This window comes from Pinus tabuliformis, chromosome 9 (assembly GCF_031772625.1).
Source record: "Pinus tabuliformis cultivar Carrire ecotype Pingquan chromosome 9, CPIR1, whole genome shotgun sequence".
NCBI classification, from domain to species: domain Eukaryota; kingdom Viridiplantae; phylum Streptophyta; class Pinopsida; order Pinales; family Pinaceae; genus Pinus; species Pinus tabuliformis.
Window position 1 is genome coordinate 553,722,424 of NC_142307.1, and position 72,089 is coordinate 553,794,512.

A 72,089-nucleotide genomic window follows, 5' to 3' on the forward strand; every position below is an offset into this window, starting at 1 on the left:
ATAGCGCCACATATGAGTCATAATGCCAACAATCTCCCCCTTTGGACTTGATGGCAACCCCAAGATCCTCAAAGTCATTCTCCCCCTTTGTCATCAAGGGCAAAGGGTTATGCTCCCCCTGAGAACATGCTAAAAACTCTGCTCTGCTGTGCTGATCGTGCTCCCCCTGACTGTAGGCCAGATCTGCAAAAGAAATTTTCTTCAAGAAGAACCATAATCCACCATACACCATAAATGACCTTCCTATCACCAAAAGACTCTATACATACATTCATCACCCAACCAAGTGGGGATCATTCTCCCAACCAAGTGGGGTTACATCAGAAATTTACATATGACAACCAAGTACATTATATCATTCATCCCAGACATAGGCCATTACATGTCATTGACAAAAGAAATAGAGACAACACATTAGCAGAAATATTCAGATCAGCATCCATGTTCTCCTTCTGTACTTTCTCCTCCAAGATCTTCTACAATAATGCCAACAATGCATTATTAGAAGAATATATGCTCCCCCTGAACCTGTGCCATTTGGTCTTTGACCCATCCATAAACCAGCGAATGTACGCGTATATGAAACTCGCGTACAACCAACAAGATTCAACAGCAAGATGATGCATCAATTGCCCCCAGATTTTGCCTAAGGTATTCAAAGGTCTTTTTGGGCAGCGGTTTGGTGAGTATATCAGCAACTTGTTCCTTAGAGGGAACATACTCCAACTTGACCTTTTGTTCAAGCACTTGTTCCTGGAGAAAATGATATTTGATAGGTATATGCTTGGTCTTTGAGTGCATTACTGGGTTCTTTGAAATGCTGATAGCACTTGTATTATCACATAGGATGGAGATAGGTGGAGTACAAGTGATTTGAAAGTCCTGCAAAGTTTGCATCATCCAAAGAAGTTGTGTGCAACAAGATGCAGCAGCCACATACTTTGCTTCAGCTGTAGATAATGCTATTGAACTCTATTTCTTGCTGAACCAAGATACTAATCTGGAACCCATGAAGAATGCACCACCACTAGTGCTTTTTCTGTCATCCACGCTTCCGGCCCAATCTGCATTTGTATAAGCATGAAGTGTGAGATCTGTATCTCTAGGATACCATAATCCATAGTTTTGAGTTCCTTGAAGGTACTTGAAGATTCTCTTAACTACCTGAAGATGAGTTTCCTTTGGATTTTCCTGAAATCTTCCAAGTATTCCCACTGCATGCATGATGTCTGGTCGGGTACCTGTCAAATAAAGCAGACTTCCAATCATGGATCTATAGGTTGGTTGATGCACTGCTGCTGATTCATCATTTGCACTGAGGCTGAATCCTGTAACCATAGGGGTACATATTGGTTTCGAATCTTCCATGCCGTATTTCTTCAATATCTGCTTGAGGTACTTGGTTTGAGATAAAAAGATACCGCCTTCAGTTTGTTGGATTTGTAGACCAAGAAAATATGTCAGCTCTCCAAGCAATTAAATTTCGAATTCTTTCTGCATCACCAAGGCAAAGTTTTGAATCATAGCTTCTTCATTTCTGCCAAAGATAATATCATCTACATACACAACAAGTATTAGCAATTTGTCATTTTCAATTTTTATATAAAGATTGCTATCTGCTGATCCTTTTGAAAAACCTTGTTGATGAAGGTATTTGTCCAAGCGATAGTACCAAGCCCTTGGAGCCTGTTTAAGACCATAGAGAGCCTTTTTTAGTCTGCATACAAGATTTGGATCATTCCCAAGGATGAAGCCATCTGGTTGCTCAATGTACACTTCTTTTTCTAAGTCTCCATTCAGAAAGGCTGATTTCACATCCATTTGAAATACTTTGAACTTCTGAAAGCTAGAGAGAGCAAGGAACATTCTGATGGCCTCAAGTCTAGCAACGGGAGCAAAAGTTTCTTCAAAGTCTATTCCTTCTTGTTGAGCATACCCTTTACACACAAGTCTGGCCTTGTTTCTAATTACTTCCCCATTTTCATTCATCTTGTTTTTGAAGATCCATTTTGTCCCTATGACATTCTTATCTTTTGGTCTAGGAACCAATTCCCAAGTGTTGTTCTTTTCGATCTGCTCAAGTTCTTCATCTATTGCCTTGACCCAACATTCATCTTTGCATGCCTCTTCTACATTTTGTGGTTCAGCGGAGGAGAGTAATGCTAAATAGCTTGAAGCTTCTGCAATTGTTCTTCTTGTTTGTATACCTACCTCCTTTTGCCCCAAAATTTGAGATTCTGGATGATTCTTTTGAACATACCTGGATGGAGTCTTTTCTTCTATCCTTATCTGTTCCTTTGCTGCCTCATGGGTTTCTTATTCATCATGAATCTGATTTGATGTTGATGGATAGTCCTCATCATCTTCGAAATCTTCAGATCGTACCTGCCTGGGAGTGTTTTCTTTTTCATCCACCACTACATCAATGTTGTCGACAATTATTCCAAGCCTTTTATTGTAACATTTGTATGCTTTGCTGTGAGGAGAATAACCAACGAGAATTCCTTCATCTGCTCTAGGTTCAAACTTGCCAAGATTTTCATCATTATTTTTAATATAACATTTGCTTCCAAAAATTTTGAAATGTTTTACCGAAGGAGTCTCACCATACGAGAGCTCATGAGGAGTTTTAGTGCTGTTCACCCGGATATTTGTCTTGTTGAGAATAACAACTGCAGCAAATGTGGCTTCACCCCAGAAGGTTGCGGGAGTTCCAGACTCATCAAGCATAGCACGAGCAATTTGTTGAACCGTTCTGTTCATCCTTTCCACGACTCCATTTTGCTGAGGAGTCTTAGCTGTAGAGAATTCTCTTCTTATTCCATGTTCTTCACAAAAGTCGAAAAATTCATTCGTGGTAAACTCCCCACCTCTATCAGACCTAAGGCATTTGATTCTGTGATCTGATTCGTTCTCCAGCAAGGCTTTGAATGATTTGAACTTTTCAAAGGCTTCGTCTTTGTGCTTCATAAGTCCTATCCAACACATCCTGGAAAAGTCGTCAATGAATAATATGAAATATTCTTCTCCTCGAGGTGACATTGTCCTAGATGGGCCACATACATCAGTATGGACCAGTTCAAGTGGCCTGCTAGCTGATCCTTCCTTCTCAGGGAAGTTCGTTCTGGTTTGCTTACCAAACTGACACGATTTGCAAATTGTATTGTCTGGAATTCTGATGTCTGGAAGACCACGAACTGCCTGGTATTTACATGCTTTACTTATCTGTGAGAAGCTAAGATGCCCCAATCTTCTGTGCCATAACCAATGTTCATCGTTCTTGTTTAGATAGCATTGATGTTGTCCTTCTTTGAATATGTATAAATTATTTGGAGTCCTTATGCCTTTGATCACTGTTTTTCCTGTATCAAGATCATGAACACTACATCCATTTGATCGAAATATTACCTCCATCCCTTGATCACACATCTGACTGACACTCAATAAATTATGCTTTAACCCATCAACATACATAACATTTCCAACTTTGACCTTTTCTTTCAACTGAACAGAACCTTTACCTTTTATGAGCGCAGGGGTGTCATTTCCAAATGAGACCTTCTTCTCCTTCTCTAAGGCACTATATGACTGAAGTTTTTCTTTATCACCCGTCATATGTTTCGAACATCCACTGTCGATGTACCATTGATTTTCTTGCCCTTCCGCATATAAGGCTATACCACATCTTTCTGGTTGCGGTTCTTTCATTCTCCATGTTTTGGAATTTGAGGCTTGTTCCTTTGTTTGCCGAAACTTGCTCCTGTATTCAGAATCTTTATGATCTCAGTCATACTTCTTTGTTTTTGAGCTTCTCTAGTCATGATTGTCTTATAGGCAACACATTGAGCTACTTTGCGACCAAAGTTATGACAAGAAAAGCATTGGCCATTGAATAAACTCCTGCGATTATCAAATATACCAACCAACCGATTGTAGTTTTTACTAACATCCATTCTTGAGGCAAATTGGGAAGATTTTACCTGTGGCTGGTTGTAGCTTCTGTTCATCCTTAAGGTGGATTGCCCCTGATTTACCTGGTAGTCTTTGTTCATTCTTGAGGTAAATTGTCCCTGATTTCTATTTGACCTTTGCTCACTCCTCCTTGCTGCATCAAGATAACTTTTGGAGGTGGATGGTTGCTGCGCTTGAGATGCTTCTTCATTATATCCCAGACCTGTCTTGATTAGTGGAGAACGCTGCACATTGATAATCTCATCTAGAGTTTCAGATCCTTTAACAAATCTAAGATTAAGAGCTTTTGTTTTCTCAATCTCTTTTCTAAGACCAACAATTTCACATTCTAATTTTTCATGAAGTTTTTCTTTTTCAGCCAGTTGGAATTGCAAAGTATCAATAATCATATTTTTCTCTTCTAAACAAATTTTGAGTTTAGAAATCTCTTCATACAGACCTTCTTCATCTATAGCATCCATGAAATCATCATCTTCAAAGGCCATTAAAAGTCTATAATTGTTACCTTGTTCATCTTCATCACTATTTGAAAGTCCATCACTGTCTTCATGAGTGTAATAGCTTTTCTTATTTACATTCTGTTTCTTGTTCCATCTGACAGGTTCCTTACCTTTATCAAGCTTATCTTTATGAGGACACTTTGCAGCATAGTGACTGACTCTTCCACAAGCAAAGCATTTGAAAGGTAACTTACCTCTGAATCTTCCAGCACCCCGTTGAAGATTCTTGACAAAATTTGATTCTTCGTCTTCTTCTGATAGATGTCCTGACTCATAGTAATCTCCTTTGTCTGAAGCCTTGAATGTAGCTTCTCTTCTGTTTGATGGTCCTCCTTTCCTCATTTCATAAGCAGTCAGAATTCCGTGCAGCTGTGACATGGTAAGGTTTCATAGATTCTCTTTTTCTTCTATTGCAGAAACTTTAGATTCAGACCTAGGGGACAAAGATCTTAGAACCTTTTCAACCACAACAACCTCTTTTATTTCTTCACCCAAGTTTTTCATACAATTAACAATCTCATCTACATGAAGGAAATAGTTAGCCACGCTTTCATCATTGTGCATTCTGAGATTTTCATACTGAATTCTGAGGGTTTGAAGTTTTGCTCATTTTACCTGTTCATCTCCTTCATAGCTCAGAACAATCTTGTCCCATATTTCTTTTGCGGATTTATACTGCATAACTTTGACAAATTCTGATTGAGATAGACATCCCAATAGAGTATTGACAGCCTTTGCATTTGTTTCATATTGCTTCTTACTAGCCGAATATGTAGGAGTTGTGGATGGAAAAGTGTACCCTGTATCTATGATATCCCAGACTTTTGTACCAAAAGATTGAAAATATGTTGTGACTCTTACCTTCCAATAGACGAAGTTGGTCCCATAAAAAATTGGTGGCCTGATCGATGCTTCTCTCTCGTAGTTGTTCATAATGATGGATCTTCCTTCAAGCGATCAAGCTTCTTCAGAAGGACCTGCTCTGAAACCAATTGTTGGAAATAATACTGAGAGGGGGGGTGAATCAATATTATCAAATTCTTTTCACTATACCTTCCAGATTTATAATTCAATTTATTCTTCAGATGTTGACCATTAATTTGTATGTCAGTACCATATAATAATGAACAAAAACAAGAAAAACAGATAGTCACACCAAAGAACACCAGATATAAGGTGGAAACCCAATGTGGGTGAAAACCACCTGCTGCAATATGTCTCTATCTTCTTTCAATTAGAAACTTCTTTTTACAATGATTCTGTACTGGTGCAGTCCTTTACCAGTACGCAAGCTGCAACCTGCAGAGAGCTACAACCCTCTCTTGTTTTCCAGACTCTCTTGGAAGGGAGCTACAACCCCCTTAGCTCTTGTACTAGCTGAGCTACTAGTACGTAGGTGCTGACCTACTTCTTTTCTTCCAAGGACCACGTTTCATCAATTTTCAGACTGGATCCATGAACATTAAATAATCATCAAGTACATGTGAATCAACCAATCTCCTTTTACAATCAACTAATGAATCAACCAATCTCCTTTTACAATCAACTAATGAATCAACCAATCTCCTTTTACAATCAACTAATGAATCAACCAATAGCTTCTCAGAATGCAGTAACCAGAAAAGCAGTACCAGTAATCTAAACCCAGAATACTGCAGCAATAGACAAAAGGCAGTCAACAAATATTTCAAGAAAAGTCCGCAACTTCACCAATAGAAACCTGCGAATATCCACACGTCTGCTGTGTCTAGCCTACGTAGCTCCGCACCTGCTCTGTGTACTAGAATGCACACCTCTGCACCTGCGCCCTCTACTGGACAATGGACCTCCGCACCTGCGCCGTCTACTAGACTGTGGACCTCCGCACCTACGCCGTCTACTGGCTGCGCACCTCCACAACTGCGCCGTTTACTGAACCGCGGACCCCCACACCTGCGCCATCTACTGGACTGCGGACCTTCGCACCTGAGCCGTATCTCGCCTGTGGACCTTCGGATACAAACACTTTATCAGTCCTCAATTGTACCCCAGTCTGTCGAATTCATAGATCTGATCATGCGGCAAAGAGACCTCGACCTACCAGTAGATCCACCTTATAATTCACGGGTTTCTCCTTGAATCGGATTTAGATTCACAAATCGATCACAAAAATTTCAGGTCTTAAGATATTCAATATTCACAAGTGTCTGGGCCAAATGATCTCCTTCCCTTTTTATAGTCTAGGCCTTTCTCAAACCATGGGCCAAAACCATTGAGAAACAATACCAAGGACTCAATACTTGGGTTCAACTCTTTTGAATGCAATACCACGGACCAAAACCATAAGATCAAAAACATCGGACTAAATACCATGGATCAATCATAAACATTCCCACGTGTGCGCACTTCTCTGCATGATGTAAGTGAATTTGACGTCCGCACCTTTTGTTTCGGAGAACCTGCGGGTATGTCTGCACTTCTTATTCGGGGTACCTGCGGGTTTGCAGCTTTTGTTAGGGTCACCTGCGGGTATCTCATTTTCTATGATTTTGAGAGCCTGAACAGTGATTTTCCACTTGAGTGAGTTGCCATCAAGGACAACACTTATGCCATAGCGCCACATCTAAGTCATAATGCCAACACAAGCTCCCCTCTGTACTTGGTCTTTTGGCAAGCTCTTGGTTCTCTACCTTTCAAACCTATTTTGAGCACTTTTCTTTGCTCCTTCTAGGCTTCAACTCGTCTACACCTTTTAAGAACACAACTGTCCTCTTTGTCCAACCTTTGTTGGAATTCCTCAAGGTTCTACCACATTCTCCTTTCATTCAAAAACTTTTGCCAGCTTCTTTATACCTTAGAAATTCTTCCCACATCCTCTGTGGAATTACCTTTGTGAGCTACAACAATACCTCTGCAGTAACAAATCTCCTTCTTGCTACATATGCCTCACTAAGCTTCTCTTCTCTGAGCTCAGTGTTTTAGCATTTCTTTGGTTCTTTCCTCTAGAACCAATTGAGCACTCCTTGCTCTAGGTTGTTGCAATATTCTCACATTCTTAAGCTACTACCTTCAAGATCTTTGCATGATCTTGTTCTATCGTACTCCTGCACTTTGAATGAATTGTTCTTTGCTTCTTGCATCTGTAAATTCTGCTACACTTTATCCCTGTGTGCCTACTACTTGTCAGATTAAAATCTGATCTCGTCTTGCCTGCATACACATCTTAACACATAACTCTGTTCTAAATTTTCTCAAAGACCTTTTGCACATAATTTCCTTATTCTACTCTGATACCACTTTGATGCCAGCCTAAGCCGACAATACCCACACTATGAAAATTCAATTGCATGTCACTAATCCGAGGCCTTAATCACCTGATCCATGGTGGAAACCTTCTCAAATAAAGGTTTAAGGCCCCTTCATTAAATTTCATATGAAACCGTTTATATTTGACTAACCCCAGTCTACCCTTAATTAATCCTTTTAAGCGGAACCTTATAACTCAACCTTTCAACCTTCATAACAACTTTGGTTAATTTTATTACCCGCTCTTATCAACCTAAAGCATGGTCTAGGAATTTGGTTAAATCTGACTTAACCCAAGGTACATTTAATTCCTTTATTTCTATTATAACTCTTATAGAATAGAAATACTTATAAAACACATGTAAGCCTTACCTTTCTGCCAATACATGGTGTTTGCACATTTTTCAACGCTCACCTTTATCAGTTCAATCCTCCACCGTCGATTTCATTCCATCAGATCAACGGTTATCGTGTCTATCGCAACTTAACCCATTCATCCACCAAAACTCAAATCACTTAACTCGCATTAATAAACTTCTCGGGTCTATTAGGCCCATCGCACGTCGCAAATCACATTTGCTTAAGGCAAAGGTTCATTCACTCATGAATGATTATGATGCGAAACTACCCGGCGGTCCTCCATCGTTTGATCAAAGCACACTTGATCTAACTGTCAGCAATGATATCGCACGAAGATCATGCGTGACTATTAACCGGCCTTCCAGAGCTGATAAGGATTATAAATCCTTAATTTATAAATGTTCGGGTCTGTTCTGAGATTAACTTCTGATCATCTTATGATCCAATCCATTGGATATGTGAGGTCATCAAATCTACAGTCTGCGAGTCTTCAACTAGCACACAGATTACCAAACAACTTAATCCCCGCAGTTGATTGTGATGTAAGCGTTGACTATTAGATCAACGGATAGGGTTGAGTGCTGGACTTCAAACACGATTAAGGAAATCCAAACTCTCCTACACCCATAGTAACAATCATCGTCGATCTAACAGATTTGTCGATCTGACGATCCAGATCTATTTCCATGATTCACCTTTCGCAAGCACTTGGGTTTAATCTACGCTGTTCATTTCTTCAGTGTTCTTCTATGGGTTTGGGTTTCTTCCAGGGTTCTGGTCTTTAGTTTTTATGCATAACAACTTCCTCCTGAGCTTAACTCTGTATACTTTTATTCACTGCATCCTTAAACTTCATTTGTATTCTTTGATCAGATTCATTGATCAAACCTCGATCCTACATACTCCCCTTCTTCTCTGCGTTATGCTCAAACTTCACCTACATACATATACTATGCAAAAACTTCTAATTCACACATAATTCATAACTCCATCAATCAATACACACCACACAATTCAGAATCGAAATCTCTATATTGATAAATAATTATTTACATAAGAGTATCTCTACTCACAATCTCTAACTAGCTAACGAGCTAACTATCTAACTTAACTATGCCTTTTAGACTTACATTTATACAAAAGGATTCTACAACCAATTCCTGGTCTAGATCCTTAATAATTTCAACTAAAACCTAAGAATCCTCTCAATCCTATAAATCATGAACTAATTCCTAATTCAAGATTTACAATTAATTCCCAAAGATATCAATCCCTATAACTCCTAACTATTTCGATTCTCTCATGTTCCCCTTCATTCGAGAACATATATAATATGCCTCACAATACTTAATTAATTCCTATTTTCATTAAAATCACTCAAAAGCCTAAATAATTATATTAATTTGACACTTGGGAAACCAACCTATTTAAAATACAAAACCCCCTATGTCTACTAAAATACAATGATTTTTCTTGAACTGAATGCTCCTGCATCATTTAACAATTATATTGATTAACTAACATCACAGGATAATTTAATGGAAATGTATTTGTAGCCTAGTGAAATTGGTTGAGAGTTTTGTTTAGAAGATAGTATATCCATGAGAAAATCTTGCAATAATCAAATATGGAATAGGATCTCAGGGTACATATTTATCTATTGTGTTAGCCGTTACTACAACACACAGTAAGAAACAATCAAACTTCAATCAACATTCTTCAAAAGGTTCACTAAAATAATGCATTACAAGTCCATTTGAATCTGAAACATACGTGAACACATGTTTATTTCATGCTTATCTTATTGGTCATGTGTTAGGTAAATGAGAAAATAATATAAACAAAACTTACACATATTGAGGAATTTGACATGCTGATATGACATGGTTTAGTTTAGTTGGGAACACTGTGTAAATAATATCAATAATATAGAGTAGAAAGAGTAATATAAATAAAATTAAGATTGGATATATAAATTGAAATTGAAATTAATATTTATGGTGAAATTAATTCATTGTTTTTAGTGTACATATATTGATAAAATATTGTTGCGCTCCCTGTTAAGGGCGGTGTAGAAGGATAATCCAACGCTCCCCGTGTGTTTCATGGCATGTGCTTAAATCTAGCGATGTGTATGTTTACTAACACCTGCAGGTTTTGGTGTAACGACAATCGTGACTCCAACAAGTGGTATCAGAGCCAAAGGTCTCGAGTTCGAAACACACCTGGCTCGCGTTGGGGGGGAGATTGTTGCGCTCCCCGTTAATGGCAGTGTAGAAGGATAATCCAACGCTCCCCGTGTGTTTCATGGCATGTGCTTAAATCTAGCGATGTGTCTGTTTACTAACACCTACGGGTTTTGGTGTAACGGAAATCGTGACTCCAACAAATATTTTTATTTTTATTTATTTATTTATTTTTATTTTTATTTTTATTTATTTTATTTATTTTTTTAATTTTAATTTTAATTTTAATTAATTAATTAGTTAATTTATTTTTTATTTTTTATTTTTTATTTATATATATATATTTTTTTTTATTTTTTATTTTTATTTTTTATTTTTTATTATTTATTTATTTTCTTTATTTTTTATTTTTTATTTTATTTTATTTTTATTTTATTTATTTTTATTATTATTTTATTATTTTAATTTTAATTTTAATTTTAATTTTAATTTAATTTAATTAATTAATTTATTTCTTTTCGAATTGGACTAAATCTATTAATCGAAAATATGGTACAAGAAGATACATTCAAGAGAGACAGAAAACCGGCAACCGGAAATGATGGGAATCAACCTCGGTTCCGGAGAAGAGGTGAAACAAGCAAGAAGCTACAAAAAATGGCTGGAAGCAGGAAAAGACTGACTTCTACCCAGAATGGGTAGAAGCCTCAATACGAAGCTTTTTCCCTTTCCTTTTTTTGACTTCGACCCAACCGTCGTGTGGTGAATGAGCAATAACAACTTGAAGATTGGGGTTCTCCACAGGGGAGCCCTCCTTTTCTGAATCAGAGGAGGAGGTCAAATGGACGCGTTTCTGAGCGGTGGTTGTATCGGAGGACTGCGCCAGACCAACAGTGGAAGGGGCCACAGAGTGAGGGGCTTGATCCGTTTCCGCATCACTACCTTCATCTTCAGAGCTGGAGGAATCAGAGTCCACGACTGGAGGTGGAGAGCAAGGAGCCCATCTTTTGGGCTTGGGCTTGGAGAGGTTATCCTTATTCTTTTTTGCTGAGCGAGATGGGCAGGCGTTCTGCAAATGCCCTGATTGGTGGCAATGGTGGCAACGGAAAGCAGTGTTTTCGTAATCCAGCATCTGGGACCAGACAAAGTCGTTTATTTTGAGATTGATTTGGTCTGGAAGTCCTTTGCTCAAATCTAACTCCACACATATTCTGGCATATGAGTAGAGACCTTTGGTTTCCTGCCTGAAATCTCCCATAATGAAACTGCCCAAGGTGTTGCCTATAGCTCTATAAACACGAGTATGCCATAGGTGGGCAGGTAGGTTTGGAAGCCTGATCCATACAGGTGTCCTGGTAATGACTACAGTTGCTGGATCAAAATCTGGGAACCAAGGAGTCAAGAAGAGCCTCGCATTTCCCATGAACCAAGGACCTTCTTCTAAGGCCTTTTCATAATGCTTACTATTATCAAATAGAACAATGAATTAACCTTTTGAACAGAAACAAATATTACAATGATGAGTCCAGTTTGCATGGATCCATGCATAGAGATCCTGAGATCGCGGCCACAGTCCGTTAAATCTGCAAATGATGGCTCTTTCTGCAAATTCTTGAAGTTGGGTTGTAAGATCTTCATGGTTGAGTTCAATAGAGGGAACTTCTTCTATCTTATCGACCAAAAAGGGCTTAGGTTTGAGGGCCTCCAGGGGTTTGGGGTTCTCAGAGTGTACTGCCTCTTTGTATGAGAAGGGACACATAGAGGATGACTGTCCCGCTGCACCTCCTCTCAGATGAAGGGTTACCACCAAAGAGCTGTTCCTAGAAATGTTGTAAGAAGAGAGGGGAAGAAGGTCTTCAAGTTGTTTACCTTGAAAGAGAAGTCTCTGAAGGTTTGAAGGGATCCCGATCCGCTGTTCTAGATCTATTTTGAGATCCAGCACCAGATCTGAAGAACTGACCCATTGCTGGATGGTTCTGCCTGTAGGCTGAGAAATTTGAATCTGAAAAGAGTCAATGAAGTGCCTAGACCCAGTGCCAGGGCTTCTTGTGCTTCCGAGAGCAGATCTGCCAGGGCGATTTTCCATCGGGGGTGTCAGACCTTGTTTCATGGAAGCATCCGCCTGGGGCACATTGCGTGCCATGGTAGCCAAGAGAGCAATCGCATGCTCATTGGCAGCCACGGTGTTAGCAGTGGGAGCATTGACGACCAAACAACCGTACTCAGCTGCAGCATGTAGATCTACATTGTCGATCCCGACTCCAGCCCTTCCGACGACCTTGAGCCAGCCGCGGGAGGATTCAAAGACCTGGCGTGTGACCTTGGTGCCGCTCTTCACAATGAGCGCGTCGCCGAGTGAGATCTTGGTGCACAGCTCCTCGTGCGTGAGATCATGCGAGCAGTCCGCATTGGCCAAGGTTCGAAGCACCTTCAGTCCCGCCTCCCCGAGCTTCTCAGCCACCAGAACAGTCGGCTTCTGGCGATTGCTATTCAGCATGGCCGCTTCCAAGTTTCGAACCTTAGACCTCGTCCTAGGGTTTTCCTCTCTCCAGCTCCAGATTCCAGCCTTTTGAAGATATGTGACTCCAAAAAATATTACAGTGAAGAATAAATAACATTTTTGTATGAAACCATACGATGGAATATAAATTTGGAGAGAAAGAATCATAATTAGAAAAATGTGATTGTCTTAGGAGTAGAATTCAACCACAAGTTTTATTGGAATGAAAAAAATAACAACATTACAATAAATACATAGAGAGAGTGAAAAGTAAGATGAACAATAAGGTGATTGGGTGCTTTGTTCAGGCACTCCTTCATGTGAAGTTATTGGTTCAATTCCTCAATCCGATCTGGGTGATATATTGGACATGATGAAGATGTAGTCTTGCCAAGCTTACAAAAAAAATTAATATTCGTAAAAATGATATCATCATGTCATTAGATATGGAAGCCTAAGTCAAGGAATATTTCTAACTATGAGAAAATGTGATTTTAATTTTAATTTTTTATCATTTCTAGATCAAAAACTTATAAATAGTAAACTCTATTTGCTTAACAAACTAAGGAAATTGAGTAAATTTCAACTTATTAGATTAAACTTAGACACATACATATATATAATTGATTATCTACAAGGTACATACATTGATAAAGTACTTTGAAGAGGAATGCGTGACACCTTTGTATAGAAACCACACAATAGAGTCTGCATTCTCACAAGTGGAACCATACTTAGAAAAATGTTGTTGTATACACCAACTCTATTCACTTAGCTTCACAAATAAACAACATTGTAATGGACACATAGAGAGAGTGAAAAGGAAGACTAAAACCATTTGAAGTCATAATTCTATGAAATCCTATGAATACCTATGAATACATGTTAATCTATTAACATATGAAAATATCATTTTAAGATCTGTAAGAATAATATCATCATATCAAATAGATACAGACTTGCAAATCAAAAAACCCTTTTTCTCTAAGAAAATTTGATTTAAGTGGACATGCATTAATTTCAATGTATATTTTTTATTATTTCAAAATTAAAGCATTTAGAAATTAGCATGTACACTAAAATCCATGAATTAAAAATTGAATAGAAATAGAAATTGACATTGAATATAAATAGAAATTAAATTAGAAGTTGATATTTATATTGAAATCAATGAAATCAATGCATTGATTTCAATGTACATTTTCATCATTTTATATCATTTTTTTTAATAATACATCTAAATTAAACTTTGTATGTTCAATAAATTGAGGAAATTATGTAAATTTCAAATATTAGACATATATATAAACATAAGTTGATTATCTACAAATTATATGAGTATATACTATAAAATAATATTTTATCATTCTTGATAATGTTTTCTGTACTTTGAATCAATCAATGAAAGCGAGTAAATTCCAAATAATAAGATTCATATTAGACATATACATATACAATTTTTTTTATCAAATTGGAAAATATAATTTGACATTGGTTATTCTCAATAAACTTTTTATACTTTCAACCAATTGAGTCAAGGGAATAAATTTTAAATGGTCAAATTAATTTTAGGCATATACATAATCTTTAATCATCTACAAATTGTGTCACTATAGTAAAAACTAAAAATATAGATTGACATTGATAATTTTTTATAATACTCTTTATAATTTCAACTAATAAAAATGACTAAAATTCAAATTATCAAATCAATTATAAACATACACATATACATAATGTTGATCATCTACAAATTTTGTAAACTAATTTATATCTATCTAATCTTTGAACTTATCTATTATTAAAAAAAAATCAATTTATTCAAAGTGCGAACTTTTCTTTGCATTTTACATTCTATATGAAACGTATACATGGAAAGATTAAAATAAATCTAAATTAATATAATCGTATAATTGTAACCATAAGTCAATTGTATTTCACTAGCATTTGCACTAGATGTTGCAAAGGAAATGCCGTAAGGCATAAATTGAAGAACACAAATACAACAAAAGAATACTTTGATAAAGAATAAGAATATATTGAATGCTCAAATCAATGCCCCATTAACTGGAACCACTTAGTAGACATATCTATCAACATTAGGATTATACACAATGATCAAGAAATTTCCCATATACAAACAACACCTTCCACAACAACCTTTTGTCACATCCACATTTTAAAAAATGCCTTGGAAAGTGATTGGAATCTCCCATATTGCCTTCTTCATTATGCAGATGAATCTTCCATATTGCTATTTTCATCATGAATATTGTTAGTTCATTGTTGTAAAGTGTTAGTGTGTTAAATTCAATACTATAAGTTCGACAAGCGAGAAACATTCCTCAATTAGCATAATATGCATTTTTCTCTCAACCATGCATAAAATGAATTGTTAAAGAACAAGATATCATTTTAGTTTTGTATTCTAAGAATATACTAAAGCTTTAGGAAGCTTGATAAAAGAGTTGTATACAATAAAGGATTATTGAAGAATTTGAAAAGGATGACTAAAGAATTTGAGAAGGAACAATTGTGTACATTAAGAGATCAACTAAAGAATTAAAATTTGAACATTAGATGAAATGAGTATTTAAATTAGAACTTCTCATAAAAAATTCTTAACTTGTGAGGTAGGATATCAAATTTCAACCCTACATAGAATGACCTTGTTTAATAATAAAATACCATTTTAGTTTTCCAACCCAGGAACATATTAAGGTTCTTAGGAAGCTTATAAAACAATTATGTACTTTAAGAGATCCTTGAAGAATTTGGGAAGGACAAAAAGAGCAAGTTGTTCCACATAAATGTCAGTTACTTTATGTATAGAGTTTCCAACATGATAGGAAACATGTATGTACAGAGTTTCTCTTTTGTGGTTTCTTCAATTATTTCAAGGATTAGCTCTCAAAATAACTAAACTATTGTAACAAATTTACTTCAAAAGAATTGAATAAGAAACACAATAATTCACAAAAATACAATCATAACACACATAAACACATTGAATTGTTTATTCCATCTAGTTCAATGTGAATTTAGACATGGAGGTTTTCAACTAAAGATAAATATACTATTCCATTGAGACTTCAAGCCAACAACAACTTAACTCCACATTCTATTCTAGGAGAAAATCTTGTTGGAGAGAATCTCTCATATCCAACTAAGATTCAACAACCTCCACAATAATAGACAAGGCATATATGTGTAGATAATGAGGAATACTCATTAGGCACACCAACAACGACTATTGAAAAATAATAAACAAGCTAGCGAGCACTAGAGTCATATTTTCTAAGACAAAGAAGATTTTCATTCAATATTTCATAATTTAAGCTGCCGTTATTTTGCTTGTGACAAACATGAAGCACCGAAGCTCCTATTTTGAAGTATACGACTCATAAAGTTTGTTTCAAATATCACTTTAAGACTAGGATGCCTCTAGAATAAAAAAATATAATATTGAACAATTTGTAAGGGTCCAAAGAACAATTTGGAGATAGCTAGTGAAATTTTAGAAAATTCCAATATGGTGATGATGATAAAGATAATGAAAAAAAGAACATCCATTAACACTTATATGATCTATCCTAACTTAAAAAACAAAAATAAAAAAAACAATTGAGATTTTTTAATACATTGTTTCCTACCATAAACATCATATATTAAATGCTATAAAAGCATTTTTGGAAGTGAATATAAACATAAATATCAAATTTGTATAAGAAAATCATGCCTAAAATATACCACATTGTTTTCATAAAATTGAGTTTCAATTCTTGGTTCTATGAGACGTTCATAGGAGTGTAGGTGTTGAGTAGAATTTGAGATTCAAGTATTGATTCCCTGCTTTCCCACCTCTGCAGAAAACTCTTGTACCAATGAGCAGATAGTTTGGGATAACGCTTCAAATTATCATTGAAGTCCACATAATGAAGACCAAAATGCCAAGTGTAACTACTCAAAACTTCAAAGTCATTTAAGTCCACATAATGAAGACCAAATTGCCAAGTGTAACCACTCAAAACTTCAAAGTCATCTAGGAAAGACCATATAAAGTATCCACAGATGTCTGACCCATTTCTGCCACAATGAATAAACGTTTTATTTCTGAGAGATATTCATCATTTCACAAATTCCTGCCACAATGAATAAACGTTTTATGTTTCAGAAATGGTATACCTTATTGCTGCAAGCACATACTGAAGGACCTCTTGATGGAGATCCATCCTAAATTGGTCATTCAAAGCCTCAGAAAGGGGAATAGAAGAATTATTAGGCTCTGAAAATCCTGTCCAGACATGAAAGCTGATATTGTAAGTCCAAAACAGATAATTAGATGGTCAATGATCAAAAAGTGTAGCACCAATCTGCGTATATTTTCTTGAACCTGCATAAATCTTAAGTGTACAGAGAGCTCTCATTGAGGACCTGAAAACCTAACTTGTGGTAGAGGAATAACATAAGAAGAGTGCCCACCATTTTCATGCACAATAATAGGAGTATTATGGGAACGGTCCTCAATATATTCAAGCACTGCCTGCATGCTTTGTGGTACAACTGGCATACCCAAAAATGATCTCTGCCACAAATTTCAGCATGAGGTAAATATTTTTTTGTCAGGATATAAACATACTTAGAACATACTGTTTAAAATTTATAAAAAGTTTAGTCAAATTTTTGGATTCTATTTGTCTCTCAGTTTAGAATTATGTTTCTAAATTAAGGCATAGTTTAAATCCAAAATTTCTATCGAACTGTAAAAATCTACATACTCATATTTATAAAAAGCTCCTGCTAAAAAGAAAAAGAAAACATATGATTATAATAGGACATGTGATTCTTCAAAATCTTCTTACATCAAAGCTGATGGGAATTCCATCTCGTTCCACTGCATTCATCAAGCAGTACAGAACAACCATAAAATGTTCTTAATACCAATGTTCTTGCAATGTATCACTTTTGAATTTAAAATAACATAAAACTTCAACGGATCAAAACCATTTTCCTTTATGATTTGAAGACAGTAACGTTATTCTTCATAGATTTAAGGAGGCCAAGTTGAAAGGCTGTTAGAAGATGAGATTTATTGAGTTAAATCTATTTGTGAGAATGACTCTCGTACCTGCAGTTCCAATGGACATATCTTGAGCATAGTCTCTTGACATAAGTTCACCTTTTCTTGGAACATCAAAACAATACCTGGTAACATAGTGATTGACACCAATGAAGTCCAATGACCCTTGTAACTTTTGAGCCTGTTCCTTTGTAAATGAAGGTAATCGAGAACCCACTATATTCCTCATGCTCCCTGGATAGTCTCCAGAAACAAATGGGTCTAAAAGCCTGGATTTTGGAAAAAGAAATTAATTCAGGGTGGTTGTCTGCCCTCAACCAAACAAAAGTACACCTATTTGCATCCACTTCAACAATATAGCTATTAATTATTTGAATCACTACGAAAACCCCAACTGAAAAAGAGGAGAAATAACAATTGGTGAGACTGCTCTATGGTACTCAAGGTTCTGGAAACATAAGTTAACTTGAAAATTCATTGTTAAAGAAATCACTCACCAGCCCACCATAAAATCATTTGCTCTTTGAGTAGCAGCCACATCTGTGGATTTATTGGTAAGAGGTATCATCCAATGTACTAAAATTACTACGAAAACCCCAACTGAAAAAGAGGAGAAATAACAATTGGTGAGACTGCTCTATGGTACTCAAGGTTCTGGAAACATAAGTTAACTTGAAAATTCATTGTTAAAGAAATCACTCACCATCCCACCATAAAATCATTTGCTCTTTGAGTAGCAGCCACATCTGTGGATTTATTGGTGAGAGGTATCATCCAATGTACTAAAATTACTAATCCAATCCAGCCCTTTTGCTTTTCCTGCATTCATCGAGAAATTTATAAAATCTCATAGAATGAATGGAGATGAACATAGATCAGAGAGGAAAAGAACCCGATAGGTTTTCCTGTACAGCTCCACAGCAACTATATCTGATAGCAAAACATGGTGACCAACAATATATGGCTCAACAGTTGAGTTTCCAGCAGTACATTTTCCAAATGGTTGGGAACATCGTTGAGGTGGGAAAACACCGTCATCATATCCTGCAGTGCCAAAAACATTGGGCTCATTGAAAGTGGACCAATATTTCACTCGATCACCAAACTCTTTGAAACACACATCTGCATAACCTTTAAAATCCTCCCTGCATAAGATCGAAGTAGATTAGAAAACTCTGCTTCTCTAACCATAAGATTATTAATGCACCAATAAATTGATCCTTTGACTTGTGTGTCAACCCACATGGGAAGAAAAAAAAGAACAGGAGATGACATAAGATGTTTACACAATCTGTGGATTTAAGAAACCTCCATAGGAATCTTACAGAGCTTGGGGCAGATCAAAGTGGTACAATGTCACATGTGGTTGAATGCCTGAGACGTGCATTGTGAAACGATTAACAGTTTTGAGGATGATAGTCACAGGAATAAAAACAAAGTAGACAGACAAGTTTGTCAATAAATACTACCATGGGACAAAAGCTCATTTATGAGGTTATTATAGTACTCAACACCTTTTGGGTTGATGGGTCCTTCGCCATCTGCATCAATATATGTGAAATAGTTATTTCCTACCATTTTCCATTGAGTGTTTACTAAATTCTCAGGATTAAACATGTGGTCAGAGCTCAAACAGAAATATACCAGGAATAAGCCTGGGCCATGAGATTGAAAATCTAAAGGCATCTACTCCCATTGCAGACATTAGATCAATATCCTCCTTCAAAACCCACATGAAATTTTGCATCAAGTTGATACCCAAATCATCTAGGAGTTTAACTATTGATACATTAGTATGAAAACAACAATAATGGGGTTGGACATGCACATAAAGCTTGAGGATGGCTTACAAGTAGCCACTGCATATAGGTTGTCCTAGTGACATTTATTGTTCTTAGATTTGCAGATAATAATACCTTGTAACGATGGTATTGATCAACAGCTACATCTCCCTTACCTCAATCCACAGTAATCCCTGACAATACAGTTAAAACAAACAACAACTCACTTCCAGCCTTGGCCTTGAAAGTCCCAAAGTAAAGTAAGGAATTGGGTAGAATGCAAATGAAGGGATGAATGAAGATATGTGATGAAACATACCTTCCCTGTGAGTGAAAGTGTCAAAGATGCTTGGCTTCCGGCCATCTTCTGCTGCAGCTCCTTCATACTGCAGAAAACCAATTGTTATTTTGCAAAGAAACACGCTGGACAGTATTCCATATGGGCACAAACTGGAATTGACTAACAGAGACCAATTAACATTTCACATTTGTAGCTTTGCTAACTGTTTATGTTCTATAAATACTGATAAAATGATAACCTTACAGAAAAAGAAGACATCACTTTGTAGGGTGTGTTATTTGTATTTACACAATTGATTTTTTTATTCAATCAGCTATGCTATTCTCTGTGCTTTTGCTGGGTTCCTTCATCACCGCCATCATTGGGAAATTCATTTCCCTCTTGAAGTATGAAACGAGTAGCAATTCCCAATTGATCTCACACTACCACCACAAAGAAGCTAGCAATCCTCATATACAAATCGAACCAACCATCCTATCAAGCAATCCATGTAGTTCTCAATCTATAGCTTTGATAACCCAAAACTCAAATCTTTTATATCTAATATACACAGAAATTTTCACATTAATATGTCTGGATCTCATTCTAAGATCTTTACAGATCTGATACAGAGGTAAACCAGATTTTTCATACCATGACAAGCAATATTAGCAAGTCTTGGAGACTTTCTTATGTAATGTCTCCTCCTTATTTGATATTGTTGCTTTAGTATGGTTTGATATAGAAACTTAATTGCAGATATGGGTCTCCTGATCTCTTGCAAACATTCTGATCTGATGATTGTTATAGCTATGCATCCCATGAATACTATGGAGATTTTAACTGCAAACCTTCTGATTGAATATAGGAATATTATCATACAAGTTTATGCTCTTATGCAGAAATTGGAAGTATAAGCCTTCTCATCTTTAGGAAGGCTTTTGTATGAACAACTTGTCTACTCCTCTATAAACAATAATATACCATAGTGAAATGCTACAATGGTCTGATGAATAAAGGCCTGAAGCCATAGACAGTTTCTTTGCACCTGATACACTGATTGTATATACCTATTGCTATACACAGAATATAGTAAGCTGCTACCGTTCGTTCCATGCACAAATTATGACAATTTTCATGTATACCATAGAAACTATTATACAGATCAGTTGTAGAAAGAACAATCTATTTTGAGTGAGTATCCAGAAAATTTTGACGTATACCAATCTTAGTCCTGTTGAAAAGAATTCAAAATCTCTGTGATGAGCAGTTGCTTAGGTGGTCCAATGCATGTTCTGAATGTAGGGAAGTCTGAAATTCTGTTGACTGTCATTCAATGCGCTTAGGAACTTCTGCTTTTGGAAAGTTTGATTGCGCTGCATTGACTTAAGCAAGGCTGAAACATTATTGTTGACGTTGTAGCTGTAGTTGTTCAAATTGCTTCATATGTTCTCATAACAGTGAGGTCAAATAGTCTTCACATAATCTCTGTAGCATTAGGACTGACATGGTTTGATCAATAGATAAATACCTCTAAAGGCATCCCTGCCAAATTCAAGGGCACAGTCTGCCAAGCATTTTCTGCTGCTCTCTCGTCCTTGCACTGTTGTCAATGCTTCTGGAATAGAAGAAATAATTCAAAATTCATCCTCAAATTTTGAAAAAACCATTATTAATCAAATGCACCTAAAAGACCATAACAAAATACCATTATTAATCAAATGCTCCTAAGAGACCATAACAAAATCCATGTAGCTAATGGTTGAATTTACTTTTGCACCATTTCGAACAGTGATATTGGCAGGCCCTGTTTCTCTCGATTGCTATGCAATGAGGGATCTAACTTTGCTGCCACCTAACCATGGATGTAGAGAATCTAATCAAGATAAATGCTCAGATTCTTCACCCACCACTGACAAATCTACCACCGAATTTTCCAGACTGAGGAATAATTGAAATTCTCGGCTTAAAGAAAGGCAAATGCTGCATGGTTAACCTCTTTCTCAATGATCACTGGCGCTCCATATTCGTAAGCCGCCTGCTATCAGATAAAAAAGAAAAACACTGAACATAAATTTACAGGAATGGAGGATGTATTTCACTTCACATCGTTGCATGAAATTTTTAAAATCAAATCAATTCCCCATTTATTGAGCCAATATTATTTGTAACCAATAATCAGAGGGATAGACACAAAGAATTTTCAAATAAATATACTCTGCGTTACCTGTGTCGCCTCATCATTCAATTGCTGGAACCCTGCACTCACCGTACATTCCTTCAACCTGTTTAAACCCTCTTCCATATATATATATATATATATATATATATATATATATATATATATATCTATATATATATATATATATATATATATATATATATATATATATATACACGAAAGCTAATATGGATCTACGATTCTATATTATTTTAACTTGCAGAGTTGTAACCTGTAGAATTGAGATAAAAACGAACGTCAACAATTCATATAGAGGAACCAACCTGGAGCTGAGGGGTTTGCCATGGGAGAATTAGCACTACCAATTTTGTTGATCCTTTGTTAATATGGAATCAATAGAATTTTCATTAGAGTAGACTACTTTGATCCAAAACACCCAAAAGAACATAATAAACTCTGAACACGTCAAATATAAATGAGGAGCTCAATTCCTAAGAAGAATAATGATACGTTGTACTATGACTCCTCAGATACTAGGAGAATAACTCCTGATACCCAAAAGATTGCAATATCAAATGATCATAGACAATTGTGCATGTCAATGATCATAATAATATCATATATTTACACCAAATATATACTAATTCTCAGCCATTACTAGTGTAGTTCCAGTTCCAGGACTCCTTAAATTCACTGGAGGGCCATAACAATTACCTCCCTTCTAGGAATGCTTCATTCCGAAAGCATAAGATCCAAATTACTCAAAAATTTCTACCAAATTTTATCATAATCTTATCAAAATTCCCCTTATTTTCTACTCTAAATTTCCAACCTAGGTTTTAAAGACTACCCAATTTTGGATTATAAAAAAGAATGCAGTTACAAACCCTACCTTCTGCAGTGTTACGGGGACAGACGAGTAAGCAGCGAAAAGGAGATGGATAAAAAGCAGAGGCCTGAAACATGCCACAGTCACAGCACAGCGCAGTATTGAACAGAGGATGTAAATCGTAAACACTTGCTGCCAACATCACCGTGTAAGAAGATTGTATATTTCTTTGCTACCAAATTCTATAATTCATTCCTTTCTCGATTAATATAGTCTTCAATTTTTTTTATCCGGACAGGGCTTCTCCATTATAATCCCGTGCTTAATCTTTGAACTTATCTATTACTAGCATTTGCATCTTATGTTGCAAAGGAAACGTCGTAAGGCATAGAGTGGGGAAGAATAGGGACATGTGAATGGACATTGTTGAAAGCAAGGGTGGATGATAATGAGTTACAATTGCAATAGTTAGTTATGTGTATTCTGAAAATGGATATTTTGTAAATAATAATAGTTTGTGGAAGAATAGCGACATGTGAATGGACATTGTTGAAAGAAAGGGTGGATGATAATGAGTTACAGTTGAAAGTATTAGTTATGTGTATTTTGAATATGGATATTTTGTAAATAATAGCAGTGTGTAGAAAAATAGAAACATGTGAATGGACATTGTTGAAAGCTAGGGTGGATCATAATGAGTTATACTTGAAATAATTAGTTATGTCTATTTGAATATGGCCATTTTGTAAATAATAGTAATGTCATGTAGAGGTTATCCATTATCCATGTAGTTGTTTTTGTTTATGTGAACATGTTTTTGTTCATTATTTTAAAGTAAAGCTACAAAATAGATATATCAATAAAGCTACTCAGCAGCTTAGCAACTTTTTTAGCACGAAAAACAAGCTATATGGTTGTATTATATTCATCCAGCAGATATGTACAACAATGTTGATATGGAAACCCTCTGATATGAAAAATGTAATGTTGTTCAAACCACATGGAGAGAAAGGATATATGTAGCCCTATCAGATCTGTTACATAAAGGTATTAAGGAAATATATTGCATAATGCACATATGTTCATATAGAATTCAGAAAATCAGTCCCTTGAGCCAAGATTATATATGGAAAAAAGACAAAAATATGATTCAAATGTTGGGGAAACAGAAAATCATACCAGATTTGACTTCAGAAAATAGAGAAATATGTACTCGGCATGGAAAAGACTTGGATCTGGTGGGAGGTGTTGTCCACTGTAATCTGCATCCTCCATATACCCTGTGGCAATGATAGCCCCTGTTTTGATAAAGCATCTGCTCTCCGGTTTTTATCCCTGAAAATATGGGAGATTGTGTAGTCTTTCCTGTTGCACCACAAAGCCTCAAGCCTATTCAACCAACCAGAGAGATGTATATTTTTTGTGATATGTTTAGACAGTACATGGTCGATGATGACTTTCGAGTCTCCAAAAATATGAAGGTTTTTGAGGCCAAGGAAGTCAGAGATAGAAAGGAGACCAGCCATGGCCATAATTTCTGCTTTGTTGTTAGTTCCAGGTCCTCCATTCCAATGTATGTCAAAAGCTTGTCCTTCTTCTGGGATTATATAAACTCCACAGGCACATGTGTCATGCTGAGTAGCACCGTCAAAAAAAGCACAGGGATATCCATAGGCATCGTTGGGCTGTTGATTCCTTCCTTGTCCGACTTTGGGATGTCGTGGCCGAGCTAGCGCTTCATATAAACAAAGGATAGATTCGAAAACTTTATAAAATGGTTCCCTTTTGGAATCTAAAATAATTCGATTTCGCCATTTCCATATGGCCCAGATTGTTAACAAAGAAATGGGCCTCCACTTGCAGTGCATGTTTCTCCATGCTTTGAAAGCCTCATATATAGAAGGAGCATTGACGATGGCGAAACCAAAGTGAGCAGTTAAGTTCTGCCAAATCAACTGGGATTGAGGACACTGTAGGAAAATATGCAAATTATTCTTAGAATTTGACCTACAAAGGGGGCATATGGCAGGCCCACACCATTTGCGCTTCTAGAGATTCTCCCAAGTGAGATTCCTGTCATGAAAAACCAGCCAAGCAAAAATAATGATTTTTAAAGGGCATCCAGGTTTCCAAAATGCTGGGGGAAAAATATGATCACATGCATCAGATTCTGATAATAAAATTTGGAGATATATATGCTTTGCATATACAATCAATGCACCACCGAGACCTTTCCAAACGAGGCAATTCCTGTCTGACGAGCGATATAATCCACGCGATTGCAGTGAAATAGTGATAGCATTCCATTGGGATTCCAGAGCACCGGGTAATTGCATTTCTGTAGCAGTTTTCCAGATTGGAATAGCACCATCCCATTTTTTTATTGTACTAGCCCAAAAGAAATATCCCCTGCTGTCTAAATTTCTCAAAAGTTGAGAGGAGATATGGATCTTTTCTCCCGCACTTGCGAATTCATCAAATCCAATGATAATAATGGATCCGGATTGGAATTTCCAAATCAAATTTTTTCTAAAGAACAACTCCAATCTTTTAAAACCTCTCCATATATATGAGTCATTGGTGGATCTAGTGGAGCGCTATCTATACCAATATGTCATGTCTTGCTCATCCATGTACTTAGCTCTAATGGTTTTGCTCCAGTTGGATTCACCCATAATCGCTTTCCACATTGATTTACATAGAAGGGCTCTTCTAAAGGAGTGTAAATCCAATATGCCCCAACCTCCCATATTTTTTGGCCGTGTCAACTTCGAAAGCTTGCTGAGGTGATATTTTATCTTCTCCTTCTGTCCTCCCCATATGAAATTAGATATCATTCTGTTTAAACTGTTAATAGTAGATGAAGGGATATAGAAAAGGTGTGCCCAAGAAACCATGATTTGTACCAGCAGGGATTGTGTGAGAATGGTGCGACCTCCAATTGATAAGCCCCTGTATTCCCATGTAGATATTTTCTTATAGAACTGATCCGGAATCCACGACTAGTCGGCCAATCTGTAACCCATAGGTTTCAAATTGAATCCCAGATATTTGAAGCCCTTCAGGATAGGAAATGCTTTAATGTTGAAAAGATCTATTAGAAATGTGATTATATCTCCATTTACGTCAGCGACATGGAATGAAGATTTTAAATCATCTATATACATGCCGGTGGCTTTTTGAAATCTCTCCAAGATTTCATAGATACATATCCATGTTGATTTGTACAGTATGGCTGACAGAAGGATATCATCAACAAAAAGATTATGCGACATGAATATATCCCTGCAAATGGGGGGAGGCTTGTATCTCTCTTGTTGGATCGCTTTCTTTATGTGTAGGCTCAGAGATTCCATAACTAGAATGAAAAGGAGTGGAGATAGGGAGCAACCTTGACGTAAGCCCCTGGTCGCTTTGAAGAAAGGAGTTGGGACACCGTTAATTAGGACTGCATAATTTACTTCCACCACACAAACCATGATCCATCTAATGCACCTGACATCTAGGCCAATCCTAGCTAGTAGGCATCACATAAATCCCCAGCTCACACAGTCGTATGCCTTTTTAAGGTCGATTTTTAAAAGAGCAACTTCTATTTTCCTGCTATGCATTGAGTGTAAGCATTCTTGGGTGAGAGCCACCGCTTCTAAGATATTTCTGTCTTTAAGAAACCCGTGTTGCTCTGGAGACAGATGTAGAGATAGAGTGTTTCTAATTCAAATAGCTATAATCTTTGATATGACCTTGTATAATACGTTACACAATGAGATTGGCCGATAATCTGAAAATGTGGAGGAGAGCTTTTTCTTTGGAATTAGAGCGATATATGTTGAGGAGATTCTTTGGCTTATGAAACCCTGTGTTCTCGTTTCCCTGACCATCTTTAGGATATCTGTCTTAAATATTTCAAAGAAGTGGATGAAGAAATCGATGGTCCACCCATCCAGCCCGAGGCACTTGTCCTTCTGGAATGATTTCATTGTTGCCAATAATTCTTCTTCTGAAACTTCAGCAAATAGAGCTCTGTTTAGACTTTCATCAAACATAGTGGGGTACGGGTCTATTCCCCATAGAATATCCTCAATATCGCAAACAGAATCCTCACTGTAAGCCCTTTTGTAAAATTTCACAGCTTCTCTAGAAATAGCCTCCTTTGAGGAGTGAGAATTTCCTTCCTCATCCTTGATCTCCCAAATAGAGTTTGTCTCCCTTCTCTTATTTGCAAACCTGTGAAAAAACTTGGTGTTTTTATCTCCTTCTCTGAGCCATAATGCTCGACTTTTGAGCCTCCAAGAGGCCTCTTCTTCTTATAATATCTTTTGTTTTCTTTTTTCTAAATCCCATATATGTTTTATGATGGTGGATGTCATGGAGGGATTTTTAAAAAGTGTAGATAAGTACTCCAGTTTCCTACATATGTCCTTTAGCTCCTTTATTGGAGGCCGATTTCTCTTTTTGCCATTTTTTAACCTCCTTTTGAAGAAATTGCAGGAAGTCAAGGAATTGCCGGGAAGAGTCATTTTCCTGCATGGGAGATAGCTTCCATGTATCATTTATAAATTTGTTGAATTGACCATCAGCAAGCCATGTACAATTGAACTTGAAAGGATATCCAAATCGGCGTCCAACATATTTCCATTGAAAAGAAATGGGGAGGTGATCAGATATGAAAGATGGTATGATGTTCATTGTAGGAGGCCCATATCTTTTTATTAGTCTTTCAAGGAAGATAAATTTGTCTAATCTTTTCGCCAGATAGGAGTTGTTGGATTGCCCATTGTCCCAATTTGGTCCCTGATCAGCAGGATATCAATAAAATTATTTTGTATAATAGATTCCCAAATGAATCTCCCCAACGGATCATATTTCCTGCCATTGCCCCATATTTTGTCATTACAAAAGGTGTAATTAAAATCTCCACCAATTATAAAAGAGTCAATTTCAAGTAGTTCAGAAGAAAGAAGATAATTCCAGAAAGGGAACCGGTTTTTATATGGAGCATAAATATTCAATATGTGAATGGGGTCTGAAGATCCACGGAAATGGGCCAGCACAAGAATGCAAGCGAAACATTGAAAAGCAGCAGCCGTAATCCATTTAGGGTCCCATAATACAGCTAGTCCTCCAGACATGCCCACAGCATTTGAAGCGACCATATGCCATGTTGGTAGCATCTGCCTGAAGTAAGAAATGGTTTGTGAGCTATCGTGCATGGTTTCTTGTATAAGAAGCATTTTAGGTTTTGAAGAGACAAAAATATTTTTTAGGGCCAGAAATTTGGGGTCAGCTCCAAGGCCCCAAATGTTCATTGATAGAATGTCAATCATTTGGGAACATCATTAGGTCGACATGCTCTAAGAGGACTTTTATTAGGAATATCTTCAGCTGCAATTTCTGTAACAGGAATGTCAATTAAGGAAAGATCCCGGGTTGACGAGTCCTGTCTTCCCTTCCTACCCCGGAAGTGTCTACTACCACGCTTCTCTTTGTGGCGGACAATTATGTTTCTAGCCGAATTAGGGCTAATATTGGGCGAGGGGGAACGATTGGGTCGATGGACAGTTAATGGTTGAATTTTTAAAGACGCTTTTTTAAGGAGGTCAGTATCCTGATCAGAAGAATTACGGGGAGAGGTTCAAGGGGATAGTGGAGGGGAAATAGGGATATATGGAGCCTTACCTTTGCGATCAGGTACATGTCCAAGGGATGGAGGTTTAGGGGAGTGAGCTATATATGGAGATTTATTATTTATATCAAAAGAGGGACCAAGTGAGGGGGAAGACGGGAATCTTTGGATGGGTGGAATATGAGAGGAAGAGGATTGGGGCGATGAAGATATGTATTGAATATGGGCGGACGCAGGATCAATACATGGAGGCTTAGAAGATGCAGGAGGGAGGGGAATCTGAGGGTCTAGTTCCAATTCACAAGGCGGAGAAATATTGGAGAAGCCTGTTACTCTGGCCGACAGGTTAAAAAAGGACAACGAGGGAGTCTTAGAAACAGTGGAAGAATGGGTCGATCAGTAGAATAGTTAGAATTATGATTTGTAGGGTCCACAGATACAGATCGAGATTGTGAAAGACTGGCACATCAATCTAGGGAACGACCTTTCGGTGAGGATAGGACGTCATTGGTTATGACTGGAGCCCGATGGACCTCCATGGTGTTAGGCCATTCATATGCCGAATTTTCTCTTTCATATGTCGAAACAGGAATATTTACAGCATGGAACCTTTTCTTCTGTTTACCGCCAGGGCGACGAGGACAATTACGAAAAAGGTGTCCAATTTTGTGACAATTTGAACACCTAAATGGGACGCCCTAGTAATCTAATCGTTGTTGAATTTTGGACAGCTCCCAAGTTAAATCAATAGACTCTGGAAAACCCCCTCTGAATTCCTTTTCTATGAGAATCCAGGCCACCCGCTTGTCTTTTGCCCCAATACACCTAGGATTGACGTATATGAATCGCCGAATAGCATTTCCTATTTTTTCCATAGATTCTTTGGTCCACAGCTCAAGAGGCAGGCCATGCAATTTTGGCCAAATGTAATTGTTTTGGGGCGTGCAACGAAGCGGATTAAAACCGATAAACCATCTGTGCAGAGCTAAAAAGCTCTTCTCTTTCACCTAGTGTTTCGAATAGATAATTTCCAAGTCACGTACCCTAAGGAAGTGGAAAGTAGATATTTTATTGAGAATGATTAATTAATTCTTTTAACTATCTTTACATTATTTGATAAGAGAGAAGTAGATTAATTAATTCTTTTAACTATTTATTGTATTGAAATATATCTTTTATAACCTAATATAAAAAATATATATAATTCCTTCATAATTCTATATAAATAATAAAATAATTAAACATGTATAATTATTTTAATGTTAATATGAAATTTAAATAAAATATCTATAAATATTAATAAAAAAAATAGTAATAAAAAAATATTTTAATTTCTATTTTAATTAAAATATTTTTATTTCAACCTTTTATGTATAAAAATATATGTTATGAAAATGTAAATTTTATTTAAATTTAAATTTAAAATAATATCATTAACAAATATTTCATTATTAAAAATAATTAAAAAATATTTCATTATTAAAAATAATAAAAAAATATTTCATTATTTGGGCTCCCATTAGTCATGCGATCAATCAATCTAGATCTAACGGTCATGAGCAAACATAAGTAGGTTGTGTAACGAATTCCTTTCCTGGTACTAGAGTTGTGCCTCATTCTGTCGTGTGCTTTAGTGTTAGGACACTCTGCAACTTCATGGCGATAGAGGGTTTCAACAACTAGAATAGCTTCCTTTTGCAGGTATTCAAAGTGCACAACCTCCCTGTTTGACATTTTGAGAGTTTAATGGCGATTTGTTTGAGTTTATGCATTTACTTGGTTAATTACCTTGTCTGTGCAGGTAAGTCTTCCTGAATCATGGTGAGGGAGAGACATATTCAGCTTGTGTGCTCAGGTAACTCCTACCCCATTGCAGACATTGGGTAGAAGACATTGATATCAGGTATTTTACTCAGGACCCTCGTTTGGGAGGTGCGTCAGCAAGGCACAACCTAAAGGTTCCACTCAATTAGTTGTTTTGTCCCCGAACCCTCCATTATTTCATTTCTACCCTCATCGAAGCTCTGTTAATTCAGTCCCTTGTTTTTTTTTTTTGTCAGAGGTTAGGTTTTCGGCTACTCTGCACTTGTTAATAATTATTCTACCATTTTTCCAGGTTTTCCTTACCCTACAGTTACGATTGCTTACCTTTCACAGACGGTTCTAAGTTGGCATAAACTATAGTTATACCTTGCAGAACGAAGTTTGCAATGCTTTAGGTTGGTTATGTATTTGCTCAACATTTTTGTAATGTGCGTATATATATGTGTGTGTGTGTATTTTGGGGTTTCATCCCCTTTTCACTGGACAAAACCGTTCAGTGGTTTATGACAATTTTCTTGAGATATGAACTGAGCAAGTGGCTCTGCCTTGCTGGATGCTCTGCAACTTCATGGCGATAGAGGGTTTCAACAACAGGAATTGCTTCTTTTAGCAGGTATTCAAAGTTCACAACTCCCCTGTTTGACATTTTAAGAGTTTAATGGCGATTTGTTTGAGAGTTTATGCATTTACTTGGTTAATTACCCTGTCTGTGCAGGTGACTCTCCCTGAATCACGGTGAGGGAGAGACATATTCAGCGTGTGTGCTCAGGTAACTCCTCCCCATTGCACACATTGGGTAGAAGACATTGATATCAGGTATTTTACTCAGGACCCTCGTTTGGGAGGTGCATCGGTATGGCACAACCTAAAGGCTCCACTCAATTAGTGGTTTTGTCCCCGAACCCTTCATTATTTCATTGCTACCCTCACCGGAGCTCTGTTAATTTAGTACCTTGTTTTTTTTGTCAGAGGTTAGGTTTTCAACTACACCTTTTTTCTTTTGATGGATTGGGGTCTCGGCTACTCTGCACTTGTTAATAATTGATCTACCATTTTTCCAGGTTTTCCTTACCCAACAGTTACGATTTTTTACTTTTCACAAAGGGTTCTAAGTTGACATAAACTTAGTTATACCTTTGCAACTTTGTAGGTTGGTTATGCATTTACTTGGTTAATTATCCTGTTTGTGCAGGTGACTCTTCCTAAATCACGGTGAGGGAGAGACATACTCAACTTGTGTGCTTAGGTAACTCCCACCCCATTGCACACATTTGGTAAAAGACATTGATATAAAGTATTTTACTCAGGACCCTTGATTGGGAGGTGTGTCGACATGGCACAACCTAAAGGCTCCACTAAATGCTGGAAGTATCAACTTCTCAAAGAGTTAGATGCTAATGCCACTGCTCGGATAAGAAGGACAAAAGGGATTATAAACACTGTAAGAAGATGAACACATTTTGAGTTTTTTTTTTTTTATCATAATTTTTTTTTGAACTAAGTAGGTTGAAAAGTGAACTAAAGAGATTAAGATTATAAAACTAGACGTTAAGACTAGGAGGAAAAAGACCCCCTTTTTTTTTGCGAGGTAATGAATGCTGTGGAAGCCACCTGTAATCAAGAAATATGTTATATTTACTATCTGTTTCTTTAATTTTTATTAATACGGAAGCGTTTTTTTATTTAAAAAAATGGTTCCGACATAACTCATAATATTGAACCAACAACAGAATTTGGAGCCCAGAAATGGTCCTGAGAACCATTCACATTCCGGATTGTTTTCCAAAATGCAGCAAGGTCCGGTATAAAATTACTCTTAACAAGTTTTGTATTTTATGCAACACTTTATGCTAGCTATAAAGGATCTTTCCAAAAAATTAATTGCATTTCATTCTGGTTTCTATTACATTCTATATCAACGCTTCCTTTTCAATATGGTTTCTGTTACATTTGTAATCAACGCATATCGAACAACGGAATGACAGCTACAGTATCGGAGAGATTCATTAAAAACTTGTTCAGAATAAAACAATACACATTGAAGACAGGAAAGCTCTCTATAGTACCAACGAGATTCACCAAAACATTGTTCAGAGTAATTAACATAAAACAGCTAGACTCAAAAGTTGAATCTGACCAAATGAATAAAAAGACAAAGACTATGAATAACACTCATCTTAAATATAATCTCTCTGCTTGTCCTCCATTTATAAGGCCGACATAGTTCGCCCTAATTTACAGTAGGTGATAAACTCATCTTAAATATAATCTCTCTGCTTGTCCTCCATTTATAAGGCCGGTATAGTTTGCCCTAATTTGCAGTGGGTGGTGATATCATACCCAAAAGATTCGCTCTCCTAATGGATATAGATTCTGCCTCTTTGGCTGGATCGGGCTACTACTGAAATTTAACTTGACTCGACTACCTAAATTTAACGTATTTTAACAAATATAACCTCTGTCTGTGCTAAGTTTGCCTTTTCTGTGCTAAGTTTTCCCTATTTAGCTGTAGGCAGTGATCATACTGGCTCTCCTAGTGGACATAAATTCCACCTGCTTGGCAAAATCAAGCATCGCTTCTTTCAGTCCATCGAATTTACAGAATCGATCCATCCATGCACTCAGCAATGGCATTTTCTCTGGATCTATAAAACGCTATCGGTAGCCTTCTCGAGGACTTTGATAATCGCTGACAAACCACCCAATGCGATGTCAAGCAAGCCGATCTGATCCCTTCCAAAATACGGTTTTCCTGAGAAGCTTGTGAACAGGGTTCGATTTCAGTAGCAGCTCGCTCTTAGCTCTGAGATTCTCTTCCGCGAACTATTCATCGATACCTTTAAGAGCAAGTGCTATGCGAACCCGCGCACAATGAAGGGACTCAGAGTCATACCGAACTGCTTTACCTGCCCCTTCTCTCCCGCTTTTTTATTTCAGTTTTCCATCAACGATCAAAATTCGTTCAATCGTCTAACACCACAAATCCACGGTGAACAATAGGACACCAAGGCGGCTGGGGCAATTCATCTCAAAGGGAAACGCCTTACGGCGTAATAATTTTCAAAACATCATCTATACAAGTAATCATAATAAAAATTCTCAAACACTATAATAATTATTTTCTATTTTAAATTTTTATTTTATGTTTTTTGAAATAATCAAATATAAACCTTTTAATTTTAATTATTATAACAAAGTTTAAAGATAAACATAAATTTAAATTTATAAATTTATAAATTTTATTTTATTTTAAATTTCAATGAATCCTCAGTAACAGCTCTACTTGCAACTCGATATAAATCGGAGTGTTATGATCAAAGTTATTGGAGTTCAAATCCCCTTAACTAACTCGCACCCGATATAAATCGGAGTGTTATGATCAAAGTTATTGGAGTTCAAATCCCCTTAACTAACTCGCAGGAGGAGCAACCTAGACACCTAAAAGTTATAGTGGTAGCAGTGAGATTCAACCCCATATCAAACGAGTACAAAACCAGCCCAACTACCAATTCCCCTGATCACTAAAAAAAATCCATATTATTTTTAATTATAATTCTAAAATAAATAAAACCCAAAAATAATTAAATATAAAAATTTATTTAAAATATATATATTTATTAAACCGAAGCGATTAAAAAGCACTGATTACCACTTTTCTCATTATCATTTACCATAAACCCAAGTGCTCATATTCTTTGCTACCCATTTTCCCGCATAGTAATTAAAAAGAAAGAAAAAAATTGCCACCACATTCTAAATGTGTATTCAATGGTTTATTTTATACACATAAATAAACAAAGCTCGCACCTTCCTTTTATATATATATATATATATATATATATATATATATATATATATATATATATCGAAGTGCTCGTGTTCTTTGCTAACCCATTTTCCCATACCCCATATTCAATGGTCTACTGCTATAATACTGGTGTACCTTCTGCACATTAATAGAAGAAAAACTCACACTTACTTTATATCGAAGAACTTACTACCCTCTTCGTGTGTATTCAGTGGTCTACTACTATAATACTGGTGTAATTTCTACACATTAATAGAAAAAAAGCTTACACCTCCCAAAATACAGTCATGGTTATATTACTAGAAAACATAAACTTTAAACTTTTTGCTCTCACAGACTGTTCAAGTCAACATGGTTTGTTGAATTTTTAATACAGAACTTATTAGCAGCATCAACATTACAAGCCAAACCACAGTTCTAACATAGATGCCTATCTAGTACATAGTTTATCTCTAACATCAACATATATGGCTATCTACTCCATAATTTATCTCTAAAATCCCAGTGGATTAGGATTAGTTGCATTTTGTTTGGATTCCCTTCGGTAGGTTAAGCCGAGGATAGTGACCATCTTAATAAACCTTCTGTTGAGTTCCAAGGGGAAGGAAACCTTTGTAAACTCTATATTTGCAAACTATTTTACCATGTACTCACCTAGTATGATTTCATTCCACTCGAAATCTCACATTAGTGTCTCCTCAACAATGCCTAAACACTGATCTTTGGAACGTCGTATGCACTAAACAGGCATCAGCTAACCGAGTCACCATGAAGCTGTGACACTTCTGATGGAACACTTCACTCTGGTTCTGGTTTTCAAGTATCTTCTCTGCGAGAGGGACTCATAACTTTCCGACTACTCAAATCCAGAGTCTCAGTTTATACGTCACTAAAGGCATGATTAGCATTCGAAAAGCAGAGGGACTCCATAACTTTCCGACTACTCAAATCGGAGTCTCAGCTTATCCGTTACCAAGGCCTGGTTAGTAATACAAAATTTTGAAGTTCTAAACCGAGTCTCCTCATTTTTTTCATTGCATTTTCTGCTCTTTTCATGACATTAATTTTCTGCTCTTTGCATGACATTATTCAAATGTAACTTGTACTCGTAGGAACTCATTGTGTGTGGAATTAAATTCTGCGACTGACAAGTATCTCACAAGTATCCACTTTGCATTCATTTTTGTAACACATCAAGTTAAAAAAAAAAAAAATGAATTTTCATTGTATTTTCTGCTCTTTTCGTGACATTATTCAAATGTCACTTGCAGGAACTCATTGGTTTCCCCTCCCAAAATGTTTACCTCGAAGAATGACATTATCATCTTGAATCTGGCTGATTCTTTTAAAGTTGATTTTGATATTACTTTTTTTTATTGGGAGACTCATTTTTTACCAGAAAAATTCCCCTAATAACAAGGAAGAGAATTATGATTTATAAGAAAATTAACAGACCGAACATGATCACTTAGTAAAAATGATAAAAACGCTTAGTTTTATGATAAAAAGAGGTCCCTCCATAGCAGGGGCTGAGACATCCAACAAAACATCCCAGCACAGTATAGACATTCATCTTCTGAATGAACGCAATTCAACCTCCTTCCTATTATAAATGTAAAGATGGCAGGAGTTTTATAAGTTCATGACCGGCCGTGTAGCAAGATCCGTTGAACAATAACTTCATAGAAATCTAGAATCCATCAGGGTACATGATGAAAGAGCTTCAGCTCCTTTAACCACAAATATGAACATAGTAAGATTGGCATCAGTTAAAAGTCATCAATTATTTACAAGTAACAGCCGTGTCATTGCATGTAGTGAGATAATAGTTCAAAAGAGTAAACTAAGAATAAAATATTATATCGTTACAAAGAATCTTACAGAAAACAGGCCATCAATGCTACGAGAACTACTACACTACTACACACTTTTTATGACGAATACATTACACAAACCCTCTTGGGCATTGTCACAGGAGGTCAGATTATCTTCAGATACGGAATCACACTACAGTCAAAATTTCTTAACTATAGCTTGCAATTGTGCCATGTTCGGCAGAATCAACACAGTACACAAACAACTGTCTTCAATATCACAATGCCATCAGTTACCAGCGTCTTTTCAGTGGATCTTACTTGATGACTTATCACCAAAATGAAGGATCACAAGTGCCAAGAAAAATGCCCTAGAGAACAAATGACGAGAAATATCAAGAACACTGCATCTACATGCCAACAGCATCCCATCAAATTAGGTAAGAGAATTATCAAATCCTGAAAAAGCTGTAATAGAATGCTCAAGCCCTCTGAGCGGTATAGATCTTCGATGTCAGAGAAGCCTTTCCGAATCACAAATTAATTTTGGAATAGACATGGTTGACCAGCAAATGGATGTTTGAGCCACTTAGCAATTGATGCCACACTGTTGTAGGTCTGGTCCTTTGATCCTGGTTGTGAAGGGATCTATACGAACCCATAACAAAGAGAAAATAGATGCCAGAAGAATTGACCAAACAATAACAATAGTTGGAGTGCGGTTCTGGCGACCCATCAAACCCTTGAGGAAAGGATAAAGGTGAACAATCACCCAAAAAGCAAAAAAGAGTTTCCCAAACAGGGGACCCCATGATCTATAACCGGTACTGATAGCATATGAGATGCCCGCCACCACACCTACAATGTTAATTATAAGCAAAGTGGTTGGGGGGATAAGGAGAGCAGTCCATTTGATCATATACAACTCTGCAAAATCACCACCTTCATCTGAAGCTTTTGAGGTAACAGTGAAGTTTGTGTCAACGCCAGCAAGGACCTTTAGTAATCCTTGAATGACTGCAAAGAGATGAGCAGACACACCTCCAATCACCCAGAACTGCTCATTCCTCCACCATTCATCAATGCCAACCCCGCTCCATCGCATTTCTAGTATGCCAGTAGCAAAAATGGATAAAAATAATGAAATGAACCATAAACTTGCAAGAGTGCTAATCTGCAAATCAACAAATGAAAGTTAGAAGGGTCAGAACAATCCAACGTCTGTTAAAAGACCAGTTTTAACCAGATAGTGAGTAGAGGCTAAAAATCTACCTCGGGAATAATGAATTTCCCAGTAAGAAGACATATTGCCGGCAATGTACAATATGCAAGCAGAGGAATAGAAGTGATAGGATAAACAGTGGTGTTTATATATGCCAGCCTCTCCAACCATTTGAGCCTTCCAGTATAACCATACCAAATTGGAAAATGCCTGCTAAGAAGAATTTCCACAGAGCCCAAAGCCCATCGCAGAACTTGGTTCAGACGATCAAAAAGATTAATTGGAGCAGATCCCTTGAATGCAGGGCGAGGAGGCATACAGTATATTGATCGCCAACCACGAGAGTGCATTTTAAAGCGAGTCAAAATATCTTCTGTCACAGAACCATATATCCAACCAATCTGCACAAGATACAAAATCCCAATCCATTAAAAAATTAAATCTCAGTTATGCTAGGCCCAAAGAACCAAATATAGGCACTATTATTCGCAAATTGGTGGTTATGGTTTTACCTCTTTTCCCCAATCTGACTTGTCTTCATAACCACAGCTGATTACATGGATTGCTTCTTTTAATAAATCAGCAGGAGTTGCAGATTGTGGCACGCCGCTATTCTCCATTTGAGTGGATGCCACAAAGACAAGGGATTGACCAAATTTTTTCTCCAAGCTTTTTTGGAACACCAGCGGGGATTTTTCATCATCAAATCCTGTGTATAGTTAGCAAACAGTGAAATATGTAAGGCAGAGGCAAATATAAAAATGTGGCATCTAGTAGCTTAAGAAATTGTTTAGAAATTGGCATTTACCTTCCACACCTCCTTCTATGTCTTCCAGACTACTGAATATGGGGACAGTTGAATCAGTTGGCCTGTCTAATTTTTTTGTGTCGTTGTACTTCTTGTTTGATTTTCTGCTCTTCTTTCTAGGTCCACAACAGCTTGAAAAATGGATCTTACCTTTGTGAGGAGGCTCATAACCATAGAGGGCTTGCCTGTTGAAAACGCACCCTGTGCCCACATAAACAGGCCCCTGTATCCCATCCAAACCCTTCAAATTGATCTGCAAACAATCCAGTACAATATTTTAGTTTCAAAAGCGCATAAAGCAGCATACGCAAATGCAAGTCTGTAACAATGCAATTTGATCAACACTCACATCAAAAAAGACTGTATTGTGATTAGCATATCGATCATTTCTGTCAATGCCATCAAACCTTTGAGGGAACTGAACATAACAGACTTTCTTCCCAAGAGTAGGATCCATCATAAAACACATGGCCTCACGAAGGGCCCTGCTGTTGTTTATATAATGGTCACAATCAAGATTGAGCATATAAGGGCCATTGGTAAGAACTGCGGAAACACGAACCTGTAAATAAATAACAAGAGGAACATTCTTACTAAGAACAACATAATTTTAAAAAATCAAATTTAAAAGGCAAAATAACTTTTCCAGATTTTGGTTTAGCAAATTACTTACCAATGGTTGCTAGATGAGCACGATGGGTGAGGAGAGTGGAAATGCTACTGGCAACGTAATGGAAATTAGGATTTCTGGGTGCAATCTAGGAGCAGTGGTAGCTGGTTGTGAAGTAGCTCAGAGATTGGAGGGATGTGTGCAGCTTATGAGCCTTCCCAGAAGTGCAGGAAGCATTGTATTCAGGTCAGAGCAGGTGAGTATTTGATTAATTTTTCCTTTTGAATGGATTCTGCAGGGTGCAGAGTTCCTGACCAGATCAAGCTTTATATGGTTACTTCCACAGGCATAAGCCAACTTCATACAAGCAAAATCGGCAAAATCAAGCATCACTTCTTTCAGTCCATCGAATTTACAGAATCGATCCATCCATGCACTCAGCAATGGCATTTTCTCTGGATCTATAAAACGCTATCGGTAGCCTTCTCGAGGACTTTGATAATCGCTGACAAACCACCCAATGCGATGTCAAGCAAGCCGATCTGATCCCCTCCAAAATATGGTTTTCCTGAGAAGCACTGGTTGGTTCGCAGCGCTTCCTATCAAAAGAAAGTTTGTAATGCTATCTTCCACTGCTTTTTGTAGCTGCTCGCCATGGCCAGCGAAAACTCCTCGCAGACATGGATAGAACTGAGGGGCACACATTAAAACCAGGAGTATATTGGTTATTGAATAGAAAAATAATATTTTTAACTTTCGATTACATGGACTGCAATGATAAGCGAGTATGTGAAGAATGAGCTGTTCCAGGATGCAATTCAACTCTATTCTCAAATGCAATGTGCTGCTATACAGCCTGATAATTTCCCAGTTTCCTGTGTACTTAAGGCCTGTGCTGCCTTATCAGCTCTGCAACAGGGCAAACAGATTCATAATCACATAATTCGACTTAATGGAGTGAAGCATGATGTGGCTGTAGAGAATGCCCTTGTGGTCATGTATTCTCAATGCAGCAGATTAGACATTGCACGCCAAGTGTTTGCCACAATCTCTCATAGAAATGCCGTCTCTTGGAATTCTATGATTTCTGGTTATTCTTAAAATGGGTAGCCTGAAGAGGCCCTAGAATTGTTTCGTGGAATGCAGAGTGATGCCGTGGAGCCTAATTGGATCACCATTACGGCTCTGCTCCCGGCCTGCGGATACTTGGGAGTTGTGCGACAGGGGAAGGAGATTCATGGGGTATGTAATTAAGAGTGAAATAGAGGCTGATGTTTTGGTGGGAAATGCCCTCATAGACATGTATGCTAAATGTGGGAGTATAGAAACTGCGTGCAAAGTCTTCGATGAAATGCCAGTGAGAGATTTGGTGTCGTGGAATACAGTAATTGCAGGGCAGGGAATTAATGGGCGTGGGGAGGAAGCCATAAAATATTTTTTTCGAATGCAGGAGGATGCAGGGTTGAGGCCAGACAGTATTACCTTTATTTCGCTTCTGTCTGCGTGTAGCCATGCAGGCCTCGTCGAGGAAGGATGGCTATATTTCAAGAGCATGAGTGAAGATTATGATATCACTCCTGAGGTTGAGCACTATGCATGCATAGTGGATCTTCTAGGTCGTGCTGGACGAATAGAAGAGGCATACAAATTCATCCAAGAAATGCCACTGGAACCCAGTTATGGATAGAACTGAGGGGCACACATTAAAACCAGGAGTATATTAGTTATTGAATAGAAAAATAATATTTTTAACTTTCGAAGACACAAATAGCAGATAAGGAAAGGATCGGTGAGATACGAATGCAGGCGATTACTAAGAATGAACTAAATTACCTTATCATCTACAAAGGCAGCCCAGAAACGAGCAATGGCTCGGTCATATGGATCTTCGGGAATTCTTGTGAACAGGGTTCGATTTCAGCAGCAGCTCGCTCTTAGCACTGAGATTCTCTTCCCCGAACTGTTCATCGATACGTTTAAGAGCAAGTGCTATGCGAACTCGACTCAGAGTCATACCGAACCGCTTTACCTGCCCCTTTTCTCCCGTTTTCTTATTTCAGTTTTTGATCAACGATCAAAATTCGTTCAATCGTCTAACATCACAGATCTACGGTCGACAATAGAACACCAAGGCGGCTGGGGCAATTCATCTCAAAGGGAAACGGCTTACGGCGTAATTAAAAAAAATCAATTTATTCAAAGTGCGAACTTTTCTTTGCATTTTACATTCTATATGAAACGTAACCCTGGAAAGATTAAAATAAATCTAAATTAATATATTCGTATAATTGTAACCATAAGTCAATCGTATTTCACTAGAAACTATTTACATTTATTAGTTCAAAAGGGAATTAATTCCGTGAACAAGAAAATTTACATTTAAAATTTGATATTGAGATCATACCTCCGCATTTTACTCACCAACTCACCGGCGACATTAAATATGAACTTCTATTATTGTTATAAAAAATTGAAAATTTGCATAATCTTGTTTTAGCTATTTGGCGGAGTTTTTCCAACTTTACGTTTAATAATTATTAATTATAAAATGGATTATACAAATTAAAATAAATTATTATAATTTAAATTTATAATGATTTTTTATTAAATTTAAATTTATTACGATGTTTTTTCAATCATTTAAAATATCAAGGAAATTGATATTTTGACTTGAAATTTAATAGGAATAATATTGAACACATAAAATTGTAAATATCAAAATATATAACATTAGATGGAATAAAAGTATTTTAATGTGCTAAATTTATATTTATATTAAAAACAATAATTTCATTAATTAAGTTATTAAAAAATCATTACATTTTGGCAATTGGGATATATTTAGGGATATTTGATACCTATTAAATTTTAATAATGTTATTCACTATTATTTTTTGTTTTTTGAGTGGTTAGAGGAGTGAAACTAATAAGTTCAATGGGAATAGAACACCCACCTTATATATTTTTGGGTTTGCCTATTAGTAGAATTCTAGCTTCACCCCTAGGTAGATACATAAGTTTTTATTACGGAGGTTATCTTTAATAAATAAGGTTTACGTGATAGTGTCAAAGAAATAATTTTAAGTAGGCTTACTAGAAGTCTTACCGATTAGAAATTTTTTTTACTAGCACGCTCATATGAGCTAGATAATATTATATAAAGAAGTGGAAGCAATGTAAGGATATGCCTTGTGAAGTTTATTATAATATGAGTTTTGTTCAATTAGAGGTTTCCCCCTCAAAGAGGTAAGTGAACATTACTTTCATTAATAAAGGAATAACATCATATTGTATTATGGTTTATTTGACTATTGTGATTGCAATATGCCAGTTTTGTTATAAATAGGTAAAATCAATTATTTATGTTATGCTTATCTCAATTTACCAATAAAGAACACCATATTTGGTATCAAAGCACCTCCTTGAGGCCATATTTTGGAGAATTTTTTGTCTTTTTTCTTTTTTTAAGATAGAGGTGTTTTCCATCCTCTATAAATAACATAGTGATATATCATTTAGTAGGAAAATCTACATTACTAGAAGAATATGAGTAGGAAATACAAGACATTTCACCTGGTTGGGTGTCCTTGTAACCCTTGTTAGCACCCCTTCGAGTTGTACTCAATTGAATGACACTTGTACAAAAAAAATTCACTTACACACATTGTAGATATAGTCCCTTATGTCACCTAAAAGCAAGATTATAAAATATGGTCACAATAACATCACTTGGGAATATTATTCTCTAGTACCTAGATAATAAGGTAATATGGCTAACGGTATAGTCAAGCCTCCTTAATTAAATCAGTAAGAAATTGGGTTGAGTATTATTATTGAACCTCACACATATAGTAGAGAGTTATAGCACTTGAAAGTCCCTTATCCTAAAGACTCTTGGAATTGTTCTTCTTGTTGCTAGTCCACAAAATTATCATATACAAGAATCACTGAGAATTTAGGCATTCTGTCACTAGAAACCCTACTTCTTGCTACCAATACACAAAGTTCCTATATAAAATATAGTATTGAGAATTTGAGCATTCTACTAGTGTATTGGGAGGTAACTCTCTCTCTCTCTCTCTCTATCTTTCTCTCTCCCCCTCTCTCTTTGTGTGTATGCATGTGTGTGTCCTAAATACACCCTTATTTGGGACCTACCTCAATGAAATCCTTGTGTCAAGTTGATCATTATGGTACCACTCTCCAATAAATTTTTTTGATGGGCTTGTTTAGTCCACTAGCAGGAAACTAACTCGATTGATCCAGAATGTATTGTTGATTTCTTTGGTACCACTCTTTAATAGACTTTTTTTTGGATCCCTACCTTCATGACTACCCACAGAAACAAGTGTGGCACTAGGGACTTCTCTTTGGAAACTCAATGTGATGAGTTCAACCATAAATAGAATGCAACCACTCCTTTGTCTAACAAAATTATACCTCCATAAATGAAAATCTTGTAAAATTGGACTCAATCCTAGAACAACTTTGCGATATCATGATGTTGTACAAGGGCTTTTAGTGCTAGGAATTTTTGTCTCGTTAGGATAACATTGAATCATCCAATCATATGGGGCCTCTTTTTAACTTATTTTTTCTTATGTTTTTAATTCAACCATGGCATAAACTCCTTAGAGTGGATCTCAACAAATTTAATGGTTAACCACATAGAATGGGTCACTTAGATGGAACAATATTTTTCCCTGCATGGTATTTGTTAGCACTCCGTAGTTTTCCCAGGCTGAAAAGGAAACTGCAGAGGTAACCACAAACCACTTTTAAAGTTGGGATCTAGCCCTTCCTAATTTAGAGAGGGCTCTCTCTCTATATGATTTTTAATCTTAGTGTTTAGATCTTAGGCTAGGTATGAAAGATCAATGATAGGCTTTTAAAGTTTTGGTTGTAAAATGAAAGAAAATTCCATTAGGCATGGAACCATAAAATCTTCAGTCATCAATTAAAATAAATAAAGGAGATGAAATAGGGCGAGGTAGGAAAACTCTTGGATCTTGTAGAGTTATTGACGTGTGGATGAGATGAATAAGAATTAGGATAAATTAAATATAGAGCATACACATATGAATTCTATACTTAATATTAGAAGGAAAACATTAAGATCACTTAACAAGCCAAAGAAGAGTACTGGAAGTAAATTCTACTCATCATCTTCTTGTAAACAATTTAAGAAGGAACATTCATGTGAAGCTTGAAAGAAAAAAAAATATTTACAAAGAGGGAGACATCACCACTTGATTGACAGAAGAATCCTGAAACCAAACTGCCTCTGTATTACTGAATTGATTACTTCAAAATATATTTCACTGCTTACAATCACAGGAAAATCTTTTCTTCTTGCATAATCCAACCCTTTCTAAATATTTTTACAAAATATTTATAGAGTTTGTCTCAAATTAATTCAGACTTCAAAAATAAAATTTATTACAAAATAATATATACTGAAATAATGTAGATATTTCAAAAATAGAACTAAATTATAGCATGTTTCTAGACTGATTTAGACATTTTGCACACTTCGAGGATTGTTGTTGATGATTGTAGCTATAATATTTCTCCTCTTTAACTGCCCCTGACCTGTAGGATTTTGCTCCCTTTCTTTGCTATGGTCCCCAGAATTCTGTTTGTTTTACTCGATGAGCTCTAATAGTTTATCCCACCTGTCTTCACTTGGAACAGAGAAATTTACCATGCTTCGAAATCTTTCATCTACCTTTGTGTATGTTTGAAAAGTTGGATTATTAAGAAATAGATGGTGGACTTCATGCTGAATGTAGAGGTCGTGTTGTAGTCCTTCTAGGAAATCTTCTCTAGTTATTGTTCCTCTGACTTTGGTGAATTTGGAAGTATCTGCAGCTATGTTGCATAACTGGTCTTGATAGTTCTCTAATGGAATCAATTTTCCATTAGAGGCTTTCAGAGCTAGAAGTCCTTTTTCCTGTAATACATTAAATTTTCTGTTAAATATTTTCACCTGTAACTCCAACTCTTTGCATTTATTCTCCAGTTGTATCATGAGGTTCTTCTTTGTTAGAAATCTCTTTACTTCCATAATTGTGCATGTTCTGTCTTGAATCTGGACTTCTTCTAGCTCATCTCTAGTCTTGGAGTTCAACATCTTAATAATTTTGTGTGCTTCCATTGGTCTGTGCTCAATTTCAGCTTTTGTTTGCTCAACTATTGCTTTGACCCTTTGTACTAGCTCCTTCTACTAAAAAATAATTTGAAATGATGGCCACAATTTTGTAATATTGGCATTGATGTTATGCCATATACCTTGCTTGGCCTCTGCCAACATTTGAGTTGTCAAAGATTGATTCTCATATTTTTCAATTTGTTGAGTCAATTTGAAATTCCACTATACCTCCGCTAGATATGCATTATCAATTTTAATTTTATTTTCCTCTATCCTTGTCAATGCTCCCATTAACTTATCTTTCTCCTTGTTTGTTATTGATAGTTCTCCCAAAATTTTCACTAGCTTTTCAGAAGAATGTTTAGTGGATGTCTCTGTTGTTTGTTGTACTTCATGTTGTGTTGATGTAGCTATCACTGTTAATTGTTCCTTTTATTTTAACAATGCCTCCATGTCTGTCTCCATTTTCTGAATTTGAATGTTTAGTTCAACTATTAATTTGAACAACTTTTCCTTTTCTATCTCCAGATTAGTTATTTCTTTGGCCAGAGGGTGTTCTGTGGTTGGAAGCTTGAGTTGTTTCCTCAGAGCTTGAATATCTACATCTTTATTTTTAATCATCTCCTCAGCTTCTTTGATGTTACTAGGATCATATCCTAGTTTAATCACTAAATCTTCTAAAGCTTTGGTTCTAGTGTCTTTAGCCAAATATGGCATTTGCTCTATATTTAGTTGTGAATGCATATTATTCAAAGAGGCCTGCAGTTTTGAGGAAACCATGGTTGAAATTTCTAGTTAAATAGATCATTTAAGCTCCCTATTTATGCAGATCAACTTGATCAATTGCATGGATATTTTTAGTACCAAAAGAAAATACTAAAGATTTATAATCTTCTGCACTTTTGGGGACTGGAACTGTGGGTTCCAAGAAGGTCAATTGGAACTATCCCTTCTCAGTGTCAAGTGTAGACACTAACCTGTGCTGAGTAGTAGAATTTTTTTCTAGAACTCTGAATATGTTGTAGTCGTCAATGCTTCATTCGTCTTCTTGATCTCCCTGTATCTAGATAAAATGTGTTGCTGTGTTGCAATCTAAGATGTAGAAGACATATGTTACTTTGTTGTCTCCTCAACATATGGTCGATAAGTAGTAGGAATACCTATCAAAACCACTGTGGCTTGCTCTTGTCAACCCTTTTCTTCTGAGGATTCCTCTTGAATATTTATTATCTAGGCATCACCTTGAGTATCCATCTTAGTATTGGTATTTGAATATTTATTTCTCCTCTTGAAAACACAAATGTCTACAGCTTGAGATTCTAAATCTATAGGGGACATAATTTCCCTTGGTATCTCGATTTCTTTGTCCTTTGGAATAGGAGTTTGTAGAGACGATTGACTAAAAATTTGCTCTTAAACCTCTTGTAGTGTGTTCTTTGTCAACTTCTCTTGATTGGCATACTGCTCTCTATATATGGCCTAGGTGTATGTGCATATGGTGTGGTATTCTACTCGACTCTTAGTCTTGAGATTATCCCTAATGGATCATAAGACCATGTGAAGCTTATCTTAAATTTCTTTTTCTTTAATATTTCATCCATTTCCTTTGCTGTTGTTGTGGTATTTACAATATAAGGCCCAATATGTGCCTTCAATTTAAATTGTGCATTCTTTTTACTTGATACAAAATGTAGGTCATCCATATTTAACATTTGTCTAATGTATTCCAAGGAAAAAATCCTCACTAGTACAAATACTGGCAATCTGTAGGGAGGAACCTCACACCCATAGATTCAAATCTCCGTATAATTCTGGTAAAGATACCAGTCTCCAACTTTAGCTTTTTCTGTAATGTGTAAAACCTTCTTCATCTCTAGTGAAATTCTTGGTATAATAACGTTGCTAAGAAAACATAAGGATGTATGTAAAAACTGATCCACAAAATTTTTGAATGAATAATCCTCTAAATTCTTTTTAACTAAAGAAGTCGAGCAAATGACTAATAGTGGACTTCCCTCTTCATCCACCTTCTGTAAATGGAACTTGAACCTATATTCTTGATAGAATAAGATCAAATATACTAAGATTGATTGGTGTCTGAATGCACCTTTAGGCTTAAATTTCAGAAATTTCTCCTATTGACTGTAATTGAAAATGATTGATGGCTTCTGACCAACTAAAAATACTGAAAAAAAATCCTAACACTACTTCATCTAACCATTGGTTTGTGGGATAACCTAATAGGCAAGTAACCATAGAGATAACGTTCCTTGACATTTCAGGGAAAATAGAAGCGGAGTATGGGGGATTATTTTTAGGAATTTCACAATTCTCTAGTAAAAGACATTCATAAATATGGGCTTATTGGGGGAAAGTAAGATTTTTGTATATTTCCATGAGTGCATCAGTGGAAAATGGGTGTAAAGAAGTACGGGAATTAATCTAAAGGGCCTAACAGATAACTTCTGGGGTAGTTGAGAATAGGATTTCATTATTTTGAGAAATTATCGCTTTTTGGCTGGGGAGGTACCTAAGATGACACCATGTAGCGAACTTTGGGAAAACACGAGTATAGGAAAAGGCAAATTGGGGTAGAAACAATTCCCAGATGCTTAGATCGTCACTATTATTTAAAAACTTTTGATTCGCCCAATTATGCAACTCATATAAATCAAATCCACGTTGAGTTTCCGCTATCTTATACTATGTATCAACTAAATTCATCTCATTTAAATTGGGAACAAAGGGTAAGACTAGACTCTCAACCACCATTTTCAATTTTCCCTTATGTGACGACATTTCATATTGTAGAGAGGTCTAAGGGAAATTACCCGATTTGTACTTGATTGATACTGGAAGAGCATAGTGATTGTAGAGGGCACTAGAGCATTGAAAAACCTCTGAGCGTGAACCTCTGTTGATACAATGAAATGGAAAAGGGAAGAAAGCTGGGAAATGCAGGATTTTTAAAGCGACAAAGAAAAAGAAATCAACAGTAAAGTTACTATTTTTGGAGCGTCAAATTTAATCATTTTAAATGTTTGCAGGAGTTAATGGCCAACGTTTACAGAACTGCCGGAGGGAAATTTGAACAACAGTCATGTGACATAAGGGGGTCACTTGAAGTAGAGTATGTGGTGGCATGGTATGAGTGGAGTGGGAGCCAATGGGAGTAGGGGTAAGTGGAGGAGGGAATGGTTTTTGGGGGGTTGGGCGGTAAGATGTAAGGGAGGATAGACCCCCAAAATGTCTGTGGGGCTGCCACATAGTCGATAGTGGTTTTAAGAACACCACTTTTCGAACCCCGCCCCAGCATTAACCTTCAGGAGGTCGAATGAGGGGGTCCAAACATCGTTCCCTAACATTGATTTTGGCAGGGATGATCTCATTCATCCAAAAGCACTCATTCTTTATTACAAAATGACAAAACATCATGTCGTGCTTTATTCACCCTTTAAAACATACTTTTGTTAATTTAATCAAGTTTAAGGATAATAAATAAAACAACTTAGGCGGAATTTTAGCTAGTGGGCCTTTTTGAGGATTTTATTTCATTTATTTTTCTTTAAATTATTTTCTTTTATTCGTATTTTCATTTTTCTCTATTTTTATTTCTTTTATTCTTCTATTTTTTTCTTCTAATTTTCTTTTTAAGAACTAAACAACTTAAAATGAAAAATAATTTACAACATCCCACTGGGATAAATGGCTAGATAATCATACCTTGATTTCTATATTTATAGGACCCTAACAGTGGCTCCAATGGGGATGACATCCTCCCTGTGAGGTGCCAAGAACACCGTATACTAGTAGCCTTCTCCAATGGGCATATATTTAACCTTCAAACAACTGAAACTAACTAGGTTAACTGGAAATTCATTACATATGGTAGAAATTCAATTTGAAACTTAAGGCCTTCACTCTGGGCTTCAATTTCTGATGACAACCACCCACACCTGCAGTACTTGGAACAATAAAATGGTATATACAATGATGTTGGTTTAAACTAGTTGAATTTAGGTAAAGTAATGTTTGAGTAACCTGCCATTGACAGGCCCTTCAATAAGTAATTCTCTTATCAGAAGAAATTTCGGCGTATATCACAATCAGAAAATCATTGCCGACGCATTTCGAACCAACCAGTGTGGTTCTCGGCGTAATTCTCTTGTTCGATATTTTAGCAGAAAAGCATTAGTCCCATGAAAAGCTTCAATTTTTTAAGGCCCCTTCCACAAACTGTGAAATTTTCCATGCTTTCCCTTTTCCTCATTTCTTGCATACCAATTTAACACAAGGTCACCAAATTGAAAATAATCAGCTTTCACTCTCTCATCATGAATTCTTTTGATCTTATCCTGAATTATCTATGTCTTTTTGTATAATTCTTCTCTGGTTTGCTGCAATTGTACCATTTGATTTATTCTTCTCTGCACATCATTTGTTTCAACCTCTAATTCCTGCAACAATTTCAACACTGGAATTCCTAGGGAGCTAGGGAAAACTGCATCAACTCCATAAACGAGTTGGAAAGGTGACATTCAAATTGATTTCTTAGTGCTTATCCTATCATCCCATAAACAATTTATCAAATTTTTGTGCCAATACTTCTTAGTCTGTTGTAACAACTTCTTTATTATATTGACCAAGCTCTTTTTATAAGATCCTGTTAATCCATTTCCTTGAGGATAATATGAAGTAGAATGTCCTAGAACTATATGATATTTATTGAAAAAAATTATCATCTTTTTAGATTTAAAAGAAACAGCATTATAAGTGATGATTTGTGTGAGGACATCCAAACCTAGAAAGGATATTACCTTCCATGAATTGAATAATTACTGAGTCTGTGGCCTGCCTGGTTGGAACTACTTTTATCTATTTGGTGAAGTAATATGTGGTTTTCAGAATCCACTTGTGCTGGGACGAAGAAATAGGATGAGTCTCCCCAATAAAATCCAAACCCCACGGTTGGAAAGGTATTTCTACTGAAATAGGCTTCAAAGGCAAAGGAAAAATTTTCCTTTTTCCTACAAAAATCTGACACCGATGACAAGTAGAAACCACTTTGTGCACATCAACAAACAAAGTAGGCTAGCAAAAACTAACTGAAGATTTCATTTGCTTTAGTTTTCTAGAAAATATGCCTCCCACAGTCACCTTTATGAAACTCTTCCGTCATCTTATATGCTTCTTCCTCTAACAAACAGTTCATTAAAATCCCTCTATAATCTTTCAAATATAATGCATGATCCATAATACAAAATTTAACAGTTTTTAATTTCAGGAATCCTTCTTTAGTCTTTGTCAAACCTAGTGGATCTTGTAAGTGATATAAAAGATAAACAATGTATGTACACTAGGGGGAAGTAAAAGAACTCTCTGATACCTATTGTAAAGACTCTTCTTCACCATCTAGAGAAACAATAAAATTAATGTCCAATGCATGCAAATTTGATTCAACCATTAATTTGGCCAATCTCCAACCCCTTAATAAGCTTTGTGGGCTTAATCTCAATATCATATTCTAAAATAACAACTATCCACTTACCTCTCCTTCCTTTTGGATCATTCTGAGTAAGGATGTCTTTTACTATTGCATTGGGAACAAACGCAATTATATGAGAATGCAAAATATACACTCTGAAATATTTCAAAGATTTTACCAAGGAAAAAGCTTGCTTTTCCATAATATTTTATTTCAAAGAAGAATCTCTTAACCCCCTACTGAAAAGGCTATGGGTTGCTCATATCCCACATATTTTTGCATTAGTACTGTTGCAATAGTATCTTTTGAAGAAAAATAAAAAATAATGAAATACTTGGTGAAATCAAGACTATTTAAAACAAGAGCATGAGTAAAGCTTTACTTTACCTCACTAAATGACCTTTTTTCTTCTGCATTCCATTTTATTTCACTATCCTTTCTCAACATGTTGGTAATAGCTCTTAAGATTTCAACTAATTTTTGGATAAACCTCCTCAAAAAATTAATTCTACCAATGAAAGATTGTACTTCCTTTTTATTTCTCGGGGGACAAATTTTCATGTTAGCCTCAATTCTACTTGGGTCAATCCGAATGCCATCTTTGGAATTTATATGACTTGACAGTTTACCTTCTTCCAAACCAAAAAGAGACTTTTTAGGATTTAAGGAAATACCAAATTTTCTACATTTGTCAAAGACAATTTTTAAATGAAACAAATGATCTTCATCAGTTTTAGAAAACAAAATGATGTCGTCTAGATATATCACAATGAATCTGCCATTTTCATCTGCAAAAGAAATGTTCATTTCTCTCTGAAAAGTTTCCCCTGCATTCATAAGCCAAAAAGGCATCTTCACATACATGAAAGTTCTCCATGGTGTTGTGAAATTTGTTTTGTCTCAATCATCTGGATGCACTAAAATCTAATTGTAAATTTAAAAACCATCAAGCAATGAAATTCTACTAGAACCAACTACCCTCTACAGAATATGATCCATCTTCGGTAAGTGGTAATTATATTTGAGAGAAACCTTATTAAGGTCTCGGAAATCCACACATAACCTTATCTCTGCAATATTCTTCCTCATTGGTACTAGATTTGATAACCTCTTAGAAAATCTCAAAGGTACAATAATCTTGGCATAAAAAATCTTCCTTACCTCTTTTTCAATTAAAGGTAGCAAAATAGGGTTCACTCTTCTTAGATTTTGTTTGAAAGGTTTCTAGTCCTATTTGATAGGAGTAGTATGCTGAATAATACAACTATCATAGGCCTTCAAGTCTTCGTATCCCTGTGAAAAAACATCAAAGTATTCTCTTAATAAATCAATGTATTTATGTTTCTCTTCCAGAGGTAAAGACTTAGAAATATTCACAATATTTGGATCATCTTCACTCCCTATGTTACAATCCTCCACTTCAGCTCCCACAGGTTTCGTTTTGGGCTTTTGAGCCACATCATTGAAATCAAATAATTCTTCGAGTGATACCAAACCTCTTGGTATTACATTGTTTGTCAACTACAGGACTTCAAGCTCTGCTTCATGTTCATTAGAATTCTAAGTGATCAAATTCAAAATAGTTTATGGTCTATCATCTTCAACACCACTTTCTATATCAATATGCAAATTTTCAAACTCCCCCTTTAATTTTAAAAGATTGTCTAATTGTTTGTCATTTTCGAACACTTGCCAGTACCTTATGTTATCCAGGAGAACAGGTCTATGTTTTACCTCAATCTCATATTTCTTATTTGGGTGGAAAGGAATTTTACATGTACTTGCTGATGTAGTCAATGCATCAACAAACACATTTTGATTTCTAGAAATCAAAGACAATTGATACTTTGGGAAACACTGGAAAAAATCGAAGACAACATTTTTGTATGCCCTTAATCTAGGATGCTTAGATGAATACTCACCTTTTATTTGACTTATGATAAGTTCCCAATCACCATAGATTGAAATTATTTTAGCTCTTGATCTCTTCAATAATTGCAACCCCAAAATAGGTGCCTCATATTCAGCCACATTGTTGGTGCACTGGAAAGAAAGCTTATGGGAATACATTTTTGATATGCTTGATTTTGTGTCTAATATCCATATTCCAACTCCTACTCCTTCCTTGGTAACTGCCCCATCAAAATCCATATGCCAAAGGTCTTCATCATTATCACCTTCCTTTTCATTTTTTAATTTTACATCCTCTGTTTTCTTTGATTGACTTTCCATATCTGACATTTCCTCTTTTAAACATATGTCATTATATAAAATGAAAGAATCCATGTTTGAATATATAGAATAAAGTGGGTAATGAAAGAATCCATGTCTGAATATACAGAATAAAGTGGGTAATGAAAGAATACATTTTTGAATATACAAAATAAAGTGGGTAATTATTGGGTTTGTCTTGAATGAGTACCATATATTTCATTAGTTTCTCCCTCTACAACCTCCTTTGATGTCTGAAAACAGGGATAGTTTCATATGTCATATATCCATCTGCAAAGTGCCATGCAACTTTTCTCCCCAAGATCTTGACAAGAGAATTCCATATTTTGGAGGTATATCACCTACAACAATGTCCATGACCACACTTTTTGCTGGGATTTGGGAAAGGGTTACACACAAATCCTTGATCAAACCTAAGCATCTTACTCAACTTTAAACAAAAGAGAAAAGGTATTTATATGGTCTGGTTATATCTAATCCAAGTTTCTCCATCATCACTCTAGTCATGAGATTATGTGAAGCACATGAATCCATCATGGCATTGTGCAAAATAAAATCATGAATGTTAAGACCATCAGAAAATGGTCGGACATTACCATCTTGTGATTTTCCCTCAACTTCTGGTCCAAATAGAAATTTAAGTTTATCATTACTTATGTTTACAATATTTGTTCCCTCCTCTATATTTAGTGCTTTTATAACTTGACTTAGACTATATACATCATATTTTATTGCTTTAGCCAAAGGAACAAAATTTTTAACCTTTGACAACTCATTTTCAATATTAAAAGAAGGTTGAGGCTTTTCTACCTCTTTCACAATTGTATCTTGTTTTTGAGGGGTTTCCTTTGGAGGATCAACCTTTGGTTGACTTGTGGAAGGTGTATCAATTGGGATATTTTTAGGAGGATTTACTGCAACCTTCTTATTTCTCAAATTATATTGTTTATGGACTTCCATAATGGTAGTTTGATAGTCCTTTTGTAATCCTCTGATTTTGTAAGCATTACATCTTGTTTTGTTAATAAGAACAAATCATGTTCCTCTTTGGTAAAGAAAACATTATCTATTTCTCCTTCACCAAAGAGAGTGATCTAATTCTTTTCTAGATCATCTGTTGTCTCATTTTATTCCTCAGCATAATTTTCTTGAAAAGGAGGTCTAATTTATTGTTGATCTACTGGGTTTCTTGGCTCTCTTTGTTTAATTTGGTGTTGTTGCCTTTTAAAATTTGGATTCCTGATCTGAGGACCCCCTTGTGGTTCTTTTGATGCAACTGTATCTCTCAAAGTCATTCTTTCCATCATTCTCTCCATATTTTTAACCAAGGTCTCTAGTTTCACATCTGATAACGAAGAAGGTTCTTCATTAACAGTCACTCTCTTTTCAACCCTCAATTTTTCTTTCTTGGCCAACAGATTAGCCTCTACACTAATAACATTCTTTTGCATCTCTTCTAAATTCGATGGATTTATTTCTCTCAACTGATAGGCCAGGTCAGCATTAAAACCATCTAGATATCAAAGGAAAGCCAATCCTAGATGGGGATTTATTTCTGTTGGAATAGTATTATAAAGGTTATTGAATCTATCTGAATAATCTTGAACTAGCTCTTTTGGAGCTCTTCTTAAACTTTCATATTCTGCAAGAATCTGAAGTGGATTCTTTTTAACCACCCAACGAGAAAGAAAAACTTGATGAAATTGTTGCAAGTTAGCAATACTGCCTACTACTAATCCCCTATACCATTGTCTTTCTTCACCAATCAAACTTTGAGAAAACAACCTTATTTAAACATCATCATAATCCTCTTATAGGTCTACAACATCATTCATCTTATTGATATGTTGTTGAGCTATAGTGGTCCCATTGGCATCAAATTTTGGTGTATGTTGTGAATAATTCAATGGCATAACATTTAATGGTTGTTTCAAAACCAAAGGGGAATAACGAGTTGCCATGGTTGGAGTATGAGAGGAAGATGAAACTATAGTTATGCTTGATGTTATGGGTGGTAAAGGAGGTGGGACTGTAACATGCTGAGTTTCTATAAAAGGAGTATGAATGAGAGATGTAATGGGGATAGTAGAAAAAGGGAAAATCAAAGGGGAAGTCAATTATGAATTAGAAGAAGAAATAGAAGTTTCTTGAACTATGAATGGTTTTTGAGTAGCCTGATTCAATTGAGTTACTAGATCTTCAATATTTTCAAACTGTTGTTCAACGTCTTTATTAGAATCTGAAATAACAAGATTTTGTGCTGAGATATATGGTTTCAAAATGGATTCATCAAAGACTATTTTTGGGACAAAAGTTTCTGATTTGGTTCTAAAAAGACTAAATTCAAAGGACATATCAAAATCAATATCCTCAAGTGTTGGAAAGCTTTCAAGGAGTGAGTGAGACCTGAGCAGAGGGTTATTGCTTGCTTGACTTTCTTGAAGGTTCTTTTTCTTAATCAATTTCTTAGGATCATTCACAACTTCAAGAGGATCAGGATCTGGATGTGATCTAGTATAAATATTTTTAGGAGCTAGATTTCCAAGGGAACTTGTCACAACTATGTAAAAACCCAACTTCGGGTTAAGAATTCAGCCTAAATATTTCCTAACTCACTATCACCCACAAGAAATAGGTTTAGTCTTTTGAACTAGAAGTTACCAGGGAAGAGTCCCCAGTATGGTTGCCAGAATGTTAGCACTTTGTATTTTTCCTAGGATGAAAAGGAAACTGTAGAGGTAACCACAAACCACTTTTAAAGCTGGGATGTAGCCCTTCCATCTTCAAAGAGAGCTCTCTCTATATTATTTTTAATCTTAGTGTTTAGATCTTAGGCTAGGTATGAAAGGTCAATAATAGGATTTTAAAGTTTTGGTTGTAAAATGAAAGAAACGTCCATTGGGCATGGAGTCATAAAATATTTAGTAATCAATTAAAATAAATAGAGGAGATGAAACAGGGCGAGGTAGGAAAACTCTTGGATCTTGTAGAGTTGTTGAGGTGTGGGTGAGATGAGTAAGAATTAGGATAAATTAAATAAAGAGCATAAACAAATGAATTGTATACTTAATATGAGAAGGAAAACATTAAGATCACTTAACAAGCCAAAGTAGAGTACTGGAAGTAAATTCTACTCATCATCTTCTTGTAAACAATTTAAGAAGGAACATTCATGTGAAACTTGAAAGAAAAAAATAGATTTACAAAGAGGAAGACATCACCATTTGCTTGACAGAAGAATCCTAAAACCAAATTGCCTCTGTATTACTGAATTGATTACTTCAAAATATATTTCATTACTTACAATCACAGAAAAATATTTTCTTCTTACATAATCCAACCCTTTCTAAACATTTTTACAAAATATTTATAGAGTTTGTCTAGAATTAATTCCGACCTCAAAGATAAAATTTATTACAAATAATATCTACTGAAATAATGTAGATATTTCAAAAATAGAACTAAATTATAGTATGTTTCTAGACCGATTTATACATTTTGCACACACTTCGAGGATTTTTGTTGATCACTGTAGCTATAATCTTGATCCTCTTTAACTGCCCATGATCTGTAGGATTCTACTCCCTTTCTTCACTATGGTCCCCAGAATTATGTTTGTTTAACGCGATGAGCTCTAATAGTTTATCCCACCTGTCTTCACTTGGAACAAAGAAATTTACCATGCTTTGAAATCTTTCATTTACCTCTGTGTATGTTTGAAAAGTTGGCTTATTAAGAAATAGATGGTGGACTTCATGTTGAATGTAGAGGCCGTGGTGTAGTCCTTCCAGGAGAGATTCTCTAGTTATTGTTCCTATGAATTTGGAAGTATCTGTAACTATGTTGCATAACTAGTCTTGATAGTTCTCTAATAGAATCAATTTGCCATTAGAGGCTTTCAGAGCTAGAAGTCCTTTCTCCTGCAATACATTAAATTTTCTGTTAAATATTTTCCCTTGTAACTCCAACTCTTTGCATTTATTATCCATCTATATCATGAGGTTCTTCTTCGTTTGAGCTCTCTTTACTTCCATAACTGTGCCTATTATGTCTTGAATCTGGACTTCTTCTAGCTCATCTCTAGTCTTGGAGTTAAACATTTTTATAATTTTGTGTGCTTCCGCTGGTCTGTGCTCAATTTCAGCTTTTATTTGCTCAATGGCTACTTTGACCCTTTGTACTAGCTCCTTCTACTAAAAAATATTTTGAAATGATGGCCACAATTATGTAATATTGGCATTGATGTTATGCCATATACTTTTCTTGGCCTCTGCCAACATTTGAGTTGTCAAAGATTGATTCTCATATTTTTCAATTTGTTGAGTCAATTTGAAATTCCTCTGTACCTCTGCTAGATATGCATTATCAACTTTGATTTTGTTTTCCTCCATCTTTTTCAATGTTGCCATTAACTTCTCTTTCTCCTTGTTTGTTATTGATAGTTCTCCCAAATCTTTGACTAGATTTTCATAAGAATATTTAGTGGATGTCTCTATTATTTTGTGTACTTCATGTTGTGCTAATGTACATATAGCTGCTAATTGTTCCTTTTCTTTTAATAGTGCCTCCAAGTCTGTCTCCATCTTCCTAATTTGAATGTTTCATTCAACTATTCATTAGGGGATTTTTGAGGTATAAAATGGGTCTCCTAAGAAAAATGTACAACCAAAATAAACTTTATAACAACCAATAGGATTCAAGATGATGATGTCAACCATGGGAGATGATTCACCATTTTTGGAGTAAAAAAGTAAAAAGATTAAAAAATAATAAAATAATAAAACTACTTTTTCAACTTATCTCCCTAATGTTTTACTCAAATTTTCTAGCAGGAGTACTAATTGGATTCAAAATTTAATCCCTCATCGAAGGAGTACCCATGTTGCATACTTTTGATAGACCCTGATACATGAAAACTGAGAAATACATGAAAAATGTGATTGCAATCACATTTTTCATGTATTTCTCATTTTTCGTGTAATAGGGTCCATCGAAAGTATGCAACATGGGTACTCCTTGGATACACATGCAATTCTATGGTAACCAACAAAGGAAAATCAAAACCGAATCTTTATAAATATTTAATTTTCCACCACAAGGAGTTGTTGTAGCATAAATTCAAGGAGTTGTCACAACATAGATTCAATGAAAAACATCTAATGTTGTATTTGCTGCAACTATATAGATTCAACTACAAACAGCTACAACTGTGTCACTGCAACTAATAGCTACAGCTACTGAGTTCATTTTCATTACTTGGAATTTTTTACAGAGTTCCATTTAGAGAGCTATGCACGTTGTCCACGCATGTCTGCGAATTTTAGGGAAAGAGAGGTTGTAAGTTCGTTGAGGAGATGACCGAGGGCGCCATTCAGAGAGTAGTCTTGGGATGTGCAAAAGAGAACCAAGCGGCCAAGGAAGGGCAGTAGAAGCTCCTTTCAAACAACTCCATTCCACCACCACAACTCTCCTTCACGCCCCGAACAAGCAACAATACATCCATCATTTTCTTCCTCAGTTCTCCGCAGAATTCAAGCCTGTGACTTCCAGCGAATGAAACACCAAGTAAACAATTCAGATTTCAAAGGCGGGATAATTCAACTTTCAATCGCGCTAATATTTCAAAGTTCAAATTCGATTGATGGATCCATGGTATGTAGCAGGGTTGGAATTTGGATTTTTTTTGCTAGATTTTTCTTTTGATATTTTAGATGTTTATATTTTTTATTATAAAATTTTGTGCATAAAGTTTTGCACTTCAAGAATGATGGTTTGAAAATAAATTAATCTTTTATCAATAATGTTTTTATTGAAAAATTTCTCTTTTAATAACACAAATTTTGTTTAAAAAAATTCAATTTCAATAATATAATTACTTTCAAAAATTTCTCATCTTGATTAAAAAAAAAAAAAAACCATATTACAAAAATTAACTTATTGAATCCCAAATCTTATTATTCCTTTATAATTAATAATGATAATCTATTGTTTATTTTAATTTTTTTTATATCAAAATTTTTCAATAACCCAATTAACAATTAAATTTATATTAAAATTAATTATAAAAAATTAATTAAATTAAAATTAAAATTAATTAGCAAAAATTAAAAAAGTGTTTAATAATAGCAGAGACCATGGAATAAACCCACTTTGACAATCTTGTTATAAATTTAAACTTCAAAAAAAATTCAAAAAATGAATCGTTGATTTTAAATTAAAAACGGCTTTGACCCAAAATAAAGGAAAAGTAAAGTATTCTGCCCACAATAAAAGAAAACGGCTTTGACCCAAAATAAAGGAAAAGTAAAGTATTCTGCCCACAATAAAAGATAAGGGACAGCGATTATAATGAAACCATCAATCGGAGAGTAAGATCCCTCTTGGTGATTGTAATGATGTGATATACATATTTTTTCCTAATGATGTGATATATATATTTGATCCTAAGGTATACCTTAATACCTATCAAATTTTATAAATATTACAATGATGTGATATACATATTTGATCTTAATAATGTGATATATATATTTATCTTAATAATGTGATATATATATATTTGATCTTAAGGTATGCCTTTGGATGGAAAGGAAGAAATGAAATACCGTTCAAATTCGGTAAGTCTTACTAATTTAATGACACTGTGAGAGCCTCATTTTAGCTTAAATGGAATATCCGTTTTAAGAGAATTCTTTCTATGATCGAATCCAAATCAAGAAGGGGCTCAGTGAGATCTTGAGAATAGAACAATATTTCCATATATTTAATAATTAAGTCATATATTTTTTTTCATAATTTAAAAATATTTAAATAAAATACTAATATAAAATAAGTATTAATAACATTTTCTAAAAATAATAAGCCTTCAAAAATATGCTTTATAAAATTCACAACACATTAGAGACGATCATGCAAAATTTTTAAACTCCAGATACGATTAAAATGTCCTATAACGGGCATTTTACCCATCAAATTCCACGCTTGCATATTCCAAGCTTGCATGGTAGATGCGAATGGGTGTCAAACAATAGACGTTGGCAAACAGCGAGAGACAACAACTGGAACTGAGGCCTTAGGCGAAATAGACCGCCAGGATGATAGAGAAATTCGGGGTTACCGAGGCCTTAGGCGAAATAGACCGCCAGGATGATAGAGAAATTCGGGGTTACCGGGTACAGTGGCCTGCATAAAAAGGCACTAAAATTAAGGAATCCTTTTTGCAGACTGAGGAATTGTTTGGACTGGACGATTGGAATCCGGCCAAAAATAATTTCAAAAATTTTGTATTAATAATGTTTGAATTTTTAATTTTTATGATGAAAATAGAATGATCACTATTAAAAATTTCTAAATATTCAAAATATTGAAATTTTACAACTATAAATTAAATTAAAAATAATTCTTGAAATTTTATCAAAATATCTGTAATTTCCATAATTTCAAAGAAAAAAACAAATTAATTAGACTAACAATACAACAAAACTGAGACTACTCCCTTGGAAATATGGCTTACCCTTATTCTACCAACAAAACATATCATACACCAATTTATCCGGGGGATTCGTTTTAATTAATGCGATTGGTCTCACAGTCAATGGCCTTTGGCTTGCTATTATCACCATTTCAAATTCATTGAAGGTACGGACATCACCACACAGTGGCACTTGTTATTTTGGGACGTGTATTACTGTTGCTCTCAGATTGCATGGAAGTTTGAATCGAGACACGGCCAAAAATATCTCTGACATGCCACAGGTTCTTTGAAAATGAGCAGTAATGACATCCGTCCGGGTTCGAATCTCGCCTGCACAACACAGTAACTAGCCAGAGCTTCATCTGGACAAAACATTGACGAGTCTGTACACCCCATTTATCCACCTACGACCAGTGATCAAATTTGAAGGGCTAGTCTTAATTTTATTTTATTTGGAAGGGCATATATTTTTCTAACTTTTCAAAAATGAAAATTGAAAAAAAATTTGTACTTCTATTAACCCGTGTATATTAAATAAACCTTCTATAAAAAAATGCCAAAATGAAATGGTGCCCTAAATCTTTAAAATTTAAAATGTGGCTACATTAAAATATTATAAAATCTCAATAGAAGTTGGTAAATACGCAAACATTTTTCTCATATTCTATTAAAAAAAGGTAAACATGTGTTTTTCTATTCATTAGATGATTTTCAAAAGAATTTGAATTTACATCATTGAAAATATAAATCTATTTGCACAATGGAAAAGGTTGTTTTAGTTTCCATTTGTTTCTAATTTACACTGTCTATTTTGTTAAGCTTGAAGCAATTTAAAGCAAACCAAAGAAACAAATATATACCTTCAACAATGAAGGGAATTGAACTTTTCTCTTAACATTGCTAACACTATCAATAGACTTTCATCTCCATTAAAAACTTCTAATAGGGAAATATTGTAATATGTAATACACATCTACAATGTTGTTTTTGTATGGCTTGGTTTATCATTTTTCTTCTTCTTTGAAAATGGTTTTCAAATTTGGTCCTTACAATGAATTCAATCTTGGTTGATGTCTTTTTCTAATAATGCGATTTCCTTTTGTTGATGGTTTTTTTCTAATAATGTGGTTTCTTTTCATTAATAATGTCGTTTAATTTTTCTATGATTTCAACATCTCCTTAAAGACCCTTCATAGATGTAGCTACATGGACAGACACAGGGACTCCTTATTTCCTAGACGTTGAATGGAGAGAATGAAGCGGGAGACACAATAGTAGTTGTATGTATAGCTATTGGCATTCTATATCTTTTGGGAAGACACAGAGAAAAAATAAAATTAAGTTGTAACCCTGTAGGCAGACCAATCTTTAGTTGTATGGTTATTAATAGAGTCATGGAGTTTCATTTTAACACTTGAGAGTTCTCCCTAGTTCAAAACTCTACATAATTTTATGGGAATTGCACTTATTATTTCTCATTTTTTTTATAGTATTAATTTGTATGCTTTCAAAAACGAGAGAGTTAATAAAGAAAAACCCTTTTAAGATTCTTAAAAGACAAGAAATACGGGGTTTTAAATAAAGCTTGATTTTATAAATTCTATGCTTAATAGTAAGCTTGATTACAGTAAGTTCAAATGGCAGCAATGCTAGGCTTTTGTAAGCATTCTGGTTGTCAGTCATGAAATCATCTAAAAATAGAAAAGAGATGGTGGTAGTTATTTATGATAGTATAAAAGACATTCATGAATCACTAAGCGTAGTTACCACCATCTAATGGGGTAATTTCATAATTGAACAATAGTTATGATGTAAAAATGTCAATAGTATCACTGTAATCTATTTTTAAGCTTGATAAAATTACACCTTTAACTAATCTATTTCATTTATTACTATAAAATGAAAATTTATCCATTTATAGCCTCTAGTGCCTTTGATTGTGGAGAAGCATAAAGTATGTTCTCTATCCACAACTTGGCCAGCCTGAGGTTTGGTACTTTAGGAATGATATTTTCGTCCAGGAGGATGTTTTCGGGTTTTATGTCACAGTGAAGAACCTAGTGCAGGCATTCCTTGTGCAAGTACCCGATGCCTCTCGTCATGCCTAATGTATCAGGTAGATGGTAGTAGTTATTTACAAGATGAAAAAAAAAGGTTTGTGAATCACTAATCGTAGTTATCACTATCTAATGGGGTAATCTCATATTTGAACAATCTTGTGTTAATGGTGGGTTGAGAAGAAAGAATAAAATTTTACAAATTAAGGAAGGAAAATGGAGATACCACAGAAAATTTATGTGGTTATGATGTAAAAATGTCAACACTGTCACTTTAATCTATTTTTAAGCGTTGGACAAGTATGAAAAATATCATTTCAAATGATGAACTGGCCATTGATTGGAACCGTGAAATCGCTTTCCTTTATCGACACTAGCTTCATAAGCTTCAGATTGGGACTGTGAAATCACTTTCCTTTATCGACACTAGCTTCATAAGCTTCATAACTCCCCTTCCAATCCCCTGGAAAAACAAATATATGAAAAATTACGAAGTGAAATACTTCAATGGATTGATTTTTGAGAGTTGAGCAAAGACGGTTGTGATTATAAGAAAAATTAAATATAAGGAGACACAAATACACATTAGACATTTGGATTGAATGGAAGGATTAAGAGATTCTGTTTGATACAGAGTGTAACCTCGATGGTTCTCATTCGCAACAATTTCATCGTTTCCTCTAGAATGGAAAAAATCGGAAAAAATCCACTGAAATCTTCTTCATCGATGCCATGATGGACAATATAAAAAAAATCTAGAGTCCACAAATGACTATATAAAGATCAATCAACCATTCCATACATAATAATTTTAATCAGTTCTCCCTAAATCATTGAACTAAATGAAAAGCTAGGGAAATGAAAGTTGAAAATTAAAACTGAGAGTTAAAAGTACCTTGCAAACTTGTGTTGCACTTGTCGTAAGGTTGGGATTGGAAAGATCAATGTAGGAAAGATTCACAGGCTTAGAACAATCTACCTCAATCATCGTGAATTCTTTGTCTTTTGTCATTTGTTTCTTCTGAATCTCTGATACCTTCAAAAGATGCCCTTGGTTCACATATACCAATAGATAACTACTTCTCCTCTAGTATTAATGAATGCGAAAAGAAACCTATGTTATCAATGAATGCGAACAGAAACCTCAGATCATGATTGCCAACTCTATAAGTGCCGCCATTATGACTGATGGCTTGGGAATGCATGAACAACCTCCATTACGTCCCATTGCACTTTCTTTAGTGTTGCTAGAACCTCGTGCAAACTTTAAAGTGTTACATCAGTCCAAGAAATGGAATTTTCTAGGGACAGGCAACCCTTCATAGGGAATTTTATAATATTATTTAAAATTTAAAAAAACTTGTAAAAATCAAAATTTAAATTTCTTGCCACTAGTAAATTTTGTTGAACAGTTCTCTGACGTGTTAGAAGGCTTCGGAAGGGCTGTGATGTGTTCAAATTTGAACACTGCCTACGACTCGGCGTCATTGCGTAGGTAGCTGGAACTCTGGAATCTGCACGCATAAGGCGTATTCTTTCACGTTGGAATTATCGTGAATTTGACGCTCTGTTGCAAGATCTGCGGTGTATATCATGCGACGTTTCTGCATACAAGACAAATAAATAAATGTAAGTTTGTAAGTACGGAAGTATTCTGGATTGGGCGATGAAATAGCTCCTAGGTTAAAAATAGGAGAGTGGGTTGATAATAGTTATAGGGTTGGTTGAATATAAACAGGGATAGAATTTAATGGGCAAATTCTTTATAGGATAGTTTGTAAATTATAATGTAACACTTAAGTCTTAGCATTTTAGACCGTTAAAATGATCCATGATTAAAATAAACATTAGAGTTTATACCATCACATTTTACTGAGTATTTCAAATTTGAAATTCTTACCTGAAATTCCTACACTATATGGCAAGTGCAAGGTGTTTTTCTCTTCCAGGTGGAGTTCGTTGAATGTTTGGGTGCATATCATGTGCATGGTGTGGCCAGCAACCCATGATATGATATGACATAATGAGATGACATGGCAATGATATGATACCATGGGATGACATGGAAATGGATGAGTCACCATTACCTGTGTGACACATATGGGAGGTGGAGTTCGTTGAATGTTTGGGTGCATATCATTTGCATGGTGTGGCCAGCACCCTATGATATGATATAATGAGATGACATGGCAATGATATGATATGATGGGATGACATGGCAATGGCTGAGTCACCATTACCTGTGTGACAGATATGGGAGGTGGAGTTTCGTTGAATGTTTGGGTGCATATCATGTGCATGGTGTGGCCAGCACCCCATGATATGATATAATGAGATGACATGGCAATGATATGATATGATGGGATGACATAGTAATGGATGAGTCACCATTACCTGCGTGACACATCTGGGAGAATTCAGAAGGGGAAAGTATTTGTGAAGGGGAGTGACTTAATAATGTACTTAATCATGAGATTCTCTCCACACAGTGAAAAATACACAAGACTATTAATCATGCGATTCTCTGCACATAGTGACAAATACACACGACTCTGATGGGGTTGCAAACTTGGAAAATCTGAGCAAGACTTTGTTCTTTCTCTGGTGGCTATGTAGCAGTATTCTTGTGACTGAGAAGGCCCTGATAAATGATTGAATTGGCTTCATTGATGTTATTTATTCCTTTCCCGTGACAATGGTTGTTAGTGTTGGCAGAGGAACGGCTCAACTGCATGTCTTAAATAAATGAAATGCAGTATTTACCACTGGCACTTGTTAATTTCTTCAAGTGATTCTACTGCTTCGACTCTTTTTTAATGGTGCTCTTCAATCTTTTTCCAAACTTGTTTTTTAAATGAAACAAAATAAGTTAAAATTCTAATACAAATTAGAGGTATGATCTTCGTTCATTATAAATGGAATAAAAACCAATTTTATTGTATTTTAATAAAATGAAGAGATTAACTGTGACACAAACTAAAGCTTTTCAACACATTTATTTTCATAAAAAATTCTGCAAAATATTTTAATAATTATTTTTATAAATATATATAATTCTGAAAAATTATAAACTTTAAAGTTTCTGTTAAATTATATATATATATGATCCGTAAAATATAAATATATACATCAGTCAGATTAATGATCCGTAATATATGCTTGTAGTTAAATCTAATATGCTTATTATCTTTTTTTCACCTTGCAAAAAATATATTTTCATTTCAAAATTTATTTTCTGTGAAAAATGTGAATGGAATTGTTCACTTCATTCAGAATTCAAAATTAAGGTAATATTTTAAATCTACACGATTTATTCCTTTTTAATTAAGAATAAAAAGATTATTTAGTTTTAATTTTATTTATTTATTTATATATATAATAATAAAAACATGTGAAAAAATATTATTTAAATTAGATGATAATTGATATTATTATAAAATAATTATTTTTTAAAAGTTTATATATATTTATTAAACTTTTTCTTGGCAAGGTAAATATTTTTGAAGATTTGAATTTTAAATTTTATAATTTATCTAATACTTCATAATAATAATTATTAAATATTAAAAAAATAATATTTTTAATAAAATATTTATTAAAAAATGATATATATAATATAAAATTATCTATTTTATTATCATAAACAGCTGTTAGAATCTATTAATTAATTATGAAAATGGTTACTATCATTAAAAAAAATAAATAAAAAATTACATGTTTTATTATTAAAAATGAAAGTATTATTTAAATTTATATTTTCATTTTAAATTATTAATTTTTGAAGATGAATAGTTATCAATTATGTGCAAGTTATACCTGTATGGATAGTTGAATGATGTTGAACGTTTGAAACACACATAAATGGTTGGAAATGTGAAAAGGAGTTTCACTATTATAAATTGAAGGAGATAATCACCCTAAATGTACTAAAGGCAACCCAGGATCAAATTGTATAACAAAAAAAAGGATTTTGTGAAGAAACAAAGTTATAGGCAAAGAAGGAAAATATTTTTTAATAATTGAGAATGAATTATTTTTTAATAATTGAGAATGAACTATAGAATAGTTCTATTTATGGTGGAGTTTTTACTCATAAAAAAAGGATAAGCTTTACAATGCAACAAATAATATTGCTATGTAAAATTACAAGTTTCAATGCAATGAGGTATAATAGAATAGAAGATTAAAAAAAAAAAAAAAACTTAGAAAATCTTTTTAGTTTTGATAAGACCAGGAGAATCTTCTAATTTCTCTTTTCCACATCCTTTTAATTTAATAAAAAATGGTTTGAATTTGAATAGGTAATCCTTAATAGAGAATTTCTTATAAGATATTATGTTGGTAACTTTGCATCTATCTATAAAGCTTATAGATAAAATTCATTGACCTTCCCAAATAAGAAGACCAACTTATCCCATATTCATTTTGAAGTTATGCATTTATCAAAATTAAGCAATAAGTTATCTAAAACATATAACACAATCAACTCCAAGGCTTCATATAAACATATAACACAATCAACTCCAGGCTTCATATTGTTTATTTCGAAAGGAATTTGTTTTTATCTCTCTTGAAAACAAAACTTAATTTGCATTTAATAACTACCAAAGTCCTTTTGAATGGAGTAATGGTTGAATTTTTTATTTTGAATTGTGATAATGGTGGGGTTTAATAGTCTTAAAAAAAACTTTGGTCCAAATTAAACCAAAATTTACAGTAATTTTATCCTGAAACTTCTTTAAAAAAATGCTTGAAAATAAAATATTTTTTTCCCAAAAAGACATTCAAAAAAATTAAATGATCAAAGGAGGAAAGCCTTTGCCCACAATTTTTTAATAATATTGTCTGAAAAAAAATTCAAAAAAAGGGTTTAATATTTTAAGTGAGTCCTCCTCACCCCCTCCCCCCAATAGAAAATTACTTGTCACTTCAAATTATTTTGAAAAAAAATTATCTTTGAGAAATTTAAGAATTTACATATACTTCCGAATTCTTGAAATTACATTCATTTTTTGTAAGTTAAGTTTGTATTGCCTCATAAATTCATAATATAACTATCCTATCCTCATAGATCAAAATATTACCTATCTCAATATGCCAAAGGGAAATCAAATCTATTTACCAACAACTAAAAAAAAGTATACCAAGATAAAGTTTCTTGTTTTAAAAACTAAAGTATACCAAGATAAAGTTTCTTGTTTTTAAAAATACAAGAATTGACTCACATTGAGCCACATATGAAAACAAGAAAAACACATAAAAATATAACATGAGGTTAGGAATAAGAAGAAGTCACTTGAGCAGGATCCTGTGCATTGGTGTTGGTTGAATCACAAGGTTTGAGATCGCATTGGAGGTGGCTTTCTAGATGAACCAAAGAAGCCTCGAAGCTAGCCAAATAAGTATTTTGATATCTCTACACCTGCTTAATCTTGTTCACGTAATAAATGATGTCATTATGATCCTCATGCTTCTCTTTTCAAGCATAACCCAAAAGAGTTTTCATCTGCCAATGGAGGACGATGGAATTCATGTGCTGGTTCTGCCTTCTCTTGGTGTGACTAGGGTCAGGAACCTAGTTGAACACCTCTTTCAGAAACTCAGAGTTGGAATAATATTGATGGTCATTCGTGGTCCAAGTTTCATGTTGGTGGATTTTTTCATGAATTTCTTGAGGTGTTGCAAAGTGGAATATAGTAGAAGTCTCTTATGCTTGGACTTGGGTATGGAGATGACCTTGTGGACCCCAACCACTCTCACCCCTGCCATTACAACTCTTGCAGCTACACATGTGTTTCTTGGGCATTATAAACCACGAAGGAAAAAGCCAAATAATATTAAAGGAAATCACCAAGTTTAGACATGAGGTAAGGCTAGACAGATCGAGACAAAGAAAAATCCAAAAGCGATAGGGAGTATGGGATAGCCTGGACCAACCCACCAACAAAGGCCCAAAATTCACCCACTAGGAAAAATCACACACTCACCATAAGATCCCAAGGCACATGATGCAATGAACCCCCAAGGGAATTAAAATATAAAAACCAGACAGGAACCATGCAAACATCGAGAAGAGAAAGTAGATAACAGGTTTTTATATAAAATCATAACCCAAAAGATGTTATCAAAAGTTACCAGAGTAGAGAAAGGATGAAAGCATTGCATGTAAGGTGGAAATGTCGACTTCCTCCCTCTATAGCGCTATCCAAGTTCCCAAAATTTCACAACTCCAACTCTCTGGTGTTCCAGCTTCAGATTCTCATCCATGAACCAAAAACTCAAACAAATAGTTGTAGCTAGAAAACTTTGAAATTGGAATGGTGAGCATACATTCCTAGGACACTCCCCTGCAACTCCATAAATAGGCAACCATTTTTTATAGAAAGGATAATAATCCTACCATATCTCTACAATCTTTCCATCGAAATCCCACCAGTGGCGAGGGAGGATACCTAGTGCTACATAAAATTTGCGAAGCGACAATACACTTCACAAGATAGAAAATCTATGGTAGGATTAACATCATGTAGAATGGATAATAGACTCGAACACACTGTGCATGGGCAAGATTAGCCATGTTAACCCCCTCTTAAATGCAGTGGGAGGTGGCAGGGTGGCGAGTGCCCTCCCCAACCTCCAATGCCACATCTCCAATCACCTTGATGAGGGGCTTGAAATTACTTTCGTTAAAAAAAGTATCGTGCGAAAAAAGCAGAAGACAAAGCTTGGTTTAATAAAACCCTTTCCAATTCTTACTATGTGAGAAAAGGGCAGGTCATGTGTAAAAAATTTGGTATATATGTCTTTATGCCCTTCAAACAATTGCACAATTTCCTAAAAGTGTTGAAAATGAGTAATAAATGTATGGTAAGGTTGATTCTTTAAAAAATGAGCAATAGATATAACCACACTACTAACAAAAAGAAACCTAACCACTATTGCAAATCAAATTGCATCAGTAGATTTGTTTGTGAAGAAAAATAATAGATTTGAAATCTTTGAGATCAAACTGAGATTTGATAATGTCAGATAAGATCATATTTTATCACTACTTATAAAGCTCCCAAAAAATAATAAGAAGAGGCATCCAAATTTTTGTGATACCATGTAGGTGCACAAAATGACACGTAAGGACTAACTAAAAAAACTTATACAAAGATAGAAAACTAGAAAACTGAAGAAATGAACAAAACTATTCTTCATTACTTGAGAATGAACCATATAATAGTCTTACTTATAGTAGCAAAAGAAACTTCTAACAAAAACTAGAAAATAAACTTTACCACACAATAGATAAGATTTCTACATAAAATTACAAATTTCAATTTTCGTTTATTAAAACTCTAGCCATAATCATATATTCATATATCCATGAGGACCCTTGTTAATTGGGTTATCATAAATTAGCCATCGCTTTGTCAATAAAAACAAGAAGTGGATAAGTTCCTTCTCATATATGATTCAGGAAGTTTTTAAATTCAAAAATACTTGTGAAGCCACTCTTCTTGGACTGGAACTATGAGCCATTGGTTATCAAGAATGTACATACTTCAAATTCCAACTTCCATTGGTTATCAAGAATGTACATACTTCAAATTCCAACTTCTTTGTTATTTTCACGCTAATTATGTATTATAAAGCCTCAATTAAGTATGAAAAATGGTCGATGCATGGATTTGTTGTCTAGTGTTTATCCAAATATCCAAATTTACATAGTTGGAAACATTTGATATCATCTTTAAAATGCAAATAAATATTCAAAAATAAACGAAGGGGTAATTACATTTATAATCATGTGAAGGAAAGTGATTCACTCGGGAGGGGAACAATTTTGTTTTCCAAAGATAAATTGTTTACAGAATTAGTAAAAGTTTTGGAAAATTCCTTTCTCAATCATGAGTATTCAAGAAATCATGTTTATTATTGAATTGAGATTTCTGTGATCCATATCAAATTTTTGAATAATTCTTCGGCGAAAATCACATGGAGAAATTTTTGTCGACGCGTTTCGAACCAACCAGTGTGGTTCATCATCAGGACAAGTTGAATGAGCAGATCTGGCTATGCACTTTAAATAGACAGGGCAGAATATCCAATTAAAGTGCATAGCCAGATCTGCTCATTCAACTTGTCCTGACGATGAACCACACTGAATGCGTCGACAAAAATTTCTCCATGTAATTTTCGCCGAAGAATTCTTCAAAAAATCATGTCTAATTATCAATAATGTAATATTTAGACATCAAATTTCCACACTACTAAAGATAACTACATTGCACAAGTAACAAGCATGAATATAAACTCTCTTGAAGGAATGATGTTGTTGAGTGATACAAATTTGTAATACAATCACTATAATTATAAATTATATTATTCAATATAAATGGATGGGGCAAGGGATAATGTACATAGATTCTATTGTTCAGAATTATAAGGTAGAGGTTAAATGGTGAAGGTTACTTGTAAAAAAATAATTCAACTAAATATTTATACAAAAATTGTCTACACAAATCAACTAGGAGTTATTAAAACCAAATGACTAACCTTTATGCATATGAATATAATTATAGGCGAATGATCACCAAATTAAGGTGAGATGAAATGGAAAGTAAATAGGGATCATTGAAAAGGAATATCCATTGTTACGGGAAAGCTCGTATGAATAGTGTGAATAATAATGTTGCTAATTAATGATATTTTATTGGTTATAATTTGTATATACAATAATATGTTTATATAAAGTTTTTTTGGGAAATTATTTCTTTTTTAATATTTATAAATTTATAGTCATTATCACAATATTTGTTATCATCATATCACTTACAGAAAACTCAATCTGGATAAGAAAAATAACCACTATTATTTCCCAACACTAACTATATACAATTTTAAAATTATTTCAATTAATTAAACTATTTATTATTGCTAATATAAAAATGATATGTTAAATATTCAAATTTAATCAAGCCTTATAAAGCCATCATTCTTATTACTATTATAGTAAATGGTTAAATCGTCCAAAACATTTTTATAAATTTTTTATATGATATGTTTATATATTTTATTCATTCAAAATATAAAATTTTGAACTTAGTTTTAAATCGTTAAATGTTACATGTTTTTTATTTCATATATTATGGTGTATATATTCTAATTAATAGATAAAATGACTATTTTTCTCCATATTTTTAAGTCAATTTTATCAAAATCTAATAGATTTTTTTGAGAATTACAAGTTCAAGCTATTTAATTCAAAAAGTATAAGTGTCGAGTGTTTGGTATTGAATCTACTTATGCTTTGAAAAACACATTGGAAACAACAAGAAATAACAATCTCATTAGATATTGTATCATCAAAATTCGTGTAAAAATGTCATTTTGTCTATTAGTTAGACTATGTCTATTTAGAACGATATTATACCAACCTAGATCCATTTAAATCTATATCTATCATGCTCTGGGAGGGATAAAATCCCTCGAGATGTAAATTTTTCCTTAAATTATTAATTCAAAGCTATTAAATCTAATAATAATAATAATAGATTTAATGATTTTTTTTACAAGGCACAATAACAAAATTTATAATAAAACCATATCAAATTAATATTTTCAAATATTACAACTTTGACATGGAAATATATATGTGTTTAAAGATTTTAATACATCCCTAGAATATAGTTTTTCTTTTTAAATATTAATTTTACACATATTTACTTAAAATAAATATTAAGAAAAAATGGAGTAGGATTTTTGAGTCTTTGTATTGAATTGTATTGTAGTTTTTTAATATATATGGCTATTTTCCTTTTTGTTTTGGGCAGACATTTATTATTATTATTATTATTTTATTGGAGATGTGACATACTTACACATCCACTCATATTGGGTTATAGAATATGCCTCTCAATGTTATATATACATATATATCAATCACATTGAAATAAATTTAGATAATAATAATGGTTATTATTAACAATGATACTTGAGAACATAGAATTAATAGAAAAAAACTTAATAAATTTA

General features: G+C 34.8%; 1 protein-coding gene and 1 pseudogene across 1 annotated transcript; both read right to left on the minus strand.

Moving 5' to 3' along the window:
• Positions 1 to 16,591: 16,591 nt before the first annotated feature.
• LOC149149706 (coniferin beta-glucosidase-like) lies at positions 16,592 to 23,157 on the minus strand (annotated as a pseudogene).
• A 13,190-nt stretch (positions 23,158 to 36,347) lies between these two features.
• On the minus strand, positions 36,348 to 39,117 carry LOC149149707 (putative cellulose synthase A catalytic subunit 2 [UDP-forming]). The gene is made up of 6 exons (XM_089442564.1): positions 38,983 to 39,117; positions 38,407 to 38,619; positions 38,058 to 38,310; positions 37,762 to 37,958; positions 37,300 to 37,650; positions 36,348 to 37,201 (listed from the first exon to the last, which is right to left on the minus strand). The coding sequence occupies exons 1-6, from the start codon at positions 39,115 to 39,117 to the stop codon at positions 36,617 to 36,619; spliced, it is 1,734 nt and encodes a 577-aa protein (XP_089298690.1). The 3' UTR covers positions 36,348 to 36,616.
• Positions 39,118 to 72,089: the final 32,972 nt, after the last annotated feature.

What these genes read in the sequence shown, in the direction of transcription:
- LOC149149707 (XM_089442564.1), bottom strand. Translation starts at nt 39,117, where the DNA reads ATGCCATTGCTGAGTGCATGGATGGATCGATTCTGTAAATTCGATGGA. An exon ending in ACCATATAAAGCTTGATCTG is followed by an intron (nt 38,620 to 38,982) that starts GTCAGGAACTCT and finishes ATTTATTTACAG; the next exon opens with GTTCGTGTTTCCGCAGTTCT. An exon ending in GGAAATTCATTATTCCCGAG is followed by an intron (nt 37,202 to 37,299) that starts GTAGATTTTTAG and finishes GTTGATTTGCAG; the next exon opens with ATTAGCACTCTTGCAAGTTT.